The sequence below is a fragment of the Dermacentor albipictus genome, chromosome 8, assembly GCF_038994185.2.
Source record: "Dermacentor albipictus isolate Rhodes 1998 colony chromosome 8, USDA_Dalb.pri_finalv2, whole genome shotgun sequence".
In the NCBI taxonomy this organism is placed as follows: domain Eukaryota; kingdom Metazoa; phylum Arthropoda; class Arachnida; order Ixodida; family Ixodidae; genus Dermacentor; species Dermacentor albipictus.
Window position 1 is genome coordinate 35,338,725 of NC_091828.1, and position 72,089 is coordinate 35,410,813.

The 72,089-nt window shown below is 45.7% G+C and overlaps 1 protein-coding gene across 1 annotated transcript; it reads right to left on the reverse strand.

Annotated features, from left to right (window-relative positions):
* Nucleotides 1–22,822: 22,822 nt before the first annotated feature.
* Nucleotides 22,823–50,198, reverse strand: LOC135918113 (monocarboxylate transporter 4-like). The gene is made up of 4 exons (XM_070524594.1): nucleotides 49,848–50,198; nucleotides 27,012–27,155; nucleotides 24,995–25,222; nucleotides 22,823–22,977 (listed from the first exon to the last, which is right to left on the reverse strand). The coding sequence occupies exons 1-4, from the start codon at nucleotides 50,065–50,067 to the stop codon at nucleotides 22,823–22,825; spliced, it is 747 nt and encodes a 248-aa protein (XP_070380695.1). The 5' UTR covers nucleotides 50,068–50,198.
* Between the last annotated feature and the right edge of the window lie 21,891 nt (nucleotides 50,199–72,089).

Below are 72,089 nucleotides of genomic sequence, written 5' to 3' on the forward strand. Positions count from 1 at the left end.
GGATAATTTATGATGTTTTGTAACCACCTTGTTGACGAACTTTCCCACGCCGAGGACAGCAGGGTTGACTGGTGGCGCCAGACGGATATTTTCTTTTTGTAACTGTAGCGCGGCCGACATGTTTTCACGGTGAAAAGCTTTAGACGGCCTTGTTCATAAAACATGAAACCGTGAGACATTCTGTAGGTTCAGTCACGACAGCGGCGCAGAAAAAGTGACAGAAAGAGTGCGGTGCTGTTCAGTACAAATATGTCGACTTGGTATAGCTGTTCAGTACACGCGCTAGGCATACAGCTCATAGCTCGCTCCGAGTATTCTGGGCCGATTATTTATCCAATCATGAGAAGAAGCTTAATCAGAAAAAAAACAATTCGCTGCGCAAACGCTTTGGATGTTGCCTCCCTGCGGAAGCTACTGCAACAGGCTGAGGATGCTCGCGGCACCGACAAGTTCTGCTAGTACTGCTTTGCGCGCCTTAAGGGAATCCTGTCTTCATCTAGTGACATGCGTGATGGAGCAGACGAGGCATTCCTTCAGGAAGAAGAAGCGATTGAGGACTAGAACAGGTACGTCCGCCTTTCTTCGGATGTTTTTCAGTATTGAAGCCACCATCTTTCATTCACAAACGCAGCAGATGATATTACGGAAAGAGAAAACGGGCCGAGATTGAAATCATCGTAGTGAGGAAGATACACTCAACTTGAAGTGCTGCATACGGAAGCATCAGTACACATGAACCGCCTGCAGCAGAATGTCGTGCATGCGCTGGTTAGTTAAATAACTTGAAGCAAGTGTACGAGGCTTCAAGGTCCTATCGAGAGCGTCTCCTTCTCTTAAACACCGTGTCATCGGAAGTTGAAAACAAACGCGTTCAAGAAGCAGTCCCAGCTGTCACAACGTACATGTTCAGAAAGGCCAGAAATTGGTGCGAGAAGCATGGAATATGGGCAGATTATCATGCGTACACAAAGCCAAGGTTAAGCCAATTGAATGTACAAGCTGCTCTCGACAACTTCACCAAGTATGAACTTTGATGCTCCCGGCAGAGCCCGAACAAGAATGATGTTGTGCCAGTCATCACGAACGCCTAGAGAGAGTACGTCTGAAAGCGCTTGATGACACGTTCTATACGCGACACATTCCAGATGTTCAAAGCAGCTCACCCGGACAGTGCCACAGCCTTGTCAAAGCTTTACAGCATGCGTCCAAAATGGGTCGTGCTCGCACCACAGCAAGAAGTTTGCGTTTGCGTTTATTGGGCTAAAGCTAACCTTCGTGTCGCTGGACTTGAGAACGTAACCGGCATGCAAATGTCATCGGAAGGCATGAAAACGTTTTGACTTTGCGGCTCCCCAGCCATGGATTGTATGTTAGGTGAATGCGAGCGCTGCCCGTGGAGTGAAATACTTACTTTGTTGAGTCTGGGAATGACCGATGAGGACGAGGTCATATTTACTGTTTGGGAAAGCGGGGACTTGATCAAGAAGACGTCGTCTCATACCTTTTTTGTGAAAGAGCTCGGCAAATGGGTGACCAAATAGATTGCTCACCAATACATACGCCGCACTCAAGCAGCGGCTATTCATGAGGCAAAGAAGTGCCAGCAGCGCATAAGCATTGTTCTGCATTATGATATTGCGACAAACTGGAAAATCGTTCTCTGAAATGAAATACAATCGGGGCATTAGCACACGAAACAAATATCCATTTTCACCTGTGTCGCCAGCACAAGGAAGGCCACCCACAGCTTTGCTCCCATAAGCGACGACATGCATCACGACGCATTGCCCACCCGCCATTCCCTTGGTAGAGTGCACGAAGTGCTGTATGAAAAGCACCCGTCTACTGTCAAGCAACATACGCCAGAGATGGTGCAGCGAGCAATTTTAAAAATAGGTACCAATAGGTACCAACTGTATAAATTGTTCCATCCCATATATACGCCCGCGAGGTGGATATTTTCCGCTACGAGGTATGGAAAGAATGCCTGTGACGTTGTGGGCAGACTCCTTAAACACGAAACTTCACCGCACAATCTGAGATATGGAAGCACCGCCTCCATTCAGTGCGCTCATGAGATGATCCCTCGACTTAGCGGCAACCTCCAGAATCTGGTCCTGAATCATGCGCCTGCTGCAGCTATCGAGGAGCAACGTCAGCCGAAGTCAATCGAGTGAAAATCAATGGCGCACCTGCCAGAAATTCAATCATGGCATGTGTGGATGTGTGCCCGCGATCTGTCAAGCGGGCATGTGCTGTCCGTTGGGAGAACTGCTGCTAGCCAGCTGACGGTAATTCAACGTTTCTAAATAATAACTGCAAAGGACACGCAATAAATTTGTCCGAAGACCACAAGTTGTGTAAACATAGGTAAACAGTACTTCATTTGTGGCAACCGTTGCTTTTTATTTTTTTAATAGGGAGTAAATGTTACCAAACAGGAACAAGTCATCGCGGCACTAAATCCAGCTGCCTTACATAGGCCAATTTGGGTCGTTATTTTTTTGCGAATAACGCAAATGAGGAAACACATTATTACACGCACGTTTCGCGCGACATACGCGGACAGCCATCCAAATTTTTTTTCGAAAACTGGAACCAGAGTGTTTTATTTTATTTTTGAAAATGAATTTTCTGAAAGAGCTTGTTTATTTATCCATTTTTTGTTCTGTTTTATTTCATGTAGTAAGATCGTATTTTTCATAAATGTTGCAAAGATAGCGTTCTACGTTTGAAAACTTTTTAAGCTTCTGTAAAAACAGAAAACGCACCAAGATGCATGAAAGTTGAAACTTTTTTCTGATTTAGGCCACGTTTAGACATTTTTACATTGTTTTCGTTTGGGAGCAACATGGAAACACATGGAAAAAATTTACTGTCAAGTGTCTTAAAATGAGCAAGAAAGGTTTTTGACACAATGTTTTAGTTTGCATTCATACGGGCCGTGATATCGGAAATCATTGGGGTAAGTATAAGGAGTACGCTCACGCCGCCACCTTCAAGTATTTTTTCTGGCTTGCTGGGAAAGTTTTTCTGGAATAAAACTTTCACTTCCATGCAGTTTGAATATTTCCACATGACAAATAAAAGAACCAGACAAAATAAATATATCAATCGGACACGCATGTTGAATCTATCTCTATCGATCTCTAGTTGAATGACATATCTTTCTCTTGTTTGTGTGTTGGAGAACTCAGTATCCCAACAACGTTGCTTTGCTCACATGTCACAGTTCCTTGTAAAATCTTGTGGCCCAAATACTTGATGCTGGACTTCGTAATCTATTGTAGGCATTAAAAGCTTTCTGTAAACTGCGGAGATGTCAGAGATGGTCCTCAATGATCTCAGAGTATACGACGACATTGTCAAATAGTTGACTGCATTATTGAGCTGATGATTTGCTGTTATTAAATGCATGCTTCTTTCAAATGTAGCAACGTTCTTTAACCCGAAAGGCCTCACCAACCATTCACACTAACCATAAGTCGTCAGAAATAGCTTCTGAATGTCGTCTGGTTGCATTCAGACATGCCAGTATTCGGAAGTGAAATATGATGTAGTAAAACAGTATTTCACAAGTGGTCAAGGAAATCGGCAAGCCGTGGAATTGGCTGAAAGTCGGGCACCGCTACGAAGTTCAGTGTGCGGTACTCAATACCTAAATGAGTGCTTACCTCGACTTTGCCGCTAGAGTGATGGGTGTGCTGGTGGAAGTTCTCACAACACTTTGCTTAACAATGATGTCAGCTTAGTTTCTTGTTTATGCCTTGTCGTCTACCGGACATCCGTATGGCGTTAGATAAATTAAAACAATATTGGCAAGTGCTGTCCTATGTCACTCAATACACTTGCATCCTATATCCTTCTGGGGATTGCGAGAAAGTATCTTGACATTTATTTAAAAGACATTCGAGCACAGCATCTTGCCATCCTGCTAAATCCTTCTCTTTCAGGGCTTTGATAAAAGAGGCTTTGATGCTTTCCTCATGGCCCTGATTGTGTGCGTTCAAAATGTTGCATGCTTGTGTAACTGTCTTGCTTTCCCACTTGACAGAAAGATTGAAGTACGAGGGTCTGTCTAGGCCAACAATCACCTGCGTTCTCATTCATTGCAGCACATGCATATCTACTTTCTTTGCTATGTTCGCAATCTGAAACTGAATGATTACGCGACCAACAATCCGAATGCTTGATGTGACTTGTATTTTGATGGCAAAGTCTATCCATTCAACTCGGAGCTCTCTGTAAACAGGCTCACTGATAAAAGTAATCGTTGCTCCTTTATCGAGAGTTGCAGTGATTAGTTTTCCGTTGAAGAGCGCTTTCAAGCATATTAGTGAAACTGTGAGCCGCCCTCCATGTTACCTGGTACAGTCTCAATGGCAGACACGCTGACGAGGCGCGCACAATCATTGTGCCAATGAAACTGTCGGGGTAAACCAGCAGCTTGGCAGTACGTACAATCGTTTCTAGGAGCACGCGGCCTAGATATCAAAGTATATAGAGTGCTGCGGTGTGCTGAAGAAAAGTGGATGTATTAGTATTTTAATGAGAATTAGAGCAAAGGCAAATTTCCTCACAAGTTTCTGGAAGCCTCGACCTATTGGGCAGTGGCTAGCCACCCAGATGGTGGGATGAAATACGGTCCAAGGTTAGTCCAAATAAGTTGCGAATTATCGGGCGAAAAGCAGTTCAGTACAAATTGTCACCGACATCAGCAAAGGTGGTTATCAGAGAAACAATTGAAGCGCGGTTATGTGAGACGGGAACAAAGTTAGAAAAAAGGCGTATTTTTAATTAAAACGAGACACTATTAGAATAACTCAACAACGAAAAAATTTCTGCTCAATTTTCAATGCGAGTGAGGATAAAAGACAGCTCTATTTTACTTTATCATGAACAATAAATACCTATTCTCAGCGCCCACCATGAGAGGCAGCGTTGACGCCGGTATCACTTGCAATGCAGTGTGTCTTTTGAAGCTCATTAGTTACAATACGCCCCCTCACACGATGTGTTGCTTTGCTTGTGGACGTTTGTCCAAATTTGATGGAACGGGTAGTTTCATCGTATTTTATGCTGTCCAGTGAAAGGTAGTGAGTTACAGCCACCGCATAATTGTTTACTTTAGCTGTTTTCGAGCGACTGCGCCGGCCGAAGGGCTTGGAGTCTGAAGATGGGACCAGCAATCGGTACCCAAAGCTTTCGTGCCCATTTAAAGAAAGTATGTTCTGTTCAGGGGTACGACTTCTACACCCGTACAGCTGCCTGTCTACTTCATCGCTTTCCCCGTTGGAAGATCGGGACGCCCATAAAGTCGAATGGCGGGGAACTTGAATATACGGTTGTAATGGCAGGCCAGCGAAACAAATTTCGCGCCTTTGAGAGGAAGATGTCGGCACTTCTGCTTTTTTACCCGAGACGGCGTCATATTATTTTTTCTTACACAAGAATTCCATCCTCTCACGCATGGCGCTAACCTCCATGAACCATTGATGAGCCGCCATGTTTGGAAGGTATGGGCTTCAATGTAAGCTTCGCCACCAGCCATATTTGCCTAGGATTCTCTGGGTAGCGCTAGTCGCACGTCAGGAGGAACACCGACAGTCAAGCCAGAGATCATGTGGCACTCTTGCAAGTTGGCGAAGGAACGGAGTCGTCGTTTCATGTCGTAAGAATGCTTCATGGTTGGCACTCCTTTCAGTTGGTAGGGAATCAAAAACCCGGAAGGCTTCTCCATTGGTGGTAGCAAAGCGGTCGTGCGTGTCATGCTTTATGTCATCCTATGATTCGCTGTCGCCGAATATCTGTGCCAAGTACCCCTTGAACGCTTCCCCTACGATGTATTTGTTGAAGCGGCTGACCCGATCACGCTGCGTCTACTATGCTTCAGCCGCCTTCATCTAGAAAGTAGGGAGCCACTTGTAGACGCGGCCGTCTGCCGACGTTCCTTCGTGCTATATAATGTTGAGCGAAGGCTTCGAGGCAGTCATGGCCGGTGAATGTGGTTTATCCTGTCGACTTGTGTATTATCAGAAGCAAGACATGTGCCATGGCTTAGACGCCATACCTTCATTACAGCGATGGTGTATATGACTAGCCAATTCGTCCGCCAGTCCGTCCGTCTGTCGTCTTCACGCCGAAGACTCCTACGCGGCAACCCCATGCACATTCGTGAAAAAGAAAGCAAGAGACACGATTGCTGCACCAGTAGCAACGTCTTTGCTCTCCGTCACAGCCGAACGCGCGTGCAGCAGTTCTCCCCAGCTCCCAAGCGTCATTGGTACTTTCGAGGAGCAGGCAGTTCTCGATTAGCAACACCGCGAGCAGAATCGGGAACAAGCTTAACTACGCCGTGCCGATGCTGTAGCCCGGGCACAAGAACAGGTTCTTGGAGCCGAGCGCAAGCAGCAACTGCGTACCGAGGATCTGACAGCCTACTAAGCGGTCGTAATGAGCCATCCGCATAAAGACAGTGATACACACACTGGGGCCGCCCGTTTCAGCTTCGCTCCTTGACCATCTGGACGGAGTGCTTGTGCTGTGTTCCAAAGCACGGGCACTATATATATATATATATATATATGTATATATATATTTTGATACGTGTACTTCTTTCCCTCGGGTGGGTGCATCTTATGCTATGTTCACACTACGGTCGTAACGCGCGTAACAGCTCTTTTGGCGTATCGAACGTAACGGCTGTAAAAAAACGTTACGGCAGTTAAGCCGGCACCTTTGTTCACATTTGCTGCTGCTTAAATTACGGCTTTTACAACAGGCCAATCAAATTTGGAGCTGAAGAATGGACGTCACCAGCGGTCCAATATGGCTCCTGCCAACATGCGAGCGCTGGCCGAGATCGAAGAAATTCACGCTCAAAACAAACTTATAGTCATGTATTCAATCGCCCAAAGACGACGAAGGCGACGCAGAAGGGTTTGGGTGCGGCAAGTATTTCTCGACAGGGCCGCGGACGGCGATTTTCACAACCTTTTCGCCAAGCTCCGAGTTGGTGACGCTGCGATGTTTCATAACATCATGCGCATGTCGCCCCAGCAGTTCCGCTTCCTTGAAAACCTAATGAGACCACTCATCGAAGTTCGGAGCACGCATCTGCGGCCATCGATTTCCTCGGCGGATAAACCAGATGAACTGAAAACAGTCTCGCAAGGCGCACTGCAAAAATTTTCACGAACACAGCCAATCGTGCGCACGGAGTGGCGGAATGGCACTTCCCGCGCCCGGAGCTGTCTGCAGAAGGGAGGGCGGAAGTGTCGTCACCGGTTGTTGAAAGCCGAAAGCTTATCGGTCATTGGCTGTGTCGCAACGGTCGTAACATAACAGTCGTAAATGTTGCCGACCCTTCAACACTCTCACCCACGATTTTTGCGAGAATTGCGCACGTTGGTACCTTTACGTTCGCAGTCTGAACTAGACGCATACGCTTGTTGCGCTTCCGCTTACGTATGTTACGAAAAATGGGCGCCTTACGAACGTAGTCTGAACATAGCATTACACGCTAATAAGTTAAACGTCATGGCACGGCGGGAGACGCCCCTCCATGTATCGGAAGTTCCGCGAATGTTATCGTTGTTCCTATCTGTTGTGTACGTTCTCGCCGAAACTTGTACAATGAGATAGAATGCGTGACACCAATTGCGTAGTAGTTTCTGGAAGGCACGCGAGCAGCCGAGAACTACCCTGGAACATTCGACGAGTCATGTATAAAAGCCGTCGCGCTTGACCCGCACATCAGATTTCGACGATCACCGACTGTCTTTGCCGCTGTCGCTCGGCTTTGAGTGTAGCGTGTTTCGTTTGTGTGAGCCCTGGTTGGCCCACTGAGAATTTAGTTGCCTCATCCATAGTTTTGGCGCTGCGTTCTTCATGGTCAGGACTACTTGACAACTATATATATATATATATATATAGTCAAGTACTCAAGTGTATAAGCAGGATTGATATTTTGATATTTAGCGACATGATACAGCTATAGCTGATACAGTTATATATTATGTATATACGTATAGATTGACATACAGGATTCAGCATATATATATGTATATAATGAAGCGGTCTGCGCTGGACGCATGAAAGAAGACCAAGGAATGGGCTAGGGGAGAAGTGAAAAGGAGGAAGTTGGAATAAAATGGCGGACGACACCCGTCTCACTTAGATTATGTCATTTCTGTTGCCGTTCTAGTTAGGAACGCTAAATTTTGGCGCAGCCGACAGTTTTCGAAGACAAGCCATGCGGGTGACGTTTTTCGTCGACCAGGCGTCATCGAAGTCTGTTGTGTTCACCCGATACCAAGTGCACGGTGAGCCAGCGACGGACCTTCCTCTTGAAGTTAGTTCTACCGCGCTGATCAACGTGGTGCTGCAACAAGCTGCAATCAGCCGCCAAGCCCTCGTGCAAACAGGATCGGTGACAGTGAATCTATAACTGCAGACACTGAGCGAACTCGTTCTGGAACCCATACGACGTGGCACCTTCAAAGAGGAAACGCCTGCCGGGAAGGTGAGCCTACACTTGAGTGTTATGGAACTGCAAAGGAACATTACACAACAGGTCGAAATAATGAGAACTTTCGTCCAAGTGCTTAGTCGAGAGCAGTCAGCACGAAGCATTGTTGAACCAGATGTTTTTGAAGGAAAATCGCAAAATGCACGCTACTGGCTGTGGTTTTTCGTGTACGCCTGTGACAAGAATCTGTGGCACTCCGATGACACAAAGATTTTGCATATGCGCCGCTATTTGGGCGGTATAGCCAGAAAATGGTATGACGTGCTACTCATGGATCATGGAACAACATGTTGGGAACTGTGGAAAAGCAACTTTTTAGGGGCTTTCGAAGGCAACGCAGTAGAAAGATGGGATGCGGCACTGCGGTTCAGTTATATAGGTGGCTCTCTGCTTGAGTACTGTCTTGAGAAGCGTCGCCTATTGTATTCTGCAGAACCGAAGCTGTCGTCTTCTGCTGTTGTAGCTTTGATAACGCAAGGGTTGTGTATCGAGATCCGTAGTCATGTCCAGCTCAAAGGTCCAAGAACGTTTGATGACATTCTGAACTTTCTACAGACCTCAGTGCCAAGAATTACATCGAGAAGACAGCCAGATGGTAGAACAGAGAAACTTGATTCCCGTGAGCTGAGTGAGCATCTAAAGTCGTTGCCGTCAACTGAATGTGAACACAGCTTCATAAACAAATCTCTGGGAAGCGTAAATCATGACTGTGAGGATGGTGAAGAACCAATTACCGCAGTTCACAGCAACCTACTTTCACATAATCTGTCTACCGTGCATCACAAGCCCCAGAAAAAGAGCTTCAAAGAGACAGTGTATTTGGTGTCGTCAAGCTTATTGTACGCCCCCATTAAGGTAGATGGCATTGAAGGGGATTTGCGGCGTTTGTGAAAAGCGCTAAACATCGTTCTTCTGCCTTTTATAGTGATACCGTCGACGTCGCTGCTTGACCTGTTGGGATCTCGGGCCACGAGCTTCGTACTGCGGCTGTGATCAGCGCATCGTAAACGACGGTGCATCGACGCAGCTGTTTACTGTCACCGCTACGGACGGCGCTTGCGTCGACTTCTGGCTCACGTGATACCTGATTCGGTACCTGCTGGCGGCGATCAGCTATAAAAGGACCCTGTGGATTGTGCATCGTTGGGATTTGCGGCGTTTGTGAAAAGCGCTAAACATCGTTCTTCTGCCTTTTATAGTGATACCGTCGACGTCGCTGCTTGACCTGTTGGGATCTCGGGCCACGAGCTTCGTACTGCGGCTGTGATCAGCGCATCGTAAACGACGGTGCATCGACGCAGCTGTTTACTGTCACCGCTACGGACGGCGCTTGCGTCGACTTCTGGCTCACGTGATACCTGATTCGGTACCTGCTGGCGGCGATCAGCTATAAAAGGACCCTGTGGATTGTGCATCGTTGGGATTTGCGGCGTTTGTGAAAAGCGCTAAACATCGTTCTTCTGCCTTTTATAGTGATACCGTCGACGTCGCTGCTTGACCTGTTGGGATCTCGGGCCACGAGCTTCGTACTGCGGCTGTGATCAGCGCATCGTAAACGACGGTGCATCGACGCAGCTGTTTACTGTCACCGCTACGGACGGCGCTTGCGTCGACTTCTGGCTCACGTGATACCTGATTCGGTACCTGCTGGCGGCGATCAGCTATAAAAGGACCCTGTGGATTGTGCATCGTTGGGATTTGCGGCGTTTGTGAAAAGCGCTAAACATCGTTCTTCTGCCTTTTATAGGTGAGTGCAGGTTCATAGCGTTGTAAACTGTACCTCAGTGCACGCCGCAAATCCCAAGCCCAGTGCCTATGATTATATGTGTACAGTATGGGTGTTGACATTGTCACATATCGAGCGCGGATAGGTAGCCATAGCCAACGACTACAGTGTAGCCGCAGTGAAGGGCCTCGTTTTCATGCCGCTGCCGGTTTGTTTGCTACATGGTGCCCGAGAGGGCGACTGATCGTTCTTATGTTTTCTGCGGCTCACCTCCTAATCTGCTGCGGTGACATTGAAGTCAATCCCGGCCCTGACAAGATAGACAAGGTTCTTGATGCGCTAAAGGATGCCGAGTCTGCGCGTGAAAAATTTCAAAAGGAAATTAGCAGTAAGATGAAGGACATTCTATCAAGTATAACTGACCTTAAGAAACGCCTTTCGAAAGTGGAAGCTTCGCTAGACGATTCTTTGGGAAATGCCACAGCGTTATCCGAAGTAAAAAAAGGTGTCGATGACATCAAAAGCGATCTTTCATCCTTTTCTGATAGGCGGAATTCTGAACCTAACATAGTTGAAATCGTTGATGACATCAACAATCGGATGCGCAGAAAAAATTTGATATTCAAAGGCTTGCCCGAGGCAGATAAAGAAGGCTACGAGGCTTCTCAAGTTGTCATTGAAAGCTTCTGCAGAGAACACCTTGGCCTCGAGATAACGGATATTGAACGTGCACATCGCATTGGATCTCGTAGGCAAGGGCAGCACCGGTCAATAATAGTGAAGTTTCTGCACTACAAGACAAAATGCAGCATTCTGGCTAATTCGTTCAAGCTAAAAAATTTGAAATTAAACGTTTGGATCGATGAGGACTTTTCACCTCGAATACAGTTCGTGCGCAAACAGCTTCGCGACTTTGCTCGAGCGAATTGTCAACCCGATGAAAGGTTCAAACTATCTTTCGATAAGCTAAAGATAGGCAGGAGATTATATCGGTACCAGCATTCCGAGGGCAGGGTCGTGGAATGTGTCCAGCGAAATGCAAACCCATGACGCAGTCGCCACGTGCAGAAAGACAGTGGGACACCTACATTCTCTATAATTTCCGCCAACTTTCGTAGCATCCTTAACAAACAAGATCAGCTTACTTCCCTGATTCACGCTTGTAATGCAGATGTTATAATCGGAACCGAAACGTGGTTAACACCTGAAGTTAGCAATTCTGAGTTACAAATTTCAAATTCATTCACTGTTTTTCGTAAAGACCGTGTGGATAGAAAAGGAGGCGGTGTCGTAATAGCCATCAGAAAGCATATAAAGGTAAAACACATACCTACTGACAGCATTCTTGAAACTATTTGGGTTGCATGCTATTTACCAGCTGTAACTTTGGTTATTGGAGCATGCTATAGGCCACCTGACTTTTTACAAGGAACTGCAATCTGAGGAATCTGCAACTGCAATCTGCAATTTTTCTGAGGAACTGCAATCTGTATTAGGCTCCATCCAATCCGAATACAATAACTCTCCCATAATTTTGGCCGGCGATTTTAACTTTCCAAGCATAGAGTGGTCTGCTTTAAAATTCCCTAGCACGCGCCAGACACGCGATTGTGCAGATTTTGTTGACCTTTTAGAATATTTTCAGTTGTCTCAACTTGTCGAAATCCCTACGCGGAACAATGCTATTCTTGATCTGCTTCTAACAACACACCCTGAACGTGCTACCGTGGATGTACTAGAGTATATCAGTGACCATCGTGTCATACATTGTACCTTTAAAACGCAGACCGTGAAGACACCGCGACAAAAAAAGAAGATTTATGACTATTCTAAAGCAGATCCGGAAAGCTTCAACTCTGAGCTTTTTCAATTTTACCTGTCATTCATGCAAACGTATGAAAACTGTTCGCTGCAAGATAACTGGATTCGCTTTCGTGACGAGTTGTTAAGACTCCGGGAGAAATACATTCCAAAGAAATGGATCTATGAAGCAGCAGACAAGCCGTGGTTTACTCGCGACATTAAGCGATATCTGAATAAAAAGAAACGTTTGTTTCGAAAGGCAAGAAGCGCAAAATCTGCTGAAGCCAGGTCAGAATATTTATCGTTTTCTAAAGAATGTGCATTCCATATTGAGGCTGCCAAATATAAGTTTTTCAACCAGGATATTTCGCAATTTCTAAAAACAGATCCAAAAAAATTTTGGAAAGTCATTTCTCCCGCACCTACAAAGGAGTTACCTGTTTTTGACACTGAGTCTGGTGCTGCGATTGATGTCATGGATGTTGCTGAACGGTTTAATTTATTCTTTTGTAGTGTATTTAGTGACGAAAAGCCCCTAGATACGTCAAGACATTTGTCTGATAGTTCTCCATTTATGGAATGTATAACTGTGACAAGTGACGGTATTGTGAAGGCTATTGAGCGTTTACCTTCGTTTTCTAGTCCAGGTCCTGATGGTATTTGTACTAAGCTACTAAAAATGACAAAACACTATTCTGCTCTTACACTTACACTACTGTTTCAACAGTCTCTCGACACCGCCGAAATTCCAGACGACTGGAAATTGGCACATATCATACCAATATATAAAACTGGCGACAAAAACAAGCTAACAAACTATAGGCCTATATCCCTTACGTCTGTTGTATGCAAACTATTTGAACACGTATTATCTTCTCAAATCATGCAGTACATGGCTAGCAACCACATTCTTTTTGCAAACCAGCATGGTTTTCAACGAGGCCGATCATGTGAATCCCAGCTTCTTGAACTAACTACAGACATTCACCTTAACCTTCACGAACTTACACAAACTGACGCCATATTTATAGATTTTGCTAAAGCATTTGACCGTGTGGCTCATAACCGCCTCATATATAAAATGAAACTGATTAATGTTGACGAAAAAGTAACAAACTGGGTTCAAGAATATTTAAGTAACAGACGACAAGCTGTCGTAATCAATAATGTCCGTTCTTCATTTCAACCTGTTCAGTCCGGGGTGCCTCAAGGTTCCGTTTTGGGACCCACTCTATTTTTAATTTATATAAATGATATTCATCAGGGTATAGACTCAGAAATCCGGTTATATGCCGACGATTGCGTTCTGTATCGGCCATTAAAATGTAAGGGTGATTGTGATAAGTTACAAAATGACTTGAACAAGATTGAAAGATGGTGCTCAGACTGGCAAATGAGCGTAAATACCTCGAAAACTAAACTTATGAGATTTACTACTTGCAGTGAAATTACGAAACACACATACTTTCTTAATGGTGAGGCTCTAGAAACTACAGAATCATTTAAATATCTAGGTGTTCATCTTTCTCCGACTTTGTCTTGGCATAATCACGTGGGTTGTATTGTTTCCGCTGCATGCAAGTCTCTTGGCTTCATTCGTCGAACGCTTCGTCAGGCTAATAGTGATACTAAACTTCTTGCATATACCACCGTACTTCGTTCAAAGATTGAGTATGCCTCATTTATATGGAACCCGCACCAAACAAATCTTATTAACAAATTAGAATCTTTTCAGAACAAGGCAGCGCGATTTATTACGGGTAACTATTCACAACATTCAAGTATCACCAAAATAAAACATGACCTAGGACTCATCCCATTGCAGACTAGAAGAAAGATATCTCGGCTAACATTCTTCCACCAGCTTTTTCATAACCCAAATATATTCTCTCAGGCACACATCTTACCAGCCAAAAGAAAATTCTCACGAATTGATCACGAATTTAAGGTCGAACAACCATTTGCACGTACTAACCTATTGCAGTTTTCGTGTCTGCACTTAGCCATTTCGGAATGGAATCATCTCCCAAGTAATATAGCTGAAATAACTGACCATATTATATTCAAACAAGCACTTAATGAAACATTCGTGAATTAATAACATTAACATTTCTTCCTGCCTTTCTTCAGATGTCATATTATTGTTTGTATAATTTAATAATTATTGGCGTATGATGTTGTCAAATTAGTAGTGACGTAAAGGTTGTATAGCATGTACTACTTCATATAAGGAAGGTCGACTTACAATGTATATTGTATATCATTTTATATTTTATATCAATTGTTCTCCCCCCCTATGTAATGCCCAAGCTGGGCCTTTAGGGTAAATAAATGAAAAAAAAAAGTGAAGGCTCTCGTTGACAGTGGAGCTTCGGTATCTATTATCAACAAGACTCGAGTGGATGCCAGTCGTTTGCACGCTGGTAGAACATTGCGTGTCCAAGCCTACGATGGGTCAGTGACCATGCATAGCGAATGGGTAACCCTGGCTATTGAATTTCAAGGAAATGCTATTACCAGTGACGTATTGGCCATTCCCAATGTCACCTATGATTTTTTTTTGTCCCGTCCAGACATGAAAAAACTTAAGATGAACCTCTAATGGGATGACAAGGTAATGGCCGAAGACACGATAAGAACAGAAGACCCTGGTGAAGAACCTAGTGTATCCAGGTTAACTTTTCACCACGAAGACATCAAGACTAAGTACCCAGAGCTTATATGCATGGGAAGCTACCCTCCAGCAATGAAATCCCATGTCGTTCCTTTCGAGCTCGCAGATAAAACAGTGGTTCGTAGAACCCCCTATAATATGTCCAGAGATAAAAAGGTGTGGCTGAAAAAGGAGTTGCAAGAAATGTTAGACGCAGGTATCATCCGGCCTTCTGTATCCCCATTTGCTTCTCCTATAACTATTGCACCTAAAGAAGACGGGACATTCCGCCTCTGCACAGACTACCGGGCTCTCAATCGTCAAACTGAATTGATACCTTATCCAATGCCGAGAATCGACGACATCATTGACGAAACCGGTGGTTGCCATTGTTTTTCACGAATAGATCTCTGAAAGGGCTTTTGGTAGATTCCACTAAGTGAAGAAACGAAGTACACCGCGTTCATAACCCCATTTGACTTGTTTGAGTACAACCGCCTACCATTTGGTTGGAAAAACTCCCCTGCGTGGTTTCAGAAGATTATGACGGACATTCTGAAACCTTACCTGGGCACATTTTGCAATGTGTACATCGACGACATCATCATCTACTCAAAGACAAAGGACGAACACCGTAGTCATCTTTCAAAAGTTCTTCATGCCCTCAGTCTTGCCCAACTCAAAGTCAACTTCAAGAAAAGTGCGTTCTTTCAAGATACCGTTGTATTTCTTGGCAGGGTGTTTGATGGACAGACTAAAAGCACCAAGCAAGAATCGGTAGAGAGAATCTCCAAGCTGGTAAAGCCTTATGATGTGCCCTCCCTGCGCGTTTTTCTTGGCCTTGCAGGACACTTCCGGGCGTTTATCAAAGACTACGCACTGAGAACAAGGTGCCTCACACGTTTAACTCAGAAAGACGTGCCTTTTCATTGGGACAAGAAGTGCGAAGCTGTCTATCGTGAGCTTGTAAAACTAATATCGTCGGACCCCATCTTGCGAATACCGGATTTTTCTTTGCCTTTCGTGCTGAACACGGACGCATCACATTATGCTACCGGTGGAGTTCTGTACCAGAAGCCATCCAAACAAGCTGATCAAACCAAACACTACGTCGTGGGGTACTACAGCTATACCCTGAAACCCGCCGAAATCAATTACTGTACCACAGAAAAGGAAGCTCTGGCCGTTTTAAAAGCTGTGCAGTACTTTCGTACTTACCTGGAAGGTGCCAAATTCATACTTTTCACGGACCATCAAGCATTGACTCAACTTCTGAGCATGGCCCAGCCAAGAGGCCGCATTGCTAGATGGGTGAAGTATCTGCAACAATTTGATTTCGTAATTTCGCACCATCCTGGCCCACTCCTCACTGACGCTGACGCACTATCAAGATTACTTGTACAGGAATCAAGCAATAATCCAGAGACAATCAATCATATTAAGCTATGAGAAGGTACAGAAGAGCTCCAGTTTATCAATGGAAGGTATCACGTACCACCAACTATGATCCCAAGGATTCTTCATCTATACCACGACACCCCTGAATCGGGTGGACATGATGGCTTCTGGCGCACTTATAAGAAATTGCTCATGAGATTCACATGGCCGGGCATGAAAAACGACATCAGCCATTACATCCGCACATGCCACCTCTGCCAGGTGAACAAAGTTAAATTCAAGCAATCGACCGACATTATGACAAACCCTGAATATTCAAGCGTCCCGTTCGAAGTAATTCATTTGAACTTCGCGGAGCTCAAAAAGAAGGGGGAAGGAGTCAAGCGAACGCAAGCTTTCTTGCTCTCCATAGATGAGTGCACATGTACGATTGCGGCTAAAGCTGGCAAAGAAGATGCAAACAGCGTAATAGACCTCCTCAAAGCTGAGTGTTTTAAACACACAAAGACGCTCGTCTGCGACAACGGGCCGGCTTTCCGGAGTGCCAAATTATCAAAGTGGGCCCAGGAGCACGGCATAATGATAAAGTATTCTTCTCCATACCACCCGGCAGCAAACGGCCTAGCTGAACGAGCCATACGAGACATCAAACAGTATCTGAAGATGTATCCAGACTTTGCCGGTGTCTGGAAGTGCTGTCTCGAGGCCGCTGTGAATCATCACAACAGATCAGACACCACGGGTTTAGGCTGCAGCCCTCATTTTGTAACTTCAGGTACAGCGCCCATACTTCCTGCAGATCGTGAGCTAGGTCTCCTAGAGAACCTCGAACTTGCGGAAGTAAGGAAAACTGTCAAAGAACAGGAGATCTGCAAGCGCCGCATGAAGCGAAACTGATAAACGTCACAGTAGCGTGATACCGGACATACAGCCTGGAGACTATGTCCTTGTAAAGAAAGGAGCCGTGCCCTCAAATTCAAAATTTTGCTGACCATTTCAAGTTATTAAGACTGCATGCCAGCATGGAATATTGAAGAATGTCTGGTACGCCGGAGCCTCGGGCCAAACGGAGTGCGCCGCTATTGGAAACGTATGCAAGTATTACCCCAGGAGGTGTAATTACAAGAAATCCGGAAGAGTGAAGCGGTCTTTGCTGGACGCATGAAAGAAGACGAAGGAATGGGCTAGGGGAGAAGTGAAAAGGAAGAAGATGGAATAAAATGGCGGACGATACCCGTCTCACTTAGATTATGTCATTTCTGTTGCCTTTCTAGTTAGGAACGCTACATATATATACACATATATATATATGTGTGTGTGTGTGTGTGTGTGTGTGTGTGTGTGTGCGTGCGTGCGTGCGTGCGTGCGTGTGTGTGTGTGTGCGTGTGCGTGCGTGCGTGTGTGCGTGTGTGCGTGTGTGCGTGTGTGTGTGTGTGTGTGTGTGTGTGTGTGTGTGTGTGTGTGTGTGTGTGTGTGTGTGTGTGTGTGTGTGTGTGTGTGTGTGTGTGTGTGTGTGTGTGTGTGTGTGTGTGTGTGTGTGTGTGTGTGTGTGTGTGTGTGTGTGTGTGTGTGTGTGTGTGTGTGTGTGTGTGTGTGTGTGTGTGTGTGTGTGTGTGTGTGTGTGTGTGTGTGTGTGTGTGTGTGTGTGTGTGTGTGTGTGTGTGCTCACTGACCTGGTGAGCCAAAGCTGAAGGGTGGGTCTAAAAATTAACCTGCAGAAAACTAAAGTAATGTTTAACAGTCTCGGAAGAGAACAGCAGTTTACGATAGGTAGTGAGGCACTGGAGGTGGTAAGGGAATACATTTACTTTGGACAGGTAGGGACTGCGGATCCGGATCATGAGATTGAAATAATCAGTAGAATAAGAATCGGCTGGGGTACGTTTGGCAGGGATTCTCGGACCATGAACAGTAGATTGTCATTATCCCTCAAGAGAAAAGTCTATAACAACTGTGTCTTACCAGTACTCACGTATGGCGCAGAAACCTGAAGGCTTACGAGAAGGGCTCTGCTTAAATTGAGGACGACGCAACGAGCTATGGAAAGAAGAATGATAGGTGTAACGTTAAGGGATAAGAAAAGAGCAGATTAGGTGAGGGAACGAACGCGAGTTAATGATATCTTAGTTGAAATCAAGAAAAAGAAATGGGCATGGGCAGGACACGTAATTAGGAGGGAAGATAACCAATGGTCATTAAGAGTTACGGAATGGATTCCAAGAGGGCGGCAAGAAGTTAGGTGGGTGGATGAGATTAAGAAGTTTCCAGGGACAACATGGCCACAATTAGTACATGTCCAGGGTAGTTGAAGTATGGGAGAGGCCTTTGCCCTGCAGTGGGCGTGACCAGGCTGATGATACATACACACACATATATATATATATATATATATATATATATGTGTGTGTGTGTGTATGTGTGTGTGTGTGTGCGCGCGTTTAATTGTGCTACGGAACATTTTGCTGTATTAGATACAATTAGTATTTAGTGATCAACTCGTCTTGCAAAGGACGTTGTTTTTTTTCAGCACAGTGTACACTTTTCATCATGCATTTGCAATGCTCAACAATACCTTTTCCCAAGCAGTCGACGTTTATTACCAGCTCCAAAGGAAAAAGAAAGACAACTTGCGGTCAATAGTGAAATTTTCGGCATTAGATTCATGGTAAGTCAGAAAGATGAATGAACTCATGAACAAAGCTTCGGCTTTACCATTTGTTTATTCCAGTACAGCATATGTTGAGAAAGTAAATCGGTTCAGCAGTTTATAAGCATGTGCACGTTAGAAAAGCCATGATCAGTACTAAGGTAAGGCTGACGTGCACACAGTATTGACCTGCTTCAATTTGTAGCTGGAATGTATCCCTGCGTCAGTTTGTTAAATATTGTTCAGAAGCATACCATACAAAGCGATTGCGATTGAAGTAGGGCGGTTGTTTAAGTGTAACTTAGGTGGAAATGGGCCCCTACCTATCAAAACTCGCTGCACATGAAGAAGAAAACAAGTATTTACAATTGAAGTAGGTTATATGATGTTGCGGGGAGAGGAAGGGCATAGGTGAATGAATGTGCTTTTTTGTGATGTATTAACATATATACGACTCGCATAAAACGTCTGACTAAACTATATAGCGGTCATGTGACGTCATATACATGTCGTTGAAAACTGGCACGGGATGCACACGCCAAATATCGGAAAAACCCAGTCGGCCTTGACGCAACAGGAGATGCGTGTGATAATGAACTAATGGCTTGAGCATCAGGCTTCTGTGCTGGAATGGAGATTCGATTAAACTGTCGGTCACGAATTTCTATATAGCAGAGATCAAAAACGAGGCGAGACAGAAAATACCTACCCCCCTAGCGCGAAGGACCAGCAATGAGGCAATGAATGTGTCACAATAAAAAATATTGCATTTCCGGCATATCCTACGAGTTTCTGTTTTCGACATTCAGGGATGAGGCTAACAATCCACTCCAGTCGCAAAATGAACGTCACAGTTCTGCCATTTGGAAAGCCGGTAAACTATGACCTCTTCATCTGCAAAATGTCAAGGGAGCATGAATATTTTGAACCTCGTTTGTTTATCTCTATTGTATGTATGTATGTATGTATGTATGTATGTATGTATGTATGTATGTATGTATGTATGTATGTATGTATGTATGTATGTATGTATGTATGTATGTATGTATGTATGTATGTATGTATGTATGTATGTATGTATGTATGTATGTATGTATGTATGTATGTATGTATGTATGTATGTATGTATGTATGTATGTATGTATGTATGTATGTATGTATGTATGTATGTATGTATGTATGTATGTATGTATGTATGTATGTATGTATGTATGTATGTATGTATGTATGTATGTATGTATGTATGTATGTATGTATGTATGTATGTATGTATGTATGTATGTATGTATGTATGTATGTATGTATGTATGTATGTATGTATGTATGTATGTATGTATGTATGTATGTATGTATGTATGTATGTATGTATGTATGTATGTATGTATGTATGTATGTATGTATGTATGTATGTATGTATGTATGTATGTATGTATGTATGTATGTATGTATGTATGTATGTATGTATGTATGTATGTATGTATGTATGTATGTATGTATGTATGTATGTATGTATGTATGTATGTATGTATGTATGTATGTATGTATGTATGTATGTATGTATGTATGTATGTATGTATGTATGTATGTATGTATGTATGTATGTATGTATGTATGTATGTATGTATGTATGTATGTATGTATGTATGTATGTATGTATGTATGTATGTATGTATGTATGTATGTATGTATGTATGTATGTATGTATGTATGTATGTATGTATGTATGTATGTATGTATGTATGTATGTATGTATGTATGTATGTATGTATGTATGTATGTATGTATGTATGTATGTATGTATGTATTGAATCTTCAAAATAGTGCCGCCGTCGTCTCACTGAGTGCTTACTGACTGTTTAACATTCACAGATATTGCGCAATGTCTGGTATCGTAAGCCTGCCCAACAAAAAAAAAGATTTCCATAGAGCAACTACATCTCACAGCTAAGCTTTTTGTGAATGCCAATCTAAAGCATCGTGTCAGGATTGTACAGAAAGCCAATATGTGTGTCTGGGTGGTAAAAATTCTTTAAATCCAATTGCAAATATATTCGCGGACTTCATTTTTTACTGCCGTATTGCCGACATCCACTTTCAGCGTTTTTCACGCCATTTTAATATGGGAGGCTGTACTTTACTCACCTTTCTAAGACATTTAACATAGATAACCAAGCATGGAAGCACATTTTTTGGGATGTAAGTTCTGATTTCTTGGACAAGCCGTCTTACATCCGAGTTTCATGACAAACTAGACCTTGAAATTAAAACATTTTGTTTGCACTACATTGTAGCGAAATCGAACTGCTGATTCACAATAAAGATTAACATTTGTGATAGAAAACAGATCCCAAGCGTACCGCTAGATGGTTATGCTTAGAAGATAGTCATAAGCAAATAAGGCGGAAGCGTATTAGCACTCAAAGGTGAAGCCAACATTAAGCAAGATTAGATTGAGTGTTGCGGGTGTATTGACGGCATCTGCAAATGATAGCTTAATACGCTTTACAATTATCAACAATCGTACCGTTCGAACATGACGCAAACAATTGGGTAATGTATCCTGGATGAGAAGTTCGGAGACTTCTATGCATATTTCATTGAGCAGTATTGCTGGAAATGCAACGCTGCCTGTCGCAATTCCAGCATGTTTGATTTTATCGTGATTTTTTATGATATTGCAATATTACTGAATCATAAGCCATCATGCAAAATTTGGTAGGCAATGTGCCCTTAAGTGGCATATAAAGTGCCAAGGCAGCTTCCCTCACAATCAGAGCAAAAACAAAACAAAATGTTACCGCCCATGCGCCCTCTACAGGTGGAAAAACCTGCGAAGCTGAAATGGTCGGCCCCGGTGTTTATCGCTAGGTTAATTCCAATAAATTAATAATTTTTTTCTTAATTATTAGTTACGTCTTTGTGCTTCTTAGTGAGGTCATGCACACGTTTGGTTTGGGTCTATTACATTGTTTATTTGAAATGCCACACATTGCGCTTCACATAATCCCCATCATGGAGGGGTACAATGAGCGGTTCATTGTCTTAGTCCAGCGGGTTCATCACAGTCTTTCTGCATTATGTTACGCATTTGTGTTTCATAATGCATTAATCATAGTGTTTATGACCCTGTTGTGCATTGTAGTTAACATGCGATACACCGGGGCCAGAAATTTTCTGTCATTAAACATAGGAACACCATCTTGAACCTATTAGGAAGTCGGAAAGAGACTTCTGCGTGCGCGCTTCGCTGCGAGAGAGAAACGTCGTGACTAGCGTCGTGGCCAATAGTGCGCCACATCTTTGCTGCGAGGCAATTATGTCATCATGAAACTGTCTTAACCCCGTCACCCTCGGTGTCCCTTCCCTGCAATAATACGTAGATAAATGTATATGTTTTAAATGCGTAAGCATTTCTGTGCGCACCTAACGAGATGTTTGTCCGTCTGTCAATACTAATGCAATGGCTCATACCCCCCGCGACAATGGCTGACACCCCCGCAATAGGATTTCTGTGGTCGGGCCACGAGTGTTTCACCTAGACATATACAGCTTCGCTGTAAAAGAGAATGCGAACGGAAGCTGAAAAATTATCAGCTCGCTTGGGCTCAGGTATTTTTACTGCTGCTACAACGCATTCACATTTCAGTAGATAAGCGAAGCGCTTGCCCTTGTTTCTTCTTGCCTCGATGTTCTTGCTTGCACTGTCGGTGCTAGGAAGCGATCACGCAGACCTAAGCAGTATTGCAGACAAACTTCGATTTCCCCTCATCTGTAGACCTGCGACTCAAGGTCGTTAACGGACACTTCATCCGAAGCCACGCCAGCCCTGCTTGCATACACACGCATCTTCTGCGCCTGGCTGAAATCCAAGTCCCCCTCCCTCTTGTCTTACTCCATGTTCTTCGCTGTTCTAAATAAACCTGCTAAAAGGCTATAAAATTTCTTTTCTCGACCTCGCTTCTCTATGCGCCAATATTTAAGCTGTCATGTTCGAGTGCTTTTCAATGAACTACATTAGAGGAGCCCATCATTATCCGCTACCTCTTTTGCTTGTAGAATTCTGTTTTATGCCTGTCTGGGTGTAGGCGGAGATGACGCATTTGTCCTTGATTTCCTCATAGTGACCAACTTGAACGTCCAAATGCACACGAATGATGCATTGAGAGCAGCCATCAAATGTAGTAGTCCAGTGTAGTCGCCATAGGTGTCTCTGAAGTATCCTGCGAATTAAAAAGAAAATGACGAAATCGCCATTTCCAAGATCATCAGATAAGTCTCGTTAATACTATTGCTCTCCAAAATAAAAAAATATTTCCAGCAGAACTTCTTTCCCGATTAATGTCAACCTTAATGCTATTAGCATTGAAGTAATGCGGCGATACACGGTACTGCCATTGCTGGAATGCGTGTGAAGCCGGGCTCTTCTCTCGCACTTCCCACCACACATACTGCGCCACCCAGCGCGGCCACCGTAACGTCCACGGTTGGCGTGGTTTCGATTCACACGAGCATAGGTGAAATTTAACCTGAATTAACGCAGCAAGCTGAGCGAGTTGGTAACTGAAAATATGCCTGGTGGCGGGCAGCGCAACCCGGAGCAAAGACAAACAAAGTAGACGATACGATATCATACATAAAGGTTTTCTTTCATCATTGTACAGCGTCACATATCAAGGTGCGCATAGCCAGCTTACAAAGTTTGCATCCAAGATGTTCACTGAAGAGCAACGCATGCCCCAGTGACCCATCTTTATAACGTATGGGTTTGTCGAAGTCTAGCACAAATCTAGTTGCACATACCCAGTGCTCCAAGTCGGTGTCGAAAGGGTTTCATTGAAGAGCGGTACATGATCAGTGCCCCATAGACAATTACGTAAGTAAGCGTCAGATAGGTTCGTTAAAGGGCGGCTCACAACTAGTGATACAAGTTAGTCCAATCGTTGATTTCCTACCCTGTTCCCTCAGCACAGCCACCTGCCGTTCTGCGCACTACATAATGAACTACGCTGCGGCCAAAGTTCGAGGACAAATTTGTGGAGCGACAGACGGCGGCCCGTCAGCCTCCAGAAAGTGCACCAAGTATCCTCACAACGGTAATCGCGTTATCAATTGCTCTGTCAGGTCGAAGTATAGCGAAATTGAAAGGGCCATGTGCCCATGTGCCCATACACTGGTCACACGGTGGTATATATATATATATATATATATATATATATATATATATATATATATATATATATATATATTAGGTTATATGCCTCGGCTAAGGGCAAGAATAGAAAACCCTCCAGCACCGCGTCTCGTGCGCTGGTCAGATAAACCTGTGGTGACAATCCGGAATCTCCTGTTGTGCCGTCACTCATAGTTAAACAACGGTGCCGTTTTGGCATGCCGAACCACACAAGTAAACCGTAGTGATTGTCGTGAATTACGATATCAGGAACTTGTAAACACTTAGAGCCCAAATATACTCACCGATCAGTAGCGGTCGGAGAAGAAGAGATACGCCAGCGCAAAAAAATGCACCACCCATAACCACCGGTAACGTGCCGATGCCAAAGTCCTTGACCAAGGCGGGTGGCAGCAGGCATGATCGTGAGCCATACGTGGCGCCCACGAATACAGAAGCTACAATCATTTGCGGTAGTGTATCCGCCCAGACGAGCCACTCATAAGCGAGTCCTTGCAATGCGAATCCAAGTAGCATGAGAGATTCATATGATAAGATACGCGAATCAATGGCGATGCCCACTACCGATCTGAAGGCGACGTCCGCTGCGGAGAAAGCTTGGAGCAAATATACCGCATCTGAAGGATTCAGGCCACGGTCTCTGGCTAGGTCTGCTGGAATCAGGACGAAGACTCCAGCTGTTAACAATACGGCTGCGTAAGACAGTGCGTGGACAAGAAAACATAACGTCAAGATTTGCCTTGCCGTTGTAGGAATACTAAAATGTCGAACAGGCTCCTTGGCTTCCATGAGCCTAATACAGCTTTTGTGCGGAAGTAGACCAGTATGTGATAGGCTTTCTTTCTGTTTAGCAGTACATGGTGACGATCGATCACAGTTTGAAGGTTGTCTTATGCACTGGTGATCATCTTCTTCTTCCATTGCCCTGTGGCCATCTTCGACCGAGTTGGCTGATTCCATCGAAACGGCAGCTGCGTTTCTTTCGTGCTGCACTTCACATTTCGCCGCTCTCCTTCTAGCTTTCTGCTTCGTCAGCCATAAAGGACTTCTGAGAACAATAACTGCTGGAATCGCATTGAGGAGAAGTGCTCCGTAGAGAAGGAAAGCACCGCGGACACCGTACGTTTTTCGGAAGAACTCGAGCAATGGCGAAATAGCGACGGAGTTGAGGCCGAAAACTGTGAACATTAGGCTGGTGGCCGTTGCTCTTCGTTTCTCAAAGTGTTGGGCCACCAAAACATTGCAGGACACGAACAAGCCGCACATCGCACCACCTGCATGAAGAAAAAAAAGAAGAGGCAGTTCATACTGGAGCTGAATATTTAGTGCTGAGTTACAACACAGGTTGAGCATTTACTAGGGAATACTAATTTAAAGCAGCGAAATGAAGCAACACCAAACATTGTAACGTGCTCATCTATTTACTCTGACGATATGAGGAACAACTCAACGAAACTGTATTAAAATTGTGGCCGTTATATTAAATGTAAAGATTAGGCAGATATATAGCTGGCTGGGGCAATTTAATTAAAGAGAACAAAAACGCCAACCAGAATTTATTGGTAAAAATAAAAGAAACCTGACTTTTTGGAGTCCGGGTCCTCCACCGTCAGTCAAACGGGTCCTCCTTAAGGGGTGATTTGGCGTGAGGCAAAGCAGTGCTTACATGCGTTTTTCGCGCTTTGACACGCGCTTTGACAAACAAGCTTCTCGTAATATTAGTGAAATCATGGGATACACAGCTGTTGTATCACTACGTTCCTGCGTACCAGTGGTAACTCTATTTTTGTGGACGATATTTTTTGGACTTAGAAAATGAAAAGCAACGCAGTTGATATAGAAAATGCGTTACTCTCGCCATACCGCAATGGTTTGTATGCGAAGAAGTCGTTCTGTTTTCTTGACTTGCAAATGTCACGGGTTTTGTGCACTATACATATCTATAGCCCTGGACAATATGAAGGTCGTGGAGTTGCACGTCGAACATTAGAGTGATGGATTGCATATAAGATTGTATCGGTAGGGGTGTGGCAATACTCATATGCTTAAGAATATTACTTGTTGGATGCCCAAAGTGCCAAGTTCTATAGCAATAGAGAGCACTATAGAGCTCTTGCGAGAAAAATATTATGAAGTAAGGAGTTATATTCATAAACTACACTCGTTTTCTCCATACTCAGCTATGGTAACCACAAGTAGGTAAAAATTTGCCTTGCATCCCGTGGTCGGCGTTTTGTGACCTATACGACCTGTTACGAAGCAATCATGCCACGGCGAAGCGTAAATTACCATCTGGACTTGGTCGCTGTATGTTAACTACTAAACCGCAAGCGAAGAATGATCTAAATCTCAGATTCTTCAGTTCCTGCGCAATTGCCACTCAGAACTAGTTTACTCGCTAGCCACCAGAATGAAGAAATAACCAAATACACCCTGAAATGTGAAAGGAAAGAATGGATGCTTTAAGAATTCATTCTTGCCTTTAGCGATAAGAGAGTGGAATAAACTGAGTGAATCCATTAGTAACAGCCCCTCATTAGATACATTTGCTAATTCAGTGGAAGAACACCTCCTTGCCTTACAGCTCTGAATTGGATACTCAGGTTTATTACCGATCTTCAGAGCCTAACACTTTAATCTATGAGTGTTCTTTTCGTATTATGCATCATACGCATGACTGCATCCTGTTTGTCATGTTCATTAGGTATTTTACATCACGTGTGTTTTCAGGTGTTTTTTTTCTTTTTATTGTTTGGTTTCTTGTTTTCTCAGATTCTTCTTTTTTATAGTATATTGTACCCAAATATTGCATTTGTGATGAACTACTTAATTCTTTTGTTTAGCGAAGCCAAAACCTTTGCAATACCACACTTATGATTATATAATGTATATATATTCTCTCTTCATAAATACTGCCATATGTACTTGCCCTTGCTGTTATAATCCCAAGAGGGATTGGCAGTATGTGAAATAAATAAATAAATAAATACGATGGCACCAATGTTCTAAATATTAAGGGTTATATAGCATGGTACACATAATTATAATGCAAATATTTATTACCATGAACAAATCCAAATGAAATTGTGATAAATAGCAGGCTCTTCGCTAGGTAGCACAGGCTGGCCGCAGTTCCTACCAGAGACGAGCACACCAACAAGACGGCCCGGCAAGTGAAACGCCTGCAGAGGTAACCAGCTATTGGACCTGCATTAAAAAAAAAAAACGCAACACTGTATGCGCGCATGGCTGATGGAAAGATCGCATAGACACTTTAGGGCACGATTTCGTACCTGCTGCGGTTGCTTAATGCCTATAGTGTTGGGCTGCTAAGCATGAGGCAGCTGAATCGAATACCGGCCCCTACGGCCACACCTCAATGGAGGAGAAATGCGAAAACACTTATGTACTTAGACTTAGGGGCACGTTAACGAACCCCTGGTGGTCACAGTCGTTCCTGAGTCCCCCTCTACGGCGTGAATCATAATAAATCGAGGTTTTCGTGCGTAAAACACCATAATTTGATGTGGCACGACTTCGTGCCTCTAAGAAACAAGATGTGGCCGTAGCTTATTCGAGTGTGCAACAAATCGATGCCCACAGTTATGCTGACATATGAGCTTAAAGGCTAATGACAGGCCTACTAAGAGCTGCTAAATGAGTGTCAGGATTCCAAGTTTCTTGTAGAAATGGACAATATTATTTGGACTTCATAGTAAGCGTCTGCCTAATGAATGAATAGAATTTATTGATAGGAAAGACAGAGAGGTCGACCTGAGCTAGTGCGCTCTAGTCTGCTACTCTGTACTGGGGAAGAGGGAAGGGGAGTGAAAGTATTGGGATGGATGATGATAAGAGAAGTGGTGAGTGCTTATGTACATGAGACAGTTGCCTCGCTAGAGCCTCTCGTCGAGCTTGGTGTCCTGCAGGAACTTCAACAATACTTTTGTGGCACGCATTGAAATTACAGTGTCAGGCCATGGGCCGAGAATAGCTTCCTCCGACAGTAGTTGTCTGCCAACGCTGGCTAGGAAACTGTCTAACGTCCTTCGCTCCAGCATATATGCTGGGCAGTCGCACAGTACGTGTTGCAGTGTTTCGGGCATCTGGCAATGTGCACAATCAGGGCTGTTCGATTGGCCGATGAGGTGTGCGTAGCGACGGGTGAAAGCAACGCCGAGCCGAATCCTGTGTAGCAATAATGTTTTGCTCCGTGTAAGCTTCGGGGGCAAACAGAATTTACCGTCTGGGTCAATCATACGTAGACGTCTGTGAATGTTATCAGAGTGGGCTCTGTAAGCCTTTGTAAGGTCCTGCATGAGTGCCTTGATCATGGAGTTGGTGTCAGGTCGCGAGTAGGCAATCCGTACTTCATCACAGGAAGGGGAGGCCGATCTTGCCTCACTGTCAGCGAGTTCATTACCAAAAACACCACAATGGCTAGGCACCCATTGAAATGTGATCACGTGGCCACTTAACTCGGCACTGTGATAAAGTTCGACGATTTCCAGCACGAGCAGATAGTATGGTCCTTTGTTTAAAAAGTATTTTAGCGCCTGTAGCGCTGATTTGGCATCACACAATATTGTCCATTTATGGGGTGTCTGCGTTCTCATAAAACGGACAGCCTCCCGTATTCTAAGAAGATGGTGTTGTCAAAGTATTAAAGCCGGTTACTGAGCTACGCCTTTAAAGATGTTGAACTCATCGCGGAGCATGGCGCGTGAGGCTACTTTTGGGGTGCGATAGTGTACGCGTTCCAAAATAGAACGGAGGCGGTCCGTCCTTTAAGTCACGTAATAGGCGGCATGTTCCGTTCCGTTCGTCCGATAGCAGGCGACACGAAATGATTGACAGCAGATATCACGTTACAGTTGACGTCGTGGCGTTCGGCACGGTTCAAATTGACGAATCGTATATGGCTCGGTGGAACGAACCGCCTCCGTTCTATTTTAGAACGCGTACAAGATCGCACCCTTGATGTACCTGCGTTGGCATTTTCCCTCATTACTTTGGAAAATGTATTAGATCTGATTTATTTTCATAAGTGGATTCATTGACGGGAAGCGGAAGGGGAAAATCCAGCACAGCATCAACAGAAGAAAAACCAGTCTCAGTGCCGGCAGCTCGCGTGCTCCAGTGCTGCTTTCGTCTGTTTCTGCTTCACTATATACATATATATTATGGGGTTTTACGCGCTTATACAACTTTCTGATTATGAGGCACGACGTAGTGGAGGACTCCGTAAAGTCGATCACCTGGGGTTCTTTAACGTGCACAAAATCTAAGCAGACGGGCGTTTTGGCATTTCGCCCCCATCGAAATGCGGCCACGCTGGCCACGATAGCCACTAAACAACCACGGCGGGTTCTGCTTCACTACAATAACCTTTGCGACGAAACGGAGCACTGAAGGCGAAGAGATAACTGGACAATCGTGATGTAGCTTCAGGCGGCGGACGTGGACCATCTCGAGGCCATGCATGCTCTTCTCCAAGGACGTCTGGTGTGCTCAATGACATATGTGATGGGAGACCGGCACTCGATGACGCAGTATGGGCCGTCATACTGGGCCATAAACTTCGAAGTGAGGCCAGGGGAGTAGATAGGTAGTCGGCGCCAGGTGAGGGAGCGAGCGGTGAGTCTGCGCAGGCTGACAGTTGTCGCGGCAATCTTTCTGGATGCCTTAATTTGTGGACCTGAATGGGGGGGGCCAGCTGGTGGCACTCTTGCGCATGCTGTGCGACTTCCGAAGCTGAACTGAATTCGAAGGCATTTGGACGGTACGGGGAAATGAAGTGAAATGTGGAGTATGTTTCGCGGCTGTACAAAAAATTATGAGCGATTTGACTCTGCGATGGTGGATGAACAGAGAGACTGTTTAGCACACAACGCAGAGGTGACATGGAATTTTGAAGAAAGGTGGGAACATATTTATTGTCCTGATCAATGGTCATCGTGACGATAGGTATGCACGCACATTCTCGTATTACCTCTGTTATTAAGTGCGTCCATCACGTTCGACAATGAATGGCTCATAGCCCGTCAAACAATGGCTTAAACCAACGCGAAGAAAAAAAAACTGGAGGACGCTTAAGCTTCGCCTTCAAGAGTGGAACGCGACAGCGTTCCCGTCGACCCGCCAAGGGATGTAAGACAATGGGCTTCGGCGCAGCGACTACGCGCCCCGCATTGGACGCGGTAACATAGAGAAAGAAATTTCAACAAGAGCGGACACTCCCATAGAGCCCAGCGGCCGAATTGACTGTAGCACACCAAGCGGATGTTGTTGACTCCTTCCGGTTTCGGTTTTGGGCGCGCGCGTTTTGAAAACCAGTTGGTACACGCCGCGCCGGCTCCGCTGCTCGGCACAGCATTCATTTCTTTTTTTTCGCTTCTGCTGAACCTCGCGTGGCCTTCGCGTGGAATCGTTTAAGTAGAAACGATTGCGATTGACCTTTACAAGACTGCGCCGAATCTGTCAGGTGCAATTTCCTAAAGAAAACGAAAAACGTCTTCTGAAATGATGGAATGTTTATTTTGCTCTATATAAATGCTCGTTCCGGGCTTCTTCTGCATTCATCCAAAGTTGTGGCACCAGGTAAGCTGCAGTCATTGCCGTACGATGCTCCACCGGATGCCATCAGCTGAAAGAAAGTAAATTACAAGCATGTATGATTTCCGTATATTGACCTAACAGGAGTATTGCGTGTAGAGGCGAAACGTGCGTAAGTGGTGAATGAGCGGCATTACAGATAAATTGACTTTTACGTACATTTCGCAGCAAAGACCCCTCCGAAACAATGCCATAAAATCTGAACATCCGATTTTCAAGCACCCCTCCTTTCCCGGGCATTATTTCCTGCACTTTAAGTGCACAAATACACGGGTGACTGCGCGTTTCCAAAACAACTTGGCCTCGGCCGACACGATGGTACGCCAAGTACACAAAGGTAGCTACAACACAGGCTAGGCCAGACCATGTTACACGCTCGCAGAATGCCTTCTAATCGCACTCAAGTCAGACTCGTCGGTGCAATGCCTGTTTTCAGTCGCTCAGAATACATCAATGTCATGTTCTTGAGCTCCTCCGTGTTATCTTTCACGCGCCCTGCCGGCGCATGCAACACTCCCATGTTATCACTCTCGGCAATCGCTCGTCGCGTTTTCGAGGAGCCTGAGTACCGCAATAATGTATATGTTGTTGCAGGGCTATAAAATGCGTCACAAACTTGTCCCACTAAAATTCAGTACACGCAAAACTAACTCACTGTGGCCGCGGCCGCGGCTTGCTTTTTTCGCTAACAGCTTCACAACCCCAGGCGCGGCGAGCAAGCCTCAAGGTATCCCAAAAAGTTACCAAATAATTTACAATACTTTTTTCGGGTCAGAGAATGCGTCACGAACTTCTACCAGTAAGATTCAGTACACGCGAAACTGCGGCACACAGCCGAGCTGCTTTTCGCTAACTGCGTCAATAAGCCGGGCGCGGCAACCGTGCTTCTAAACTACCCCAAATATAACGACGTTAGTTACAATAATGTTGGGGGCCACAGAATGCGCGAAAACTTGTCTGTCTCAGGCGCTACGACGTAGTGCACGCATGCACACGCGCAAATGCGTCACACGGCCGAGCCGGTTTTCGCTTACGGCGTCAATAAGCCGGGCGCGGCAAGCGTACCCAAATACTACCGAAATAAGTTACAGTAATGTTGCGGCTCATAGAAAGCGTCGCAAACATCTCTCAGGACGAGGCATTAACTCAAATTAACTGCGCCAGGACGGCGGTGCTGTTTTTCGCTAACTGCGCCACTCGAACTAAGCCTAAATGTGATTAAAATGCGCCGCACACTGTCAAACACAATTTCTCACCGCTCAAGCCAGTGGGGCCCTGGACTAGGGGCTCCACCCACTCGCTTTCTGCATTTTTTTTTTCTCTTTTAAATAAACGTTTTGATATATATATCACCTTGCCGTAGTCCAGTAGTGCCGTGTGGAAATGCAGACGACACGCAAGAGAAGCATAGAGAAGGCCGGGAGCACCCCAAAAATGGGCTATATCCAAAACAGACGGGTCGCCGAGCACGCGAGCTTCGCACGTACGACCGTCCTCGCTCACTCCTGCGGCTTGTCTGGCGCATGACGTATGCACGCGCGTCTGGCGTGCCGCTAGCTTGTTGCTAGGCAACGCAACAAAAAGTTGCAAAATATAAGTTCATTTACACGCAAAACTTTTTCACTTTTTAGTGGGAAGGAATAAAAAAAATAAAACGTTGTCTGGAAGTTTATTTCACATTCTTTTTTTCTGATGCTCGCGTGAACTAAGGGACGTTGTTGAAACTAGGCGTGACGTGTTTCCTGTTGCCAGTTTTTGAAGAGTGTCCCCTCTTGTTGAATTTCTTTCTCTATGGCGGTGAGCGTCGAGCAACGCAGCGTTCGGCGCGGCAACGAAATGTGCGCCTGAGCAAGCGACGCACGCCTGAGCCTTAGAAGAGCTCGTTTCTAAGGCAACACGGCATTCACTAGAGGCGCGTTTGTACCGCTTTGAAGCATGAAACTCGTGGCTCAGTGGTAGCGCCTCCGTCTCACACTCCGGAGACCCTGGTTCGATTCCCACCCAGCCCATCTTGCAAGTGGTTTTATGCGAAGCATATTACGAGGGCTCAACCCAGCTCCTCAGGCGCGGCGGTGACCATGAAATCACGTGACACCGTGACGTCACGACAGAGGAGAAGTGGCTTTGGCTCAACTCTTGCAAGACGGGCTGGGTGGGAATCGAACCAGGGTCTCCGGAGTGTGGGACGGAGACGCTACCACTGAGCCACGAGTACAACGCTTCAAAGCGGTACAAAAGCGCCTCTAGTGAATGCGGTGTTGCCTTAGAAACGCGCTGTTTCTAAGGCGTGCGTCTCTTGCTCAGGCGCACATTTCGTTGCCGCGCCGAACGCTGCTTTGCTCGACGCTCACCGCGTCCAATGCGGGGCGCGTAGTCGCTGCCCTGTAGCCCATTGTCTTACACCCCTTGGCGGGTCGACGGGAACGCTGTCGCGTTCCACTCTTGAAGGCGAAGAAGTAATGCATGAGTTGTTTCTTCGTCTAGCCGAACCAAATATAGCCAAGCAACAGCAGTTCACCAGGCTAAACAGTGGTTCAACAACTAAAATAAAGGCTAGTATGCTTCGCATCCTGGGCTTAACCTTACCTAAGCCACAGCCATTTTATTTTTTTATTCATGAAGGGCCTGCTGGGATTTATCGCTCACGGCCAACGCCGCCGACGCCGACGACACCGGCTTTTCTGCGACACGAGCTCCTTAACGCTGTCGCGTTAAAATTAGCGCTGACTCCCCACTACGATGACAGAACAGAAATGAAATACTACACTGTAATAGGTGTGGCAACGGATCCAGCTGTGGAAGAAGACGATACTCGAGCCATTGTTGATAATGATAGTTGCTACTGATGATGACGACGACAATATTTCCTCTTCCCAATGAATAACTCATACCGCCTTACATAATGAGCGGTAACGGAGCCAGCTGAACAGGGAGACAAAAACGAACGCGTAAGCTTTGGCGTGAGCGCGTTCGCGCGGTAGCGCGGAGGGATGCAAACGAGCTAGTTCGCGGATTACGGACGACGGAAAGGCCCTAGCCATATACCAGTTCGCTATAAAAAATCAAATAGAGGAAAACAACACACTTAAATAATGGTAGACTGGATCGCCATGTTATATGCGCGCGTCACAAAGGGAAGAACGACACCCCAATCGGTACGGTCAGGATCAATGTACGTGCACCGCGAGCATGTCTCGCAGCGTTCCGTTGACGCGTTCCGCGGTTGACGCGGAACGCGTCAACCGCGGACGCGTTCGTGACGCGGACGGTTGACGCGTTGGCCTGGCGCTGGTAGGCAGTAAGCGTTGCGGTCAACAGAACGGCACGAGGGGAGAAGCTCTTGAATGATTTTCGGGCATAAACACGAGGTCACTGTCGCTCACCGTGGCACAGCATGACGCAGAAAAAAATGACATCAATTGAGTCAGTCCACGTCATGAGCACTAATCCCAGGAAGTGCAGCTTTGTCTGCGTTTGGCGTTAGATGTGACCTTTCCGCAATTATCCAGCGAATGCCCCCAAGACAGCCTGGAACTGGGCCATGTAAACCAATTTCAACACGGTCAAAAGCGCGAGCAGCACATCGTCATGCCAGCAGCGGACTGGGGATACTGTGAAACGTCTTCTGTCATTGACGTGCAAGACAGGACTGACAGTATTTACGAATAAATATGTATATTGTAGTAAAGAAGAACGCCTGGAAGTGAGCAGCAGGACTGCCAACAGCATCGCGTGCCGCAGAGGCTCGAGCTTAGAGTCCGTGCTCTGTGAAGCGCTCTACCCGTCGTCGGCCCTTTGCGTATTAAACACCGTTTATAATTGGTCGAGGTGCTGGGTCTCCTTAAACTGTACCCTACCAAAACTCTGCACTCGGGCGCTGCCTTCGACCGTGCCAGACACCGACCAGCAGACGCTCCAGCCAGCGCCAGTTCACTGCGCTGGCACTATTTTTATTTAATTTTTTATTCACAATACCTTAAGGCCCATTGAAGGCATTGAGTAAGGGGGGAAATAGTAATTACATGACAGAAAAATTGCAAAGGGCAACATCGTCATAGAATATTAACACGCAACGAATTCACGTTGAGAATAAAAAGAGGAACAGCGCAATGCAGGAGAAGCGAGCAAAGAGCACAGGACAGAGCGCTGACTAGCAACCAAATGCTTTATTTGCAGAAGCAGCATATAAAGACACCAGATGTATTTATATGCTGCTCCTGCAAGTAAAAATTTCGTTCCTAGTCAGCACTCTTTCCTGTGCTCTTTTCTCGCTTGTCCTGCGTTGCGCTGTTCCTGTTTTTATTCTCGAGATGAACCAACCAGCCCCATCGAACACAACGCTAAGAATTCAGGTTATCACGGAATATGTCACCATTACAGACCATTGCAGTGTGCAGTAGCTCTAGGTAGTGATGTTGAGTTAAATTACTGATAAGAATTCAGGCTATCACGGAATATGTCACCATTACAGAACATTGCAGTGTGCAGTAGCTCTAGGTAGTGATGATGAGTTAAATTACTGCGTTTGACCATGAATGTCCATAAAACTAAGCGCGTTGTGAATGCTTCGAGATGTGCGCACAGGAGCATGGAGCGGCAAACAGCGAAAGGTATTACTGTAAATGTACCCATTAAACAGACATAAAAGAGCAATGACGCGGTGATCTTCCAATGACTGAAGCGCAAGGTGTTGTTTTGATCGGGTAGTGCTCGATAATAGTCGTTGTTATCAAAGATGAATCTGGCTGCCCTATTCTGAACGGCTTCCATCATATATCGATAATATTGATATGTTGACCATGTGGATAAGGTGTATTTTAGTTGAGGGCGAGCATAAGTAACATATGCTAATTTTCGTACATCAGAGGGCGCGTTGCGCAAGTTTCAACGCAGGTAGTCGAGAGATTGAGAAGCTTTGCATGAGACAGCTGCTACATGCGATGTCCCGGATAAGTCTGGTGAAAGGTAAATGCCGAGCTATTTGTACGATGGGGCAGTCAAAACTATGGTATTATTAATCGAATAGCGAAACACTGAGCTAGGACGCTTTCGACTAAACGAAATTAACTTGCATTAGGAGGCTTTAAGGGACACCTGCCAAGTTAGGCACCATAGCTAGATTAATTCAGTCATTATAGAGAGTATAATGATCATCGAAACCTTTAAAGTTGCGGTAGATGACGCAGTCGTCTGCGAACACCCTGATGATAAAAGGTTAGTGGGCAAGTCATTGATGTGTATTAACAAGAGTAATGGACCTAGGAAACTGCCTTGGGGGACACCGGACGTGACGTCGCAAAGGTTGGATGAAATGTTGTTGGACCACTCTCGATTGCTGATGCAAAGACAAGAAGTTACGTAGCCAAGACAGTGTGAAGGAATCAATACAAAGGACAGACAGTTTGAAAACCAAACGGCGATGAGGTAAAGTATCAAACGCCTTAGCGAAATCAAGAAAGAGGCAATCGGTTTGCTCGTTAGTGTTCATGTTAAAGTGAAGGTCAGTCGTGAAGTAAAATAACTAAGTGTCACATGAGTAGCCTTTTCTGAAGCCATGCTGATTATAGAAGAAAAGTTATTTGATTCAAGGTGACCGTAGGTATGAGAAACAATAACACGTTCAGGTAATTTGCAGCATATGCATGTTAGTCAAATGGGTCGATAATTACGGGGCGAGTGCTTGTCACCGGATTTATATTCGCCAGCGGGATCCTACCATCCTAAGCGGTTAAGGCGACAACGACGTTGAAGACTGGCTTGCGTACTAGGAGCGGGTGAGCGCCCATAACAAATGAGACGACTCGATAAAGTTGACGAACGGGGTTTTCTATCTCGCGGGTATGGCCAATATCTGGTGCAAGAACCTTGAGGCGGATTTCTGAACGTGGTCGGCGTTCAAGGCAGCGTTCACAGAAATACCTAACCGCCCCACCGTCCGCAAACTAGCTGCCGAGCAGCGTTTTGCGCAACCCGCGCACAGGCAGCGGGTGAAACTTGCACCAGTTACGAAGAGGGCGCTGCCGATCTGTGCAAGCGCGTTAACGTCACCATATCGGAAGATTACCGAATAACGCACATCATGGGCTATATTCGGCCAATGCCTCCTTTACTAGATGCCTGCCGCGTTGTCCGGTAGCTCGGCTCCGGGCCCTCTCCTTTTTCTCTCCTCCGCGAAAAGGCAACGAGCGCCTCTCATGGCGAACGCCTGCAACTTGCAATCACGTGTTACAGCCTCCGAGATTAGCGCGGCATCTGTCATCGTCTCGGAGGCCCACAATAACGCCCGCTAACAGACGCCCGCGCATATAACGCGCCGGCGGATGCATTCAGCCGCCGCTGCCACATCCGCCGGAAGTTGAAAAGGCAACGAGCGCCGCCTCACAGAATTTATGTTGAGCTAACGTCACTGAGGGAACCGCCGCTACAATGGGAAAGCGAGCAACGCGGCGGGCGTCTAGTAAAGGAGGCATTGATTCAGGACATTCCGCCATTTTCTCCGAGGGCTAAAGTAGGCGCGATGCCTATGAAATGGCGCTGATGGCCCCCTTTGGTTTTCTTAACATGATGAAACTTTCACGTTCCGTTCCGTTCTGTTTTTTGTTTCCGTTGCCTTCTGTTCTGTATAAGGCTCATTAGCAGGATGACGAGGGAGATTGTAGAGGCCTACGAGATAGCAAAATTAGAGCAAAAGTGCGTAAGCAAGCCTTCGGTATCACTCTCGGAAAATGAGATACGATTCCTTGGTTTGTCTTTGTGACGATTCTAATACATGTTTTTTTTCTTTTTCTTCCCTTGCCTTGCACACGTGTCCGGTTCAACGAAATGTACCACTCAATGTTCTTTTTTGCTGTCACGTTTGTTTCCGCTCGCACGGCATATATTTACCGATGCGTGCGAAAATAAAATCCATAGTTGAAAGTGAAGTGCTGTGTCTGTGTATCTGTTTCTTTCTTCGTCCTCGTCCAGTCGCGCTTATACACTCTACCATGGATTCGAACCAACTAGCCCGCCAACGTGTTTTAAGCGAGTTCCTTTCTAGTACATCGGGCATTCCACCGTGGCATCTCGTTGAACCGTGCCGCATCGTCCCACTGATTGCTTCGGCAACTTGCAGAGCTCGCATGCTCGGCTTCTGCATCCGACACAAGATTCTGCCACCCAAAATTTTCGCATTATTCGGGTGCTGCCAACCTTCGACTAACCACGGCATTCGAATCTGCAAACTGATTCGCTCGGAATGGCAGCGACAAGTGCGAATTTACAGAGAAAACTTGCGGTTACTTCTGGAACCTACAACAAGTGGGAACTCGTGGCGACAGTTCTCCCGGATCATCGGCCACATGACGAAATTCCTATGGCAGCATGCTCTTCCAAGCCTGAGACAGCGACTACAGAAGAAGACTGCAGCATCGACGAGCCAGGTACACATCGTCGGTGACGTGACGCTGCCAAACAAGGTACAGCAAGTACTCAAATGTGGGCCGAAGTTCGCGACTCAGCCAAAGAAGTCTGCTCCCGATCTGTTGGCAATGGTACGCCAACTGTCAAAGCGTGTACCTGAAGCCGAGTCGGAAAGGTGTGTATCAGAGGCTGTGGATGTGCTTACGCGGTCCCGTCCCCTTAGCGAAAAGTTCTCCTTGAACAGGACTGTTAAGTTCTTGAAGGACAATGCGCTTACACTTATCCCTGCGGATAAGGAGGGTGGTTTCGTGGTGATGAACAGGACACTGTATAATTCAAAGGCTCGTGAAGCCATTTCGTCAACTTTCAGGGTCCACAAGGACATAACACTTAAGAAAGTCCAAAATGAAGCAAAAAGGCTATGCAAAAGCTTCAAACTAGATAGCTTATCCCGGTCTATTGAAAAAAGCACAAAGGGGGACCTTGAATTGTTTTTCTCTGCACAAACGCACAAGCCGGAATGTCCCCTCAGAGTGACAGTGTCCGAGAATGCTGCTTGGCCGAAACATGTAGCGACGTACTTACAAAAGCACTTAAAGCTCTTGCCAATCGACGACCCATTTTTGGTAACCAAGTCAGAACAAGTAGTGGAATTCTTTAAAGACTGTCAAAACAGAGATCTGGTCGCTTTTTCTATTGATTAAAAGATCTGTACTATACCCTCCCACAGAATGACGTGATGAAATGTGTGCCTGACTGCATTGACAAGTTTGGAGCGGTTCGTTTTCAAAACGCTTGTGGTTTGACTAGCGAGAGATTTTTAGAACTTCTTCGTTTTTATGTTAATTCGACTTACGTGACTTGGGAAGGAAATGTTGTGAAACAAAAAGATGGCATATGCATTGGGTCATGTATTGTTCCCTGCTTAAGTGACTTGTTTCTAGCTAACCGTGACCAGGTTCTTGATGAACACCTAAAAAATGGCACCGATGTCGCGAACGTGTTCAGATTCGTTGACGATTTTCTAATCATTCTAAATAACAAATCAGACAATTTTGACTCGCTGGTTTCTGAAACCGTAACCTCATTCACTAAAGTGCTGTCCCCTTTGTCTTTCACACATGAAGTCCCCATAGGCAATTTCATAAGGTTTTTAGACTTGGGATTGTACTTTTATCCACAAATGACATGCTGGAGTCATCATACGAGAGGCAATAAGTCAGTCCTACCATTTCATTCTGCTCATTCAAAACTTGTAAAACGCGCAGTAGTGACATCGTGTTTCAACAATTCTTTGACGAAGTCATGTGACCACAAAATGGAAGCCAGTCTCAAAGAGCAGGCCAAGCGCCTGGCAGATTCTGGTTACCCGATGCGCATGCTAACTTCTGTCGCGGAGGGCTTAAGCAAAAAGTGCAAAAACGCGTCGAATGCAAGCAGTACCAATGCTAGAGCAAGGAAAGTTGCTGTGGTACCATCCATTCATTGCATTTCCCATAATCTCAGAAGAATAGCGGCGAAATCGGGAGTAGACGTTGTTTTCTCTGCCCCTGAGCGTCTACAGAAGCTATGCAAACAGGTTAACACAGAAAATAACAAAAACCACTCATGTTCTACCTAACATCACAAACAATTTGTAACCTGTACTCATAACGTTGTTTATGCCATCCCACGTTCATGCGGAAGTACGTATATTTGTCAAACCGGCAGATGCATCAACGAGAGAATAAAGGAGCATCAATACAACGTCACTAAGGTAATCTCGGGCCACTTGGGTATTAACTGCCGAGATTGTTCCTGCGAGCCCAAGTTTGAAAGCACTTCCGTTCTGTATAAGGCTCATAGCAGGATGACGAGGGAGATTGTAGAGGCCTACGAGATAGCAAAATTAGAGCAAAAGTGCGTAAGCAAGCCTTCGGTATCACTATCGGAAGAGGAGATACGATTCCTTGGTTTGTCTTTGTGACGATTGTAATACATGTTTTTTTTTCCGTTCCGTTCCGTTTTTTTTCCCCTTGCCTTGCACACGTGTCGGGTTCAACGAAATGCACCACTCAATGTTCTTTTTTGCTGTCAGGTTGGTTTCCGCTCGCACGGTATATATTTATCGATGCGTGCGACAATAAAATCTATAGTTGAAAGTGAAGCGCTGTGTCTGTGTATCTGTTTCTTATTTCGTCCTCGTCCAGTCGCACTTATAAACTCTACCACGGACGCCTAAGAAACTCTGATATAGGCAATGAACATAACATTCCCGATAAAGCAAAACAATCTTTCTCCTCAGTAAAAATAAGGCCGCTAGCTCAAAGCGTACGATTATTCCATGGATAACGCTTCTCGCTTCCGTCGCCTTCTGAGTACAAGCCCTGGTCTGCTTCATTACAGAGCTTTAGAGTACCGTTTGTCGCCTTACGTACGTTAAACGTAAGCAGCTTTGCGGGACGTTACGGTGCGTGTCCTTTCAAGACTTTTAGTTTACCTTACGGAAACATAAACGTAAAGAAAGCGTTATAAAACTAGGCGCCATCTGGTGCCTCGTGCCAAACGTATCCAAGCCGAGACAATTGATTAGCAGCCATCGTGCTGTTGCTATGTGGATGCGTCTCGTTAAGCGTACGGGCGCCAGAATCGCGGAACGATATCAGAAAATGGACGCGCTATGCGCTCATAACTAACGTTTCAGGTGAGTTTAGAGAAAGCGAAAGCTCATTAAATAATTGCTGATGATCAACGCGAGTGCAAGCGTATAGCCATCACGAGAATTCACGCGGAAGCCATGGGTGCCGCCATGTTCGACAACGCTATTTATTAGCGTCCGTAAACATTACAGACGTTAAACACACCAAGTAATACACGTTATCATAGCGCACGTAAACCGCGGAAACCCAATAACGTTTCGAGCATGCGCAGTGAGGACGACGCTGTTTCTTTGCGTGCGCAATGATGTTACGTTTGGTTGCAAACTCTAAACTAAAACACTATTATTAGAAAGTTTTAGTATTGCGTCATGACGATACGTACGCTGCACGCAAGTACTTGGCGGAACGTAGGAGCACGTATCGCGTTATGGCTTTTAGTACTTAAGCGGGCGAGCGTTAGACGCCGGGCGCGTCTCAGCGCATTGGCCGCGTCCGCCAGTACGTCAAACCGTCGGTCGAAGTAGACGCTGTTGATCTCGCTAACGTGATGTAACGAGTGGGCGCGTTCCTGCTTCGTCGAACTATATTTAGGCCTTTAAGAGACTGTACTTTTCATGCGGATGAAATGCACGAATCACATCGAGCAAAATAAAAACCGAGTACTTGCTTTCTGAGGCTGGCACGGTCGTTCGGAACGAACTGAGCCAAAAGCAGGTCGAACCTTTCGTGCAAACCGCACACACTGAACATTCTCTCAAAAACAAAGTTTTTATTTTTGCTATGCATTCCCACCGTGGAGGATCTGGAAATGGCTTCTGCGCGTTCACTTCACAGAGAAAAGCAAAATCCTAGGCCATTGAAAAGTACAGCCGTCCGCTGGTCGCCTTTCACGCTGCCATTTTGCGAAACTCTTTTGCTTCGCGCTCCCGAACAAACGATAACCACAAAAGCGGAACGCAAGGCTCCCTACATACGCACGCAAGAATCGGATGCGTGCGTTCGTAGCGGCCGCGTACGCATCACGTACCGATCGTGTTGCGTTCTGCACAAGCGCACTTGGCAGAACCTAGCGGTCTGCGTACGCTACGTACGCAGTACTAAAGCTGTCTGTTAGCTACGTTGCGTGTCCCAGGGAGAGGGAATGGGCCGTCGTATATTGGCGTCAACGCACTCGTTTCCTGCCATGAGACAACATACGCGACCTACCGGTGCTGAAGAGCGTTCGCTCTTGGCCGCGTTATCGCTATCTCGTGAAGTGCAAGTGACGTAGCCCGACTCGTCTGGTTGACAAGCGGCCGAATATCACCGATAGCGTTGCGCGCACCAGAGGTATCCGCTTGCGCGACTCAAGTGCCGGCGCTTCCATCTCCTGTTCACTTTGCTCATTACTCGCACCGCGATAGGAAGCATCTTTTCGTACATTTCTTTTTTAAAATTAAAGATCGACCATTGTCATAACTTGTGATGATGCGAAGAGTAATTAGACAGTTTTAGTACTGCGTCATCACGATACGTAGGCAGCACGCAGGGGCTTTGCGGAACGTAGGAGCGCGTGTCGCGTTAGGGCTTTTAGTACTGCGAAATGCCTACGTACGTAAGAGGGCGAGCGTTAGACGCCGGGCGCGTCGGAGCGCATTGGCCGTGTCCGCCAGTAAGTCGAACCGTTGGTCGAACAAGACGCTGTTGATCTCGCTAACGTGATTTAACGTGCGGGCGCGTTCCCGCTTCGTCGAACTATATTTAGGTCTTTAAGAGACTACTTTTAATGCGGATATAATGCACGAATCACATCGACAAAAATAAAAACCGAGTACAGTAAAAGCTCGTTAATTCGAACCGCAAGGGGAAGTCGCTTCAGTTCGAATTAACGAAAGTTCGAACTAACGAAAGTGAAGGAGAGCAACAGTACACTGCGATTTGGAAGCAGTAGGGCATGTCAGAAATTTGGCGAGTCAGAAAATGATGGCGTGTGCCACGGGCACACGCCATCTTCAAGTCGAAGCTCTGGGTCCGACTGTGCCACACCACCGATGTCCACCGAAACGAACGTTAGCCGAGGCTTAACACCATCACAATGAATCGCGACGGCCGATACCTCTTAAGCTGAAAACAGAGGTGCACAACCGATGAAGACTGCCGAGACAAAGACGCTGAACATGTGAAGGTGGCGAAGGTCCTGATTCGTTGGTTCTTGATTGCAAGCGCAGCTGCGACGTACTTAATTCGCTGTGTGTTGGCGCTTGCCGTGCCATCTCCGCACAACATTAGCAGCTGTACAAGATTTGCAATGCCTCCGAGATTCGCAACGGGCAGGAAGTCTCGGAGGTTACGTAGAACGGAGAGGTGGCAGCCGCCGCTGCCTTCTGCCTGACCCCGCGTCGGTGAGATTTTTTTTCCGATTTTGCCTTCTCTCGCCGTTCTCTCCGTTTCGGAGGCAATACAGCCTTGTGTGTAGGCAGTAGGCACGTTTCTCTGGCCGTGTGCCAGGCGAGCGTAGTTCGAATTATCCGTGAGAGAACCTTCTCGCGTTCGAATTAACGGACTTTTTTATACATAGACTTCTGTGGATCTTGGCAGGAACAAATCGTACAGTTCGAATTATCCATAAGTTCGAATTATTGAAGTTCGAATTAACGTGCTTTCACTGTACTTGCTTTCTGGGCCTGGCACGGTCATTTGCGACAAACTGCGACAAAAGCAGGTCGAGCCTTTCGCGCAAACAGCACACACTGAACACTTTCTCAAAAACAAAGTTCCTATTTTTGCTATGCATTCCCAACGTGCAGGATCTGGAAATGGGTTCTGCGCGCTCACTTCACGCAGCAAAGCCAAATCGGAGGCCATTGAAAAGTACCGCTTTCCGCTGGTCGCCTTTGACGCTGCCATTTTTCGAAACTCTTGTCTCGCGCTCTCCCGAACGAACGAGAACCACGAGAGCAGCACGCAAGGCTCCCCACGTACGCACGCAAGAATCGGATGCGTGCGTACGCAGCGGCCGCGTACGCATCTCGTAGCGTTTGTGTAGCGTTCTGCACATGCGCAGTTTGCAGAACGCAGCGATCTTACGTACGCAACGCCGTTGCGTACGCTACGTACGCAGTACTAAAACTGTCTATTAACCTTGATTACAATAGAGACGCAGCAGTGAATGGCTGAGAACGTCGCTGAAGGTTTGCATTGTTCAACGTGTATTATTTTCAGTAAATGCATTTTTTTTTAAATAATCGGCCAGATCACAAATGCCAAGGCCACCCGGCAGGACGCAAATGCTATGAGCACGCCTTCTGATCAAAATATTTTCATGAGTCCAAACGACAAGGAAAACGCGCCGATACGCATGCCTCTCAGCCACCATTGCATATAGCTGCTCATTAGCGCAATTCGCGTGGTTCGTGGCCATGAAGGAAGGAAAACGTTAGGAGGGGGCATTGCGCAACGCGATACGAGCCGAACCTTGAGGCCCAACAGGTGATTGCACGTCAAAGTGCGCAGTTGGTTTTAGTGTTTCCGCTCTGAAGGCCGAGCCACAGCAGGGCAGCAGAAGAAGCGTGGAGCGAAAAATAACAACTGGCCTAGCCAGCGGGAACCGAATGCTTCTGCAAATATCGGTTCTTGCTCTGTGATCGTGACGCGCGATGTCACGTGTTGGGCCAGCACTGAACAAATGTATAGGTTTCACGGAGCGTTCGCTTGCCAAGGCTGGCTGCGTGACGTAATGCTCTCTCCTAACTTCTTTCCTTTTTCGATGCTTGTATCACCAGAAATTATGGCGGAACATCTCTGCGATTCAAGACCAGCGCAACGTCACGCAACGTCAAATTGACGTTTATGAAAGGGCCCTTTCTGTGACGCTCCTCAAGAGATATTCCTTTAGCCAACCAAATGGCGGCTATCTTGGCCCGCCATCATATATTCCCGAAATTGTTGTTCCATTGCACGGGCTTCTGCACGCTACCACTCACGTTCTTTTTAAAGCGCTAACGTCGCTGAAATGGAGGACCAGAAAAAAGTATTAGTCTAGAGAGTTTCCAGGTTCACGTCACATTTTCCCATCTTGATGAAAGCGCAAAGTTGAATTTCGCAAAACTTCCGCTTCCCGACACAAATTTCAGTACACGTGTCCTCTCGACAGCCAATCAGAGAGTCAACATGGAGGATAATGGCGGCCGTGCAGCCGCCGTACGTGTCGAGAATAGAGCTCTATGAAAGGAATTGATGATGAATCCTTCCATGTGCTACTGGCGAATAACCCGAACAGAGTTGTTGACGTTATTATCCTTTGTCAGAGCTACGACGAGCTACGGAAGCAGCGAACCTTGACGAGGCCTCGTTTTACAAGCGATGCGTCGATTTCAAGCCTGGCTATTGGTTCCGACCAAGTGTCACTGATCGCGCAGATCAATGTCTTTGTTCACGACTAAGTCGCACGACAGCTGCCCTCGTTCCCTTCACCCAGTTACCTGCCAGTCCTTTGTAATCCACTCTATGTAAGCTAGTTCATAGGGAAGTCACCGATGCACGGCAGGTTGCTTGCCAGCAGCCGCTTTTGGCCGCTTCGCTCACTTATGCAGCGGCAGCTGCAAGGATCAGCCAAGAGCCGATACCATCTTTTCAGCAGCCCATGCGTCGCCCTCTTCCTCCCGTCGCCTGGGTCGGCCTTCCAGTTGCGAACCCTGGCGCACGCACGACAATCGGGGCATATGCTTTTCATGTAGGTATGTCGGACACGTGGCAAGGTTCTGCCGCCGCGTGCACAATTATCTACGACAATAATCCACACTGGCACAATGAACTGACAGTGATCTACGAGTACGTCTTAAGCCGTTCGAGTCTAATCCACATTACACTCCATCCGACCCATCGCCAACTCGCACTCGGACTGACCGTCCTCGCCTCGACCAGTGGGGCTCACCATCCCTGCGTCGCCGGTGTCGTTCACCCATGTGTCAGCGGCCCGTATCTAACGACGAGGGAAACTAGGCTACGCCACTCCCGCGGCAAGAACTGCGCATGTTTCTAAGTACCCAAGTCCTTGTTTCTTACTGGCTGAGGTAAGGTGGAAGGTGTCGCTACAGTCGCTGTTGTTGAAGCCGGCGCAACTGTTTCTGTTACGGACACCAGATTTTGCCGATCACAGCTTATGGACGCCATGTCTGTTTCTGGATTGTCGCTTCTGACTGCAACTGCTCAACCTTAGCGTGTAGAGCATGTGTGCTTATTCATGGTGTTATGTACACCCGTGAGCAAAAGTATACGGACCAGGAATTGCGCGATAAAGGCGATTTTTTCCTCTGCCTGCGAATGCAACTGGAAATTGAGGACTGCAGTCCAGGCTTGGAATTGCGAACTTTCCAGTGTACTCGTCAATTTCAGTTTATGCATGTTAATTACAAAAAAATATAGTTTTTTTATCCCTGTGGTCCTCATACTTTTGCTCACGGGTGTACACCATAGAGTTTGTAGTTATCTCGTCGTGCTCACACGTAAGTATTTTAGGATAGGAGCCCAGTCGCCCATGGTGGTAGGCTACTCGGGCGACTGGTTGGCGTAGCAGACTAGATAGATAGATAGATAGATAGATAGATAGATAGATAGATAGATAGATAGATAGATAGATAGATAGATAGATAGATAGATAGATAGATAGATAGATAGATAGATAGATAGATAGATAGATAGATAGATAGATAGATAGATAGATAGATAGATAGATAGATAGATAGATAGATAGATAGATAGATAGATAGATAGATAGATAGATAGATCTCTATATCTATACAAAACATCATACTGAAATGTAGCCCCAGTGCCCTGGTTGCACCAAACCAATCTTGCACACTAATAAATGACACATTTTCTCCATGTTTCACAACAACTACTGTGGTCACCCTTCCTGACGTACCTTCCCTCGACTTCCCAATGAAGGGTGACATCATTATTGACTGGGTGGGAACTTCTAAACTCGTCGAAAACGCTAAAATACCATCCTGCGCAGGTGTTGACGGGATTAACAGCCAGTCGTTGAAACACACTAATACTTACTCTTCCCTTATGCTATCCTATAGTTTTACCCGATATTTGCACACAGCCATGCTGCCCGATGACTGGAAGGTAGCCATGTTGGTTCTAGCACACGAGACTGCTGATGTTCGCATTCCGTTACGTTACAGTCCAATATAATTAACATCTATTCAACGCAAATTGCTTAAACATATTATCTATTCTACCCTCGTCAGTCACCTCCACTGCAATTTCTTTTTTTAGAGACAATTAGTATGTTCTTTGAAGAAATCATTTTGTGAAACGCAGTTACCCGCTTTTACTAATGACATTTTTGCAGCTGTGCATCGTTCCTCCGTCGTTGATTGTACACTCATTGATCTCCCTAAAGCATTTCATACTGTGTCTCATACTTTGCGGCTTTTTAAACTTCGTAAACTAAGCATAAATGATGCCGTATTAAAATCGATCGAATGTTTTTGTGCGTGATCGCACATGGTACGAGAGAGTTAAGGACCATAACTCTAATCTTTCAACAGTAGCACCGGGCGTTCCTCAAGAATCTGTCCGGGGAACTCTCCTCTTCCTAAGCTATATTATTAATCTTGTTGAGCCGCTCCCTTGCATGCGTTCGAAAAGCCAATGTTCGATTTCGCTTCACGCGATTCGCCTAGATTGGCATAGGCCGCGATGTAGGCGTGGCCTAGGACAATCGCGTTAGGAGAAACCAAATGTCGGCTTTTTGAACGTTTACAAGATAGCGGCCTTGATTGCGTAAGATCATCCATCAGGCTGTTCGCTGACGACTGTGTTATATACAGAAACATTTCTAAACGATCTGATAGTAATGTTTTTCAGAATTACAAGAATAGCATTTCTCCATGGTGAGACACTTGGTTCATGCGACTAAACATATCCAAATGCAGAGCATTGAACGTAACTCGACTTCCTTCCAAAGCTCACCCGCATCCGTATATTCTTTTTTTTTTATTGGACTGAATATGAGGTGAGGTTGGCGGCTTTTATCGTGGTAAAGGCTACTCCTTGTCTCTTGACAAAGGAAACAAATTTGCGTAGAAAGGGAGCATAGCGACACACAATATGACACTCAGTAGAAGACTGGATGGATAATAAATGTACTGTCCAACAGTACATGAATCGCAAAGTTTTGTGCATGAGTTCAGTACACGTATGCATTATAAAGTCAGATATTCTGAACAGCCAAAACATACAACACTTGTAATACACTGCAAGTACAGAACAGAATTATACATATTGCGTAAAAGTTTGTCTCTGTATATGAATACATTGACGTACATATCAGTAGTGGCCTCCCATGAAAAACGCATATCGAACACATATCTAAGCATGCTAATTGCGTGCTTATTTTCTTGGCCGTAATTTTTCACTTTCTCCGGTTGCTTTAAAATTACGTCTGTATAAAACTCGTTCGAACTAAGATGTAATATGCGTATTCCGTATGGTACCGTAGCATAATGTCATTGATGAATACTCTAGAACCTGTTCAGAATCATTCTACCAGTTTCATTTTGAATAACTACTCTTGTGCATCTTGTGCCACACTTATGAAAAGTACCATATGCCTTCAAGATCTTTCCATGTGGCATCATCTTTTGAGGCCTTCCACTTTCCACAAAATATATTATGCAGACCAATCACTGCAACAAAGTATCTTCACTACTCCAAATCACGCATGATCATGCAATAATCACCGATGCAAAGCAGGCATTCCAAATTGCAGAAGTAATAAGCATTTGTATTATTTCCTCCCCAAGACCAGCTCATACTGGAACCACCTGCCCACCTGCATCGTTTCAATTCCGGAGCCCGTGTCTTTCAAATCTGTGGTTCTTAATCAATTATGTTAAATTATATTAAATATTATCTGTAGTGATTCAACGGCCCCGACAGTAACCAAATGAATAAACGAAAGCTTCGAAAAGTGTGTAAGTTTCCTAAGAATGGTGATCACACAGGAATGCGATGATGGGCTGGTTCACTCATACTTGAAATGTCAATCGTATTAGGGCGTTAATCATTTCTATAGTAAACGCTTTAGAACAAAAGCAAAAATGAACATTGGCGAGTTGGGATAAGTAGACCTTTTCGAACTGTAGCGCAAGGGAACAGAGAGTAACAGAAGACAAGGTAAACATACAATCTCTACACTCCACTGAATTTTATTAGGAATCGAGAGCTTAAATAAATACGAGAATTTACGCACGCAACATTTCTTCCAAGAAAAACGAAACGCCATTGACCAATCGCAATTGTCACACATACACACACACAAAAAAACAGAACATCATCAGAAGTGCAAACGGCATCATTTGCAACCGATGTAGGCAATCTCAGCCGGCTGTAGGCGAACAGAAGACTAAAACACGCGTCTAGTGCGTTGCCAATAAAATATGCCCTTCCTCTGTCGCTTCTAACATCGCGATGTCGAAACAGCAGCCTGGTACCATTGAACAGCGGCTTGCACCTGCACTGTTGTTCCCGTGTACAATTGGTTTTCGTAGCCAGAAACAAGCTTAGTCAGGTTTGTTCCATAGTGCGGAAAGAAGTAGAAAGGCACAAAACAGGTGGTTGCCAAGTCGAGCCCATCAAAATGTTTGTTCCGTCTAGTTCATCCCGATTACTTGTGATCGGCACTACATTTACTTGTGGTCGGCACTACTTAGGACAAACTAGCCGATGATTCATTCTTCATCTACTACTTAAAATTTCTGGCGTGTTCAAACCTTGTACAGTATTGTAGACAGATTGGACACCCACTGCGCTTCAACAAATTGCCGTGATTAATTCGATATCGCGATGTTGGTGCAAGGGAGCAAGTAGAGGAGTGTATTACCGGTAGGCTTTTGTAGGCCTACACCCGGCTGACATTTTCTACCTGAATCGCAAGCGATGTTCGCACTTCTATTGACATCACACATTTTGTGAGAATGGCAGTTCTTCAGAGTTTTGTAGTTTTTCAAGAAAAAAATATTCGGCTAGTGCGTGAGTAGTTCTCGCATTTTTGAAGGTTTGGTTTGCTGATAAAAATTCAGCTATGATGGAAAGGATTGTGTGTCGGCGTCGTTCGCTCTTGTGTTCAGTTTTGGCACTGCAGTTCGAAATAGTCAAACTACAGTTTACTTTACGGATCAAATAAGTGCCGCGAGAACGTTTCTGACAATAATGTGGCTTGAGAAAAGAAAGTTGGCTAGTCATCACCTACCTCCCATAACCATGATTGTACCCGCCAGGGACACCGGCCATGAAGCCTCTGCCCTGGTTACCCCGAATGTCTCGACGATTCCGTAGAAGAAGATGCCACCTATTCGGATCGTCGCCATGCTGAAAAAAAGCACCCAGGAACAGAACAAGGCGGTAATCCAGCTCCACCGAGAGTCCACTCCAAATAGAGGGTCATCCTTCAGCCGGCGTACACAAACCATCACGCTTGGCACGGGTACGGTGATAGTGAGTATTTCCAACCTTGGGGTACTTCAGCGCAGTCGCCACTTCGATGAACTTCCCAGAAAAAGAAGAATGGCCTATACGGTTAGTGTTTGCGGTTGATTAGCAGTATTTACATAACAATATATGGTTATTCTAGAGTATTATCGTCAAACTATTTATACAGGCTTACTAGCCTTTGGCGGACAAAAATTTTGTTTCGTGCTCTGTGGCACAAATGCGGCCAGCATGTTGACTCCACTCACGCTTTTTGCAAATGTCCGTGGGGCACTGGTGCGCGGAGGACGTGCATATGAAGTAGTTTCGCACCGTACAACTTGATGGCGAGCGATAAACTTACTCAAGGGTAGATGCCACGTCCTGGCTCACCCTTATCACTGTCGTTGGCCCGCAAAACACTTTCCCAAAGGAAGAAAAATAATGTAAGCAGTGCCGCAATCACGAGAACGACGCTGTTGCCAAAGAAGATAGTACGTTCATGACGGTCGGCGCTGGTATAAATAAAAACAACAAGAACACGCAAGGTCATTACGACTCTGTGACTCGAATGTATAAGAGTCAGCTTTTCTGAGGGCTGGGCGTTCCCGTTCCCAATCTCTAGATCGCCTAATCGCTAGAGAGATTGAAGGTCCTCCTTCATTTATGGTAATTCAGCCTAGAGAATGTTTTTATTTCATTCTCGTCTAAATTACTAGGCTCCTCTCCGATGCTCGATTGCTTAGCGGCTTTTTAGGTATGCACTCCTGCTGCCGAACATGGTGTGACTCCGACGGCATAGCATCGGCGAGAAGGCGATCCTGATATGACAATAGTATAATGACGACAGTGTGATCACGACACCATGAGGACAACAGGATGACGACGTATGTAACGAGTGCGTGACAACGATGGCTTGATGACGACTGTGTGACGAAATTGTGCCGCCGATGGCGTAGCGATAACAGTACGAAGGAGCTGGAGTGACCACAATAGAACGATCACGACATCAGCATCGTAAAGTATGAGTGACGACGACTGTACGATGACGACGCAATGATGACAATGGAATAACAACAGTGCCATATTTACGATTAAATGACAGCAGGATGCTCAAAAAGAATGACAAAGACCTAATCAGCTCAATAAAAGGGCGAGAGGCGCAATGGCCGGGTATCCGACCTGCGATACCCGGAGGGCAACACAATGAGGCGGGTCACAGGGAACCCGAAAACCGAGATTTGTGTCGTCCTGACCAAACTGTCCTCTCTCATTCCTGAATGTTGGCGAGTTAGCGTGTGCTCTTCAACCCGTAGAAGCATAGATTCTGGCGCGCTGCCAAATCCTGCATCTGCAAATGGTGCCAACAGCGCGAAACTGACAAACGAGCTAAGAAAATGTACCGATGTCAAAACTCTCGGTTTAATGTATCAGGTACGAAGAAAAATACACCGGCCAAAATTAACAAATTATTGCTACGCAACGACCTACTTGCAGTGTAGCTGCATTGATAAAGTTGTTTAATTATGCTTTATTCTTTCAATTGCTCCACTCGTAAACATTGGAAATTAGGTTGTGTCTTTATAAGAGCAACACCTAATGCAGCTGCTGGATGATAATTTACATATTGGAACTCTATAAAAGTGGCTTAGAACGAAGGATTACACGGAGTTCTATACAGGTCCCTTTATCTCTCTATTTCCAAGTTAGCATTTCAGTGCCGAATATTCTTTGTACAGGAATTGTTTGCGGTGTTCAGGTGTGTTAAATAAATAAGGCCGATAAAGGCCACGGGCTCTGCTGTTGCTTTTCGAGACGCACGATGGATGTAGGCATACAAAAATAAAATATTCAGCCTTTGTTGCAACTGTGGATAAAACATTTGCCCTAGATTCATAGCATGCCCAGTGATTGACGCTGTACTCAAGTAGGTTAAGAAGAACAATGTTCTTAAAAAACATATCTGTTAACATGACGAATGATGCACTACTGTAATCAAGTCACATTTATTTAGAAACAAGAAGCAACTTCTTGCTGCTTTAGTCAGGAGTGAGAATTAGGCTAGAAAATTCGATACAGCTGTAGAAAAAAGCTCTACCAGGAAAGGACAAGGACAGCAGCGTCTACAGGATATCGACAAATGGTGACATTGGAGAAAAGACCTTGAACCACCTTGAGTTGGGCCCGAGCTAGCTCAGCCGCAACTCCGATCCGGCCCAGTGAAATCTATATAAAACGCAATAACGCTGTTCTGAGATCACCCCTAGACCAATTTTAATGAAATTTGTTGCATTCCAGAGGGAAAATTAAATAATTGACTCTTGGAAGCAGAAGTTTGATTAAGGGTCTGAATTTTGATAAAAGTAATTAAATTACGGAAGTTAAAAAAATAGGAGCACGAAGTAAACAAATTAATAGCTCTCGCTCAAGAAAAGATATAGCGATTTTGCAAGCGGTATACATTAAATCATTCAAAGCGAACACATCCGAAATGTCAGTTTATATTTTACGTGAATTTGTTTCGTTGCGTACAAGGGTTCTGCAAATGCTGTATTTTCGTATTACTTAATTGTTTAGATTCATTTGTAACCTGTCAACTTTGTCCGCTTTAGATGTACTATCATATTCAATTCACAGAATTGTTATATGTTTCGTTGGCTGAGTGACGGAGTTGTAAACTTGGTAGTTTGGTTTTCTGAAAATTTGTGATCTTTGCCAATTTTTAGTAGAAAACTTACGACCCACATCAGAGATTTGAAATCAAGGGCCTTATGACGTAAAACTATTACAATATGTTTTTATTCCAATCGTAGCTGCAACCTTGACGATCAGTACTGGGCGACCCAGCAGGCCTGCGAGGCGGCGAAGAGGCAACACTTCCACGTTCCCACGTGGGAGGCCTAGGCCCAGCCACCATGTATGTCTTGCTGGTTTCAATAAAGTTTATTTAGTCAGTCAATCTTCTGACGTCAAACTTGCACAACCGCCTATGCAAACATCGGGCGGTGGCCTGCCGGGATGTTCAAAGATACCAATTAAATACTTTCCTCGTTTATAGGAGGTCACTTTTGATTGCTTTAAAAGCGAATAACATTGCCTACACTGAGCGGTTTGTTTTATCTAATTGGCTTACAAGAGGGGATAAGCACGGCTCAAGTGGAGAGAAATTCATTGGGGCCAGGCCAGTGCACTGAAAATCGATAACCAGATGAAGAGGGTGGTGCGGCGTCTGCCATTGGTTCGCTTTCCCTTACTTGGCTTGCGGTGGCTGGTCGAAAATCGCGGCGGAATACAACAGAAGGTTCTGAAGGCCGCTGAGAAGGATCATCAGCAAAACAAGGTTACTGAGCGAGATCGTAAACATGCCCAAAGTGCTCGAAAACGTTGCGCAAATAAACCCATGCTCCCCGGCAGGCTCGAGTAGTCAGTGCCTGAGCGATCGGCGGCGGCCATGTTTTATTCCTTTCGGAACGGGGCAGCCTGCGGCTGTTCAGAGAAAAATTCAGTTTTGTTTGGCATATTAATGCATCTTTAACGCGTACACGTCACTTTGACGCAGTAAGTTTTCACGGTTTTGTCACGTCACGTGACAGGCAGGTGAAGTGGGTGCAGCCGGAAAACGTTTGACCAATATCCGAGGTCTAATGGCGAAAAGGCTTCGAATCAGAAATAACCATTTTTATTTTCTTCTTCGCAGTCGTGCATAATCGGTGTGTTCACATCATATCAGATGGGGAGTTACCGCGGTTTTCGTGACCTCGCGTGGCAGAGAGGCGAAGTGGCGGTGGTTAAAAAAAGTTGTTGGCCAATGGCGGAGGGATTATTGCAGAATTGGGATAGAAAAGTTTCGAATAGTTTTACGTTAGAGCTCCCCTACAGTCATTAAATATTAAGTACTTTTTAAATGCAAGAAACCTCGTCTAATTTGGCACAGTGGTTGCCCCCCAAGAAACGAATTCTCTCATTCGGTCGCCCGAGGTCTCACTTACCGGTCGACCCCCGGAAGCCCCCAAACCACCGAAACTATAATCAGAAGAGAGGATATGCGCGCATACCATGAAATCATAGCATACTACAGACTAAATCGCCAAATCTACCCGGGAGCGGACAGAACGCTCAGTAAGAAAGATGAGGTTATGTGGAGGAAATTGCAGACGGGGGTTTTTCCAAACCCCGTACTCTACAGCAAGTGGCATCCAGGAGTGTACAGGTCAAAGTGCAGGTTCTGTGATGAGGCAGCAAATCTGGTTCACATGGTGTGGACATGTCCGGCTAAACATGATAGCTCGAGAACTCTAGAATCCTGGGAGGCTTTGCTCCGCAGCCCAGACCCCAACGTCCAGCGGGACATCATCGGTCAAGCCCTTGCTGCTGCTGCGTCTCAAGGCATTCCGGCCGACGGCTAGGGGCGAAGGGGGAGAAGCATTTCTCTTCTGACGTTCATTGACTGGTGCTTTTAATAAAGTTCTTCCTCCTATATGTATTTAGATAAGTGCGGCATAATCATTCCTGTGTTGTGCTGTTCAGGTGCACTGTAACGTAAAGCTATTCCCAACTTTTCTACTCCAATTCTGCAATCCTCCCTCCGCCATTGGCCAACATTTTTTGACCGCTCCCACTTCACCTGTCTGTCACGCGACGCCACAAAAACCGCGGTAACTCCCCATCTGATATGATGTGAACACGCTGATTGCACATGACTGCAAAGAACAAAGGAAAAATAGTAATTTCTTATTCGACGCCTTTTCGCCATTAGACCTCGGCCATTGGTCCAAAGTTTTCAGGCTGCACCCACTTCACCTGCCTGTCTCGCAACGTCACAAAGCCGCGAAAACTCATCGCGTCAATGTGACTTGTACACGTTAAAGATGCCTTAATATGCCGAACAACACTGAATTTTTGTCTGAATAGCCGCAGGGCTCTCCCATTCCGAAATGAATAAAAGATGGCTGTCACCAAGCGCTCAGGCAATGACTACTCGCACCTGCCGGAGAGCATGAGTTTATTTGCGTGCAATAATACTTTTTACGTGGCTGTGTAACGTTTTCGAGCACTTTCGGCACGTTTATGACCTCGCTCAATCAACGTTTCATCGCTGATGATCCTTTGTAGCGGAATTCTTAACCTTCCGTCGAATTCCGCCTCGATTTTCGACGAACCACCTCGAGCTAAGTAAGAGAAAGCGGACGAATCGCAGACACCGCACCACCCTCTTCGTCCAGTTATCGATTTTCAGTGCACTGGCTCGGCTCCATCGTATCCCTCTCCACTTGAGCCGTGCTCCTCGCCTCATATCAGCCAATCAAATAAAACAAGCCGCTCAGTGTAGGCAATGTTATTCGTTTTTAAAGCAAACAGGAGTGACCTCCTATAAAAAAGGAAAGCACTTGATTGGTCTCTTTAAACAGCCCCGTTGGTCACCACCCGATGCTTCCGTTTCCCGGTTACGGAAATTTGACGTCAGGAGATTGGAATACAAACCTATTGGAAAAGTTTTACGTTATAGGGCCCTCGTTCTTGTCATGCCACGACCTCTGATGCGATGATGCCCTGTGTATGCGTGACACGCACACATATGTATATATACTGTGGAGCAATAAAGGTGGAGGGTTCATTCCCATTCGCGTTGAAGACGGTGTCACACATGGTGTGAGAAGTGGTCTTTGCAAATTGTTGGAACCACGGGAGATGTGTGAAGATACAGCTACGGCCCACCTCCATCCTTGGCGTCATCATCAATGACCCGATAACGGGACAAGAGCTTCGAGCCATGGCGCGTTAGGAAAGTGGTATTTCGTGCCAGCTCTTTCCGGTGCAACCACCAACGAGCTTCAACTTTGAGAAATCGTCAGAGTGGCCTGCGTGGGTTCAAGAATTCGATGTTTATCGATTTGCTTCCTGCCTTAATGAGCAAACTCAAGAGGCTCAGGGACGCAAGCTGCTGTTCACAATGGGGCGGCAGGCACGCAACGTATTCAAGACCTTTGAGCTGTCTGAAGAACAGTCAAATGACTATGAAGTGGTGAAAAAACATTTCGATGCCTACTTCATTGCCACGTGCAATGTGGTCTACGAAAGTGCGTGTTTTCATTGTCGCCACTGAGTTTCAGGGAAATCGGTGGACCAGCATGGCAGGGCCCTACAAACTTTGGCAGATAAATGTGACTATGGCGTGATGAAAGAACGGATGATCCTCGACCGTTTCGTGCTTGGACTACGGGACACAACGTTGTCCGAGGCCCTACAATAGGATGCTGCACTGACTGTAAACGGCATTGACGAAGGCAACGATGCAGGAAGCGGTACAGCAACAACAACGGGAACTTCACAGCAGTCCATGCCACCAACCAGCCAGAGTAGAGGTCGAGCAAGCCGGGGACGACCAGAGGACCAATGAGCCAAAGGAGACGTCCGATAGTGTGCAGCTTGCGGCAGGGCCCGTAATTTGACGTCATCGTGACCTGCAAGAGGGGCAATCTGCTGCAGGTGCCAACGACGGGGACATTGCGCCGCGGTCTGCACACAAAAGCATAGCTTCACGATCGCGAAGCAAGCGCGTCCAAGGGACACCTGTACAGTGTTCACTGGACCGCTACGTTGAGCGAGCAAACAGAGTGTGCCATCTATTTTGTTGCGACCTTAGCTGGTACAATTGAAAGGGCTCGTTTTGTTCAGGTCGCTATTATTAGGGTGACAGTGTCTGCTAAGATTGACACAGGAGCAGAGGTAAATGTTGTTCCAACATCATTTCCTGGTGTTCGCCAGATTTTAGGGCGTTCTAGCGTAATTTTGAAGGGGCCGGGCAATTAAGCGTTACATCTGAAAGGAAAGTTCTCTGCAGACATTCCGTGAAAACAATGTTTGGTTAAGCAGGATGTTTTCGTCAGACTCGGCGAGTAATGTCATTTTAGGCTTGCGAGCAATAGAAGCTTGGAGAATAGTGAAATTTGTCGATGAGGTTTCGATCCACCAAGCTGTGCAAACTTGCTTTGTTCTGTGGTTTGGGTACCATGAAACCAGAATACTCTATTAGTCTCAAAGCAGACGTGGTGCCCTGTGCCAGTTACACCGCTCGTCGTATACCCAACCCGCTGAGGGACTGCGTGAAACGCGAGCTAGAAGAAATGTAAAGGAACGGGTGATTCGTAAAGTCGAAGGGCCAACCGAGGGGTGTGCTGGCATAGTGCCCGTCTTGAAGCCGTCCACGCAAGTGCGAATATGTGTTGACTTACATCAATAAGTGGGTGAAATATGAGCGATTTGTGCTCCCCGCTGTTGATGAGACACTCGGGTTACTTAGCGGTGCAGCTGTGTTTTCTAAACTTGACGCGAACTCGGGTTTGCATTAAGTAAAGCTAAGCAAGGATTGTCAGCTACTGACCACGTTTATTACTTCCTTTGGACGTTATTGCTTTGTACGCCTGCCGTTTGGCATAACGTCTGCTCCTGAATATTTTCAAAGGCAAATGTGTGAAATTCTTGATGGAATGCCGGGGGTCGTATACTTAATGAACGATGTGTAAGTCTTTGGTTCTTCACAGAAAGAGCATGATGAGTGATTGTTTCGGACATTAGACGACTTGACAGTAGCCGGCATAACCTTTAATCGTCGCGAAAAATGTCAGTTCAGTGTACAAGAGCTGAGTTTTTTGGGATGCCGAATTAGCCAAGATCGCATACTGCCGGGTCCTGCAAAAGTTGTAGCGATCACTGATATGAACCCGCCTGAAAATGTTGCCGATATGCGGAACTTCCTTGGTCTTGCAAATCATTGCTCACGATTTATTCCAGACTTAGCTGAGAATACTGCGCCGTTACGTCAGTTGCTGCAAAAGCGCAGTGAGTGGATTTGGGCTGCGCCTCAGAGGATGGCGTTTGACAGCATAAAAGGTGCTATCTGTACGGATAAATGCATGGAAAAGTTTGATCCACGGAATCAAACTACTCTTTTGCAGACGCGTAGTCGTACGGTTTAGGGCCAGTTTTACTTCAAGTACAACCAAACAAAGAGGGACAGCCAGTTATATTTGTTTCAAGATCTTTGACTCCAACAGAAATGCGCTACGCGCCAATTGAAAAGGAGACCCTAGCTCTAACATGGGCGACTGAGCGTTTGGAAAGTTATGTGCGTGGACTACAGATAACGCTGGAGACAGATCACAAACCGCTAGTGACTTTGCTAGGAAAGACTCCGCTAGGTCTGGTACCACCGCGCATTCAGAGATTCCGAATGCGTGTGATGCGATTCAGTTTTGATGTTGAATATGTTCCTGGGAAAAATTTGCAAATTGCTGATGCACTTTTTAGAGCGCCAGTGCGAGGGCAAAAAACCAAGAACTTCCTTTCTGTTGATAAAGAGAACTCGTTTGTTGCTGGTGTGTTATCCGAGTGGAGTGAATCGGATCACTTTAGACTGTTCGCCGAAGAGCAGGCAAAGGACGAGACCTGCCGTACATTATGCCGTTACCTTCGTGAAGGCTGGCCTTGCCCAACTTCGCTATCAAGCGTTACGATGCAATATTGGCAGTATCGCGCAACACTGAGTCTGTGTAAAGGGGCTCTCATGCATGACACTGACATTGTTGTGCCACTCTCGCTCCAGAACAGAATGTTAAGTCTGCATCTCGGTCATCAAGGTATTGTGAGATGCAGGACGAGAGCACGGGAGTCTGTTTGATGGCCGGGCTTGAGCTCTGAACTTGCTTCTTTGGTTGCCGATGGCCGCGTGTGTTCGCAGTTACGAGAACAGCCGAGTGAACCAATGATCCCAACCCGGACACCTATTCGACCTTGGCAAAGGGTCGCACCAGATATCTTCCATCTCAACAGCCATAACTGTGCGCTCTTAGTGGAACTTCTACCTTTATTTCCAGAATCGTGTTTACTAGAATCGCTCACCAGCACTGGTGTTGCTAATCACGTCAAAGACGTCTTCGCTATGCACGGTATACCCGAAGTGCTTGTCACGGATAACGGTGATAAATTTGTCAGCGAAAAATTTGAGCAGTTCGCGAAGGCCTATGGATTCAGAGGTGTGACGTGTAGCCCTAGGTACCCGCAGGCAAACGGTGAGGTAGAACGAATGGTGAAAATGGTGAAAGGGCTACTGCTAAAGTCTCATGATCCCTATTTGGTTCTATTAGCCTACAGGGACACCCCGGGACCACTAGGCCAAACGACAGCGGAGCTGCTCATGGGGTGGCGGTTTCCTGCAGCCCTGCCTCTCCTCCCGAACAGGCTAGTACCAATGGCTCCAAACTTGAAAGAGGTACGGAAGAAGGATGCAGTTGTGTGCAAAAAGTAGCCGTAAAATTATTACCGCTGTCATGCCACCCGACAGTTTTTCCCATTGGCACCCGGTGATTCTGTCTGGGTCAAGGACGGCAGGCAGGAAGGCGTCATCTGTCAGTGGGCAAAACGGCCGTGGTCGTATGTCATCGCGTTCGAGAGCGGCGTCCAGATCGAACGCAACAAGACATTTCTAGTCAAGCAAGCGCCCAAGACATACGAATGTCCGCCTAGCTTGAAAAATGCAGAAGTTAGCGATCAGCCTAACTTCCAAGCCCTCCAATGTGACGTCACACAGCATCGGGGTAATGTTTCGCCTCAGGTGCCAGGCGACTATGTTACACGATTCGGTAGAACTGAAAAAAAAACCGACACCGTTACGTTACTTCTGAATGTAATGCAGTATGATTCTTTTGACTGTGTTTATCCTTGTTTAGTTGGTCGTTATTCTGTTGGAAAAGGGGAGATGTGGCATAATCGCTCCTGTGTTATCGTTTTTAGTTCTTGCCACGCCACGGCCCATGATGTGATGCCCTGCGCATGCTTGACATGCACACATATCTATATATGTACTACGGAGCAATAAAGGTGGCGGGTTCATTCCCGTTCGTGTTCAAGACGGTGTCGTTCGTCGCGGAAATACGACGTCTCCGTGAGTGAAAATTCCCATATATATTTAAGTAAACATATATATGTCATCCTTTGCTATACGAAGTGCCGTATATACGTGTTTTATTGCCACACCAGGATAAGATAGGGATAACTTTCATGAAGTGCCGCCAAAACGACGGTGTAACGCGTCGTGACGCTGGCCAAGCGTCGACCCGGGGTTATACCCTACTCTGCACTAGCCAGCTTGTAGTGGGTCATGTAGCTTGTGCTTTTCGAGCGCACCCCGGGCTTGCTGGACGGCCCATAGTTGTGAGTCCTTGTCTGCAGACTGCAGTGCACCTTGAAGTTCGGGCGGGTAAGTCCTGGAGGTAGCTGCCGTTGGGAACCTGGCACAGTCCCACATAATATGCTATAGGTCCGCCGCACCCGCTGCACAAACACCGCAGAGCCCACTCGGATATAGCTCTGGGTGAAGCACGTGCAGCATTGCGGGGGCGAGCAGTGACGGGGTCTGTATTTGCCTTAGGACTGCGGCCTCCTCCCGACTGAGTGCTGGGTGGGGAGGCGGCATTGTCCGTCGAGCTAAGCGGCAACACTTGGTTACTTCGCCATAACTGGTCAATCTGTCCTTCGTGTCGAACCGCCACACGGAACTGTCACTCTCGGTGGCTCGGAAAGTAAGCGCTCGCGCCGTCGAATGGACCGTCTTGTTGTGGTTCGGGGAGGATGCACACTCGCCGGCGTGCGCCGGGAACTACTTGATACGGATGGTGCTGCCACGGTCTGGCAGTTGGAGCTTGCCGATTATGGCGGCAACCGGCGCGCATATTCGCCCCTTGGCAAAGTTCCGCACGGCATTCCTCGAGCCGCTGAGCACGGTGCGACACTCGGCCTCGGTGATCGCCAGAGCGATGGCAACCTCCTCAGCGTCTGTGGCGTTCGTGCACCGCACGCTCGCTGCCGTTTTCTTGGTGCCGGTAGCCGCCGCAACGACCACTGCCGCGAAGCGTTCCCGCTTGTATTCCGCTGCGTCCACCTAGCGGACCACGTGCGGATCTTGTGCATGTTGTTCGGTGAGGGCCTTGGCCTGCGCCTGTCGCCGTTCTTGGTTGTAATCTGGGTGCATGTTCTTCGGCATGGGGACCACGTAAATGTGGGTCCACGCCTCATCTGTGATCTCGCACGGTTGCCGGCTGGGAGCTTGGTGGTTGTAACCCAGGGACGTCAGTATACTGCGGCCCGTCTTGGTGGTAGAGCGGCGCTCGCATTGCGTGGTGAGCTGCGCCTCGGCTATTTCTTCTAGGGTGTTATGGACGCCGAGCTGCAGGAGCCGAGCCGTACTCGTGGTTTCCATTAAAGCCAGCGCCGTCTTGTAAGCCCGTCTGATCAGCGTGTTGATCTTGGTCCTGTCAGTGACGTGACAGTTGAGGTAGGCTGCGACGTAGGCGATGTGACTGATAACGAACGACTGGACAAGGCGCACGAGACTGTCTTCACGCATGCCCGCCCGTCGTGTAGACACTCAGTGTCTGAGCCGGATGGCGTCCATTGCCTTGGTGGTAAGCTTTTGCCGCACCATTTTACTACTGAAGTTGCTCATACCTTGTCCTACATTCATGACAAAGATATTCCTCAGTATTTTCAGAGTGCAGTGAAGAAACAAATGACATGAACCGAAACACTGAGAGCCCATCTCTTTTGAGTTACTTATTCTCACAGTGAAATAGTATAAGCCTGCGAGACAATAACCGAAATATGAAAATTGTTTATTTTGTTGGCGCGCGTGTTGACTACCTCCGGTATAGGCGCACTGAAGAGGCCGCGTTTCTACCGGAAAGCTAGCCTTCATGCATAGCGCTCACCGCCAGTACTTCCCGCTAAACATTGCGGTTACATAAGCTGCAGTTGCCGGGAAGCGTGGTAAGCAGTCAACGATATTTGAATGCTATCGCGTTCCACTTCCGCATGCGAAGCTGAAGCTTCCTTTAATTTTGGTTGTTTAATATCGTGGCTATGTTTAGTGATATACCGGACTCGTTCAGCTTTCTGCATACCATGTGCGGGGCAAATGAGAAATATTGCTTTATAGTGAAATCACTTTCTGTGATTAGAAGAGGTTTTGAGAAGACCGATTATTTAGTTTTGTGCGTGCCGAATTTGAAAATAATCGGTCTCTTTTTGCGTCGGCTGCACGGTAAATAATGTCTTCTTGAAATTCTTCCGGAGTGCCTCGCCATGACGCGCTTCTTAATAATGTCGCAGTTCTCGCACGTAAAACATAAAATCGTCCAAAAAAACTACTCGCATTCGAGTAGCAGACGGAGAAGCTTGCTTGCTGTGCCTTGAAGGTTGCCTTTTATGTTTTTCGTGAATGTTTCACGCGAGAATACACCCGCGTATTTTAATGTGCACAGTGGTTCAAGGTCATTTCTGCAGTGTGATCATGTGTCGCTATCGTGTAGACGCTGCTCTCGTTGTCCTTTCTTGCTAAAGCTTTTTTCTACAGCTGTCTCCAAATTTCTAGCCTAATTCTCACTCCTGATTAAAGCAGCAAGAAGCTGCTTCTTGTTTGTAAATAAATGTTTCTTGACTACAGTGGAGCATCATTCGTCATGTTCACGGACATATTTTTCAAGAACTTTGTTCTTCTTAGCTCACTTAAGTACCGCGTCAATCACTCGGTATGCTACAAAGCTATGGTATATGTTTGATCAACAGTGGCAACAAAGGCTGAATATATTATTTTTGTACGCCCACATCCATCGTGCGTCTCAAAAAGCAACAGCAAAGCCCGTGGCCTTTATCGGCCTTAGTTATTTGTCACACCTGAACACCGAAAACAATTCCTCTGCAACGAATAATCGGCAGTGATATGCTAACTTGGAAATAGACCTACAGGGACCTGTGTAGAATATCGTGTAATTCTTTGTTCTAAGCAACTTTTATAGACTTCCAATATATAAATTATCATCCAGCAGCTGCATTCAGTGTTGCTCCTAGAAAGGTGCAACCTACTTTCGAATGTTCATGAGCGGAGTGATGGAAAAAATAAAGCACAAATAAACAACTCTACCAATGCAGATACAGTGCTAGGAGGTCGTTGCGTGCCAATAATTTGTAAATTTTGGCCGGTGTATTTTTCTTCGTAGATAAACTGACAGTTCGTATTAAACTGACAGTTTTGACAGCGGTACATTTTCTGAGCTCGTTTGTCAGTTTCGTGCTGTTGTCACCATTTGCAGGTGTATATTATGGCAGCGCGCCAGAATCTATTTCTACAGGTTGAAGAGCACACGCTGACTCGCCAACATTCAGGAATGAGAGGACAATTTGGTCATGACGACAGAAATCTCGGTTTTCGGGTTCCCTGTGACCCGCCTCATTGTGTTGCCCTCCGGGTATCGCAGGTCGGATACCCGGCCATTGCACCTCTCGCCCTTTTATTGACCTGATTAGGTCTTCGTCATTCTTTTTGATCATGCTGTTGTCATTTAATGGAAAGCATGGCGCTGTTGTCATGCCATCATCACCATTGCGTCATCGTTATACATTTGTCGTCACGCATACTTTACGATGTTGGTGTCGTGATCGTTCCATTCTGGTTACTCCAGCTCCATCGTAGTATTATCGTTACGCCGTCGCCGCCACAACATTGTCACACAGTTTCATCAAGCCATCGTTGTCATGGACTTGTTATAGTTTCATCAACACGCGTTGTCATCCTGTTGTCCTCATAGTGTCATGTTCACGCTGTCCTCATTATACTCTTGTCATTCAAGAATCGTCATCTCGCCGATGCTATGCCGTCGACGCAATACCGTGTTCGGCAGCAGGAATGCATGCTTAAAAAGCCCCTAAGCACTCAAGCATCGGAGAGGAGCCTAGTAGTTTGAACGAGAATGGTACAAAAATATACTCTAGACTGAATTACCATGAAAGAAGCAGGACCTTCAAACTCCCAAGCGATTAGGTGATCTACAGATAGGGAGCGGAAATGCCTGGCCCTTACCAAAGCTAATTCTTATACGTTCGAGTTACAGAGTCGTAACCACCTTGTGAGTTCTTTTTCTCCCAGCACGGACCGTCATGAATGTACTATCTTTTGTTGCAGCAACGTTGTTCTGTTGACTGTGACACTCCTTACAGTATTTTTCTTGCTTTGGGAAAGTGTTTTGCGTGCCAACGACAGCGATAAGGGTGAGCCAGCACGTGACATCTACCTTTGCGTAAGTTTATCGCTCACCATCGAGTTGTCCGGTGGGAAACTGCTTGATATGCAGGTCCTCCACGCACCAACCAGTGTCCCACGGACATCTGCAAAAAGCGTGAGTGGAGTCCACATGCTGGCCGCATTTGTGCCGCAGATGCACGAAACAAAATTTTTGTCCGCCAAAGTCGAGTAAGCTTGTATAAATAGTTCGACAGTAATGCTCCAGGATAACCATTTATTATTATGCAAATCCTACTAATCAAGCGCAAACACTGAGCGTATAGACTATACTTCTTTGACTGGGAAGTTCATCAAATACGCGACTACGGTGATGTACCCTAGGGTTGGAAATACTCGCCACCAGCGTGCCCGTGCCAAGTGTCATGGTGCGTGCGCCGGCTATAGGATGACCCCCTATTTGGAGTCGACTCTCGGTGGAGTTGGATTACGGCCTTGTTCTGTGCCTGGGTGCATTTTTTTTTCAGCATGGCGACGCCCCGCGTAGATGGCATCTTCCACGGAACCGTCGAGACATTCAGGATAACCAGAGCGGAGGCTTCATGGACGGTGTCCCTGGCGGGTCCAATCATGGTTATGGGAGGTAGGTCATGACTAGCCAACTTTCTTTTTTCAAGCCAGATAATTGTCACAAAACATTCTCACTGCACTTATTTGATCCGTAAAGTAAACTGCAGTTTAACTATTTCGAACTGCAGCGCCAAAACTGAACACAAGAGCGGACGAGGCGGAGACGCAATCGCTTTGTTGGGCCCGATTTGGGAGTTGAGCCCTAATTGGGCCCAAGCTTTAGCTGGGGCTCAACTCCGATGCGGCCTATTCAAATCCATGTAAGACGCAAGAACGCTCTTCTGAGATAACCCCTGGACCGATGTTAATAAAATTTGTTGCATTCATGAGGGAAAGTTAAATTATAGTCACTGTTGGGAGCAAAATTTCGATTTAGTGCCTGCATATTGTTAAAGGAATTTTCAAAATTTTGGAAGTACGAAGAAAATAGACGAACGAAGTTTATAAATTAATACCTCTGCATCAAGAACAAATATCGCGGTTCTGTAAATGGCATCCATTAGATAATTCAAAGTGGAAAAATTCGATATGCCAATTTATATCTTACGTGAATGTGTTACTTTGTGTACGAGGGTTCTGAAAAAGCTGTACTTCTGTATGCATACATTTTTCTAATATTTATGCGTAACACATTACATTTGTCCGATTAAGGTGCAGTATCAGGTGCAATTCATAAAATTGTGATATCACGTTTCCTTGCTGAAAAACAGAGTTGTACACTTGATAGAATTTGAAAGTTTTGTTTTCTGAAAAATTTAGACTTTTGCTAATATTGAAAACACTGATAATCTAAACCGAAAATTTGAAACAAACAGTCCCTAGATATTAAGTTGTTCTTTTAATTGGAGCCAACTTCGTCAAATTTGGTGCCGTGGTTACTGAGAAAAATGAATTCTTCTTTTACATGTATTTAATAGAAGCACCCGAGCTAACGCTTCCTCTTAACGCTGTCGCGTTAATATGGTTTTTACAGGTGGCCAATGCCGTGTTTTTGATGCATGCAATAATGGAGTGCCTCGGAGGGGCGTCTACGTAAGCCGGCGTTTAGTGTGTTCCGACGCCACGGTCCCGAACATACCTCGGGGTTGGGCCCTCCCGCGTTCAGCCGTGCGTGGCTTAACTGTGGCTGGGAAACGGGGAATCCTGCGGGTTGAGTCGATGCCAGGTGTTCGTACCTTTGGGCCTCCGCCGGAACCAACACACTTCTTTTGCCTCGGCTTCACATAGACAAGCACCTACAGACTGACTTACCTGCAGGAAATCAGCAGTCGCCTTTTCTTGTCCCCCTCCCCACTCTTTGTTCTCTTTCACTCTTTCTTCTTGTCTTCTATTCACTTCGGCTCACTTCCGAGTTTCCGGGGGCAAGGGTTAAGCTTGTGTGAATAACCTGTTTAGTCATGACGTATTTGCTTATAGCAGCGATGTATAGTCGACGTTGGCAGGACTTCCCTTGCAGGAGCTTCTGCCACATCCCCACGTTATGCTCGTTGGTCGCTGGTTGGCACCCCAGTCGAATAATGAACAAATGCCATGGCTATGGCACATGCCCCTACTACAGGTCGGCGTATGAAAACAGGCCGCGCCGATGTAACATGTGAATTTTTAGGTAAAAGTCAAAACAACCTAATCAAGTACCATGTCCTCGAGTGACACAACATCATCATCAGCCTGGTTACGCCCACTGCAGGGCAAAGGCCTCTGCCATATTTCTCCAACAACCCCGGTCATGTACTAATTGTGGCCATGCCGTCCCTGCAAACTTCTTAATCTCATCCGCCCACCTAACTTTCTGCCGTCCCCTGCTACGTTTCCCTTCCCTTGGAATCCAGTCCGTAACCCTTAATGACCATCGGTTATCTTCCCTCCTCATTACATGTCCTGCCCATGCCCATTTCTTTTTCTTGATTTCAACTAAGATGTCATTAACTCGCGTTTGTTCCCTCACCCAATCTGCTCTTTTCTTATCCCTTAACGTTACACCTATCATTCTTCTTTCCATAGCTCGTTGCGTCGTCCTCAATTTGAGTAGAACCCTTTTCGTAAGCCTCCAGGTTTCTGCCCCGTAGGTGAGTACTGGTAAGACACAGCTATTATACACTTTTCTCTTGAGGGATAATGGCAACCTGCTGTTCATGATCTGAGAATGCCTGCCAAACGCACCCCAGCCCACTCTTATTCTTCTGATTATTTCTGTCTCATAATCCGGATCCGCAGTCACTACCTGCCCTAAGTAGATGTATTCCCTTACGACTTCCAGTGCCTCGCTGCCTATTGTAAACTGCTGTTCTCTTCCGAGACTGTTAAACATTACTTTAGTTTTCTGCAGATTAATTTTTAGACCCACTCTTCTACTTTGCCTCTCCAGGTCAGTGAGTATGCATTGCAGTTGGTCCCCTGAGTTACTAAGCAAGGCAATATCATCAGCGAATCGCAAGTTACTAAGGTATTCTCCATTAACTTTTATCCCCATTTCTTCCCAATCCAGGTCTCTGAATACCTCCTGTAAACACGCTGTGAATAGCATTGGAGAGATCGTATCTCCCTGCCTGACGCCTTTCTTTATTGGGAGTTTGTTGCTTTCTTTATGGAGGACTATGGTAGCTGTGGAGCCGCTATAGATATTTTTCAGTATTTTTACATATGGCTCCTCTACACCCTGATTCCGTAATGCCTCCATGACTGTTGGGATTTCGACAGAATCAAATGCTTTCTCGTAATCAATGAAAGCTATATATAAGGGTTGGTTATATTCCGCACATTTCTCTATCACCTGATTGATAGTGTGAATATGATCTATTGTTGAGTAGCCTTTACGGAATCCGGCCTGGTCCTTTGCTTGACAGAAGTCTAAGGTGTTCCTGATTCTATTTGCGATTACCTTAGTAAATAGTTTGTAGGCAACGGACAGTAAGCTGATTGATCTATAATTTTTCAAGTCTTTGGCGTCCCCTTTCTTATGGATTAGGATTATGTTAGCGTTTTTCCAAGATTCCGGTACGCTCGACGTTATGAGGCATTGCGTGTACAGGGTGGCCAGTTTCTCTAGAACAATCTGCCCGCCATCCTTCAACAAATCTGCTGTTACCTGATCCTCCCCAGCTGCCTTCCCCCTTTGCATATCTCCCAAGGCTTTCTTTACTTCTTCTGGCGTTACCTGTGGGATTTCGAATTCCTCTAGACTACTTTCTCTTCCATTATCGTCGTGGGTGGCATTGGTACTGTACAAATCTCTATAGAACTCCTCAGCCACTTGTACTATCTCATCCATATTAGTAATGATATTGCCGGCTTTGTCTCTTAACGCATACATCTGATTCTTGCCAATTCGTAGTTTCTTCTTCACTGTTTTTAGGCTTCCTCCGTTCCTGAGAGCATGTTCAATTCTATTCATATTATACTTCCTTATGTCAGCTGTCTTACGCTTGTTAATTAACTTCGAAACTTCTGCCAGTTCTATTCTAGCTGTAGGGTTAGAGGCTTTCATACATTGGCATTTCTTGATCAGATCTTTCGTCTCCTGCGATAGTTTACTAGTCGTTTTGCTAATTTTGTCAATTATAAAGGTAAAATTGTTGCCACAAATAACCATATTAGTTTTCTTAGAAACACTTGAAGTAACTTTTGCTCCACTGGTATCCTGCCTAACGGCGTTACCACCGACTTCCATTGCACACTCCTTAATGATGTCCACAAGATTGTCGTTCATTGCTTCAACATTAAGGTCCTCTTCCTGAGTTAAAGCCGAATACCTGTTCTGTAGCTTGATCTGGAATTGCTCTATTTTCCCTCTTACCGCTAACTCATTGATCGGCTTCTTATGTACCAGTTTCTTCCGTTCCCTTCTCAGGTCTAGGTTAATTCGAGTTCTTACCATCCTGTGGTCACTGCAGCGCACCTTGCCGAGCACGTCCACATCTTTTATGATGCCAGGGTTAGCGCAGAGTATGAAGTCTATTTCATTTCTAGTCTCACCGTTCGGGCCCCTCCACGTCCACTTTCGGCTATCCCGTTTGCGGAAGGAGGTATTCATTATCCTCATATTATTCTGTTCCGCAAACTCTACCATAACTCTCCCCTGATATTCCTAGTGCCTATGCCATATTCCCCCACGGCCTTGTCTCCAGCCTCCTTTTTGCCTACCTTGGCATTAAAGTCACCCATTAGTATAGTGTATTTAGTTTTCACTCTACCCATCGCCGATTCCACGTCTTCATAGAAGCTTTCGACTTCCTGGTCATCATGACTGGATGTAGGGGCGTAGACCTGTACAATCTTCATTTTGTACCTCTTATTAAGTTTCACAACAAGACCTGCCACCCTCTCGTTAATGCTATAGAATTCCTGTATGTTACCAGATATATTCTTATTAATCAGGAATCCGACGCCTAGTTCTCTTCTCTCCGCTAAACCCCGGTAGCACAGCACGTGCCCGCTTTTTAGCACTGTATATGCTTCTTTTGGCCTCCTAACTTCGCTGAGCCCTATGATATCCCATTTACTGCCCTCTAATTCCTCCAATAGCACTGCTAGACTCGCCTCACTAGAAACGTTGCCAGGTTCATATTCCAATGGCGGCCTGTTCGGAGCCAGTGATTCTTAGCACCCTCTGCAGCGTCGCAGGTCTGACCGCCGCCGTGGTCAGTTGCTTCGCAGCTGCTGGGGACTGAGGGCCGGGGTTTGATTGTGTTGTTCATATAGGAGGTTGTGGCAAAGTACTGCACCACGGTGGCCAATCCTGCTCTCGTGAGGGAGTGCGTTACCGGTTCTGGTCACCGGGATCAGGCCACACTCCAGGCCTGTTTATGCAATTTTATCAACACGCGGATTTTTTTTTTAATCCGGTGGAAAATTGCCGGCACCGCGATTCGAACCACGGACCTCTTGCACGCGAGGCGGGTGTTCTACCTCTACCCCACCACTGCACTGAAACGAGTGACACAAACCTGCTACCAAAGCCGGAATAATTTTGTCATTCGTTGTGGCAAAATGGCAGAATGAGACCATTGGTGTCGTCTACAAAGCTACGAAGATGTCAAGCAGACACATACTTCTACATGTTTACAAAAAGCTCTGTAGAGCAAACTAAGCATTCTTGTAAGTTTTGGGAAGATTAAAGAGTCACTGCACACCGTACCATGAACACAGCCAAAGGTATTTTCTTGGATGTTGACTTAATGAATCTTGGTGATTCCGAAGTTTTGCAAGGATGGAGACAAGAGAATGTCATCGATGTTGAAAGAATTAGATCAGATTCAATGACCAGGAAATACCCAAAAAACATTTGATAGTAGCTTTCAGCATCAGCACAATTCCAGCAACAGTTAAAACTGGGTACGTAAACGTCAGAATACGACCATTTTTCACCAATCCCGAGGCACTCCTTTAACTGCCAGCAGTTTGGACGCGGGTCCCAGAGTTCCTGAGGTGGGCTGACTTGTCCAAAATGTGCTGCAAAAAATCATGCTTCCGACAATTTCGAAGAAACGGTCGACTGTCCTAACTTTGAAGGAAACAACCCATGTACTCTCAGTCGTGTCCCATGTGGAAAAAAATTTAAAAAACATATAATCGTGAAAGGTAAGGAAAATGTAACGTTTTAGAAAGCACGCGAAGGTGTGCCGTGTATTTCACTGACACGTTATAGCGATGTGGCGCGTCAGGGTTTGACGCCTCAGACACTTTTCGCGGCTGCCCAAGCCACGTATAGTGAACCAACGGGCGCGCCTGCTCACCCCACGGTGGGTGTAGCGAAAGGTCAGTAAGCCTCCGGGCTGCCAGGAATAAATGTTTTTGCCCAAGGGGCAAAGGTCCAGATTCAAACAAGTGTGTAGAAGCAGCGACCATCGAGCATCTCAAACGACATGATGGAGGAACACATTGATTAGGGCGAGTTTATTCATAGCTATTCAAAAAGCGCAGCGTGATTTGAACGGAGACGAAGAAACATAGAAAACATAACGTGCGCTAACAACTGGTTTTATTTGCACCAAAACCGGCCTATTTATGCGCAAGGGCTTGCGATGTAACACCGCAGTTAACAAAGATATGGTCGCAGATGATTGACCAAGTACTAGATACCGCGATCGATTAAGAGCATATTGCTAAATCCACAATAAGAATAGGATATGTTTATCAAACTTAGTATATTATCACCACCTGTCTGAATGTTAAGGCTTAAGCGAAGCGACAATGCAGAAAAAATAACAATGAAAACAAGAAGCATGCGAACTGTGCAAGGTATCCACACACTTGGCTTGAGCAGGCCTCTGTAACAAAAGTAAAAAAAAACTGAAAAGGAGATGGAATATTTAAGACCTAAACAAAGCCATCAAAAAACTCGATATTCATCTCTCTCGAAACCATATCTGTGTTATCTTTGGTGCTACATGGCAAGCCTTTAGGCATAAATAGACCGGTTTCGGTGCAAATAAGAACAGTCTTTAGTCAGCGCTTGTGATTTGGTCTGTATTTCTTTGTATCCGTCGCAGTCGAACTGCGCCTTTTGAATAGATGTGACGAACACTAGCCCAAGCTCCTCGGTGTCGCTGGTGTGCATGGAAAAGAGCGGCTTTCTTGATCGCCCAAGAAAAAAAAAACTCATATCACAGAGCCGGAAGTTGGTCCTGCTAAATAAAAAGCACAACTTTTCTCTTTCAAAAGTTCCTAGTACCATTGAGTCAATACTTTTCAGAAATGTGTTACTAGAACCTACCAACGGTATAATAAATGCTTCCATACCGCTTTCAAACTTCCTAAAAACTGTATTCCAACATCCTGTTGGCTTTTGGCCACCAATATTGAATAAGACATTTATTTATAATCTTTCATTTAACGATGAACGAGCATGCTTCAAACTATAAAAGCAGAATTTACTAACCACCCTATTATTTTTTATAAATCTTATAGCAACATTCAACAAACATTTTATTCTCGACCTAAAAAAATCCTATTAATATTTTTTCAACCATCTTTGGTTCACCCTAGAAACATCTTTGAACATTTCTTGTACGTTTCAGAAATATCCTCGTGACATTTCCCGCTTTTTCAGAGTTTTTCAAGTCTTCTGGTACTGTTCTGATGAAACCTTCAACATGAGTGGGATATAAATGCATCTGTTCGCGAAACACAACCTTTTCAAACACTGATGCTCATTTTGCCACCTTGGAAAATAAATATCATGCATGTTCTTAAAAGCCACAAGTAAGCAGTGACGATAATGCTTTATCATTTATCCATGGTCAAATTACGATACCTTGCTGTGAGCCTAAGGGAGGAGAAAATGGGGAAACAGAATAGCATGATGCATTGTGTGGGTGTATGTGGACT

Coding starts and splice junctions, on each gene's coding strand:
- LOC135918113 (XM_070524594.1), bottom strand. CDS start 50,067: ATGGTTTGTGTACGCCGGCTGAAGGATGACCCTCTATTTGGAGTGGAC. Junction 27,156..49,847: donor TACAATCATGGTTATGGGAG/GTAGGTGATGAC, acceptor TTTTTAATGCAG/GTCCAATAGCTGGTTACCTC. Junction 25,223..27,011: donor TTCATTTGGATTTGTTCATG/GTAATAAATATT, acceptor TTCTTCATGCAG/GTGGTGCGATGTGCGGCTTG.